Here is a 72,089-nt window from a genome sequence, read left to right as displayed (position 1 = left end):
AGAAGAAAGATTTGAATGAGCAGAGGGAGACCTGTCCGTAACAGTTGGCACTCTAACAACCTGGCCTCCAGGAACAAAAACATCCCTACTGTGATGGGAGCTTTTATTACTACCAGCATTGCTAGGTGGTCTGCTAAGGGGCAGGTTAGGAAGGGAACCCTCTAACACTCCCTCAAGGGCTTCCCCTGAGTCAGAGTGTGAGGTATCTATCAACTTTTCAGATGAGGTGCCACCCTGGGCCTTATCATTCTCAATAAGCATATTAGACAGTAATTCTCTAGAAGGGTTCTTTCCTACCACAAAACCTCTACCAATGCAGAGACTCCTTAGGCTCTTAAAGTTAAGGTGGTCATAAGTAGTATTGACCAAATTAAGAGGGGTTACTACATCAGACATGGTAGAAAAAGGTTTAGGGACAGATAAAAGAGAGAAAAAGTTTTAGGATGTTTTAAAGAACAGGAAAAAAAACTTTTTCAACTTTTTGAAACTTTTAGAAAGTTTAGGAGTACTTTTCAGCACTTAGCAAATAGTGTAAGAGAAGAAAAGCAAAACTTTTTGGTTAGGTGTACATACACTGAACTTGTTTTGTATATTATTCTCTTATGAAAAGTACAAAATTACAAAGTTGTAAGTAGTTACAAGTACTTATCCCACCGCTGCACAACCAATGTAGGAGGCTGGCCTGGCTTGTAGTGGGTACCAAGGGGTACTTACACTCTGTACCAGGTCCAGTTATCCCTTATTAGTGTAGAAGAGGTGTTTCTAGCAGCTTAGGCTGATAGAAGGTAGCTATAGCAGAGCAGCTTAGGCTGAACTAGGAGACATGCAAAGCTCCTACTATACCACTGGTGTCATATGCACAATATCATAAGAAAACACAATACACAGATATACTAATAATAAAGGTACTTTTTTTATTATGACAATATGCCAAAAGTATCTCAGTGAGTACCCTCAGTATGAGGATGCCAAATATACACAGGATATATGTACACAATAGCAAAAATATGCAGTAATAGCAAAAGGAAGTAATGCAAGCAAGGTAAAGTTACAGTAAATTGCAATAGGAGCACATAGGTATGGGGGCAACACAAACCATATCCTCCAAAAGTAGAATGCAAACCACGAATGGACCCCAAACCTATGTGAGCTTGTAGAGGGTCGCTGGGACTGTAAGAAAACAGTGAGGGTTACTAAAATAGCCCACCCCAAGACCCTGAAAGGTAGGTGTAAAGTGCACCTACTACCCCCAGAGAGCACAGAGGTTGTGATAGGGGGATTCTGCAGGAAGAACAAACACCAGCAATGCAACAACAGTGGGTTTCCAGACCTGAGTACCTGTAAGACAAGAGGACCAAGTCCAATAGTCGCGACAGTGTTGAGAGTGGGCACGAGCCCAGGAAATGCCAGCTGAGGGTGCAAGGAAGCTGCCACCGGTTGGAAGAAGCTTGGAGTTCTGCAAGAAAGAAGAGAGCTAGGGACTTCTCCTTTGGAGGATGGATGTCCCACTTTGGGATGAGGCTTGCAGATGTGTTCCCACGCAGAAAGACTGCAAACAAGCCTTGCTAGCTGCAAGGGTCCCTGTAAAGGTTTTTGGGTGTTTCTGTGGCCCAGGAGGAACCAAGATTTTGCCACTTGGAGGAGGAGACAGAGGGGGAGCCCAGCAACGTAGGGAGCCCTCAAAGAAGCAGGCAGCACCCGCAGAAGTACCTGAACAGGCACTTAGAAGAAAAGTGAACCAGAGTCCACCCGAAGTCACAAAAGGGAGTCCCTCGACGCCAGAGGAAAACTCAGAAGGTTGTGCACTGCAGGAAGGAGTGTCGGGGACCCAGGCTTGGCTGTGCACAAAGGAAATCCTGGAAGAGTGCACAGGAGCCGGAGCAGCTGCAAATCACGCGGTACCCAGCAATGCAGTCTAGCGTGGGGAGGCAAAGACTTACCTCCGTCAAACTTGGACTGAAGAGTCACTGGACTGTGGGAGTCACTTGGACAGAGTTGCTGAGTTCCAGGGACCATGCTCGTCGTGCTGAGAGGGGACCCAGAGGACCAGTGATGCAGTCTTTTGGTGCCTGTGGTTGCAGGGGGAAGAGTCTGTCGACCCACAGGAGATTTCTTCAGAGCTCCTGGTGCAGAGAGGAGGCAGGCTTCCCCCAGAGCATGCACCACCTGGAAACAGTCGAGAAAGCCGTCAGGATGAAGTGATACAAGGTTGCTAGTAGTCGTCTTGCTACTTTGTCGCAGTTTTGCAGGCATCCGGAGCAGTCAGCGGTCGATCCTTGGGCAGAAGGTGAAGAGGGAGATGCAGAGGAACTCTGATAAGCTTTTGCATTCGTTATCTGGTGAGATCCCCAAAGCAGAGACCCTAAATAGCCAGAAAAGGAGGTTTGGCTACCCAGGAAGGAGGATTGGCTACAGAGAGAGGTAAGAGCCTATCAGAAGGAGCCTCTGATGCCACCTGCTGGCACTGGCCACTCAGAGCAGTCCAGTGTGCCACAGACACCTCTGTTTCCAAGATGGCAGAGGTCTGGGACACACTGGAGGAGCTCTGGGCACCTCCCCTGGGAGGTGCTGGTCAGGGGAGTGGTCACTCCCCTTTCCTTTGTCCAGTTTCGTGCCAGAGCAGGGCTGGGGGATCCCTGAACCGGTGTAGGCTGGCTTATGCAGAGATGGGCACCGTCTGTGCCCATCAAAGCATTTCCAGAGGCTGGGGGAGGCTACTCCTCCCCAGTCTTCACACCTATTTCCAAAGGGAGAGGGTGTTACACCCTCTCTCTGAGGAAGTCCTTTGTTCTGCCTTCCTGGGCCAGGGCTGCCTGGACCCCAGGAGGGCAGAAACCTGTCTGAGGGGTTGGCAGCAGCAGCTGCAGTGAAACCCCGGGAAAGGCAATTTGGCAGCATCCGGGTCTGTGCTAGAGACTCGGGGGATCATGGAATTGTCTCCCCAATGCCAGAATGGCAGGGGGTGACAATTCCATGATCTTAGACATGTTACATGGCCATGTTCGGAGTTACCATTGTGACGCTGTACATAGGTATTGACCTATTTACAGTGCACATGTGTAATGGTGTCCCCGCACTCACAAAGTCCGGGGAATTTGCCCTGAACGATGTGGGGGCACCTTGGCTAGTGCCAGGGTGCCCACACACTAAGTAACTTTGCACCCAACCTTCACTAGGTGAAGGTTAGACATATAGGTGACTTATAAGTTACTTAAGTGCAGTGGTAAATGGCTGTGAAATAACGTGGACGTTATTTCACTCAGGCTGCACTAGCAGGTCTGTGTAAGAATTGTCAGAGCTCCCTATGGATGGCAAAAGAAATGCTGCAGCCCATAGGGATCTCCTGGAATCCCAATATCCTGGGTACCTCAGTACCATATACTAGGGAATTATATGGGTGTACCAGTATACCAATGTGAATTGGTAAATTTAGTCACTAGCCTGTTAGTGACAAATTTGGAAAGCAGAGATAGCATAACCAGTGAGGGTCTGGTTAGCAGAGCCTCAGTGAGATAGTTAGGCATCACACAGGGAACACATACAGGGCACATACTTATGAGCACTGGGGCATTGCCTGGCAGGGTCCCAGTGACACAAAGACTAAAACAACATATATACAGTGAAATATGCGGGTAACATGCCAGGCAAGATGGTACTTTCCTACCCTTATCAGAGGGTAGTGTTAAGCATTTGTTGTACACACACAGGCAATAAATGAGGAACACACCCTCAAATACTTACTCCAGGTCAATAGGTTTTTATAATGAAAAATATCTTTTCTTAGTGTATTTTAAGAACCACAGGTTCAAGATTTACATTAAACACTTTAAGTGCAAGACACTTCACTTAGATACTTTAGGAACTTAGAATAAAAGCAATATCATATACAGTCTTTGTAAAAATGGTAATAAGCTATTGTCAAAGTGGACACTACAAAAATCAATGGTTCCTGGGGAGGTAAATAAAGGTTAGATTAGGAGGTAAGTAAAACACTTAAAAGTCTCAGTTCTGGGGCATAGGCAGCCCACTGTTGGGGGTTCAAGGCTACCCCAAAGTTAACACACCAGCAGCTCAGGGCGGGTTAGGTGCAGAGGTCAAAAAGTTGCCCAAAACACATAGGCACCTATGGAGAATAGGGGTGCTCCAGTTCCAGTCTGCCAGCAGGTAAGTACCTGCGACCTCGGGGGGCAGACCAGGGGCGTTTTGTAGAGCACTGGGGGGGACACAAGTAGGCACTCAAAACACACCCTCAGCCGCACAGGGGCGGACGGGTGCAGTGTGCAAAGCAGGCATCGGGTTTCAGGTAGAAAACAATGGAGGGACCCGGGGGTCACTCTAGCGATGCAGGCAGGCACAGGGGGCTTCTCAGGATGGTCACCACCTGGGCTAGGCAGAGGGTCACCTGGGGGTCACTTCTGCACCGAGGTTTGGTTCCTTCAGGTCCTGGTGGCTGCGGGTGTAGTGTTGGTTCCAGGTGTCGGGACCCTCGTTACAGGCAGTCGCGGTCAGGGGGAGCCTCTGGATTCTCTGTGCAGGCGTAGCTGTGGGGGCTCAGGGGGGTCGTCTCTGGTTACTCACGGGCTCGCAGTCGCCGGGGAGTCCTCCCTGAGGTATTGGTTCTCTGAATCTCGAGCCGCGAGTGCAGAGTGTGAAGTCTCACGCTTCCGGCGCGAAACATGTAGTCTTTGAAAGTTGCTTCTTTGAAGAAAGAAGTAGCTGGTTTTGAACAGGGCCACTGTTCAGTGGAGTTTCTTGGTCCTTTAGTCCAGGGCAGTCCTCTGAGACTCCAGAGGTCGCTGTTCCCTGTCGGATAAGTTGCTGGTTGAAGGTTTTCGAAGTTGGAGACAGGCCAGTAGGGCTGGGGCCAAAGCAGTTGTCGTCTTCCTCCTTCTCTGCAGGCTTGTAGGTCAGCAGTCCTTCTTGTTTCTTCAGGTTGCAGGAATCTGATTTCCTGGGATGTGGGAGCCCCTAAATACTGAATTTAGGGGTGTGTTTAGGTCTGGGAGAGCAGTAGCCAATGCCTACTGTCCTGGAGGGTGGCTACACCTTCTTTTTGCCTTCTCCCTGTGGGAGGGGGGCACATCCCTACTCCTAATGGGGAATCCTCCAAACTTAAGATGGAGGATTTCTCAAGGTAGGGGTCGCCTCAGCTCAGGACACCTTAGGGGCTTTCCTGACTGGTGGGTGACTCCTCCTTGTTTTTCTCATTATCTCCTCAGCCTTGCTACCAAAAGTGGAGGCAGTGGCCGGAGGGGCAGGCATCTCCACTAGCTGGGATGCCCTGGGGTGCTGTAACAAAAGGGGTGAGCCTTTGAGGCTCACCGCCAGGTGTTACAGTTCCTGCAGGGGGAGGTGAGAAGCACCTCCACCCAGTACAGGCTTTGTTCCTGGCCTCAGAGTGACAAAGACACTCTCCCCATGTGGACAGCAACATGTCTGGTGTGTGGCAGGCTGGCAGAAACTGGTCAGCCTACACTAGAAGTCGGATAGGTATTCAGGGGGCATCTCTAAGATGCCCTCTGGGTGTACGTTACAATAAATTGCACACTGGCATCAGTGTGCATTTATTGTGCTGAGAAGTTTGGAACCAAACTTCCCAGTTTTCAGTGTAGCCATTATGGAACTGTGGAGTTCGTGTTTGACAAACTCCCAGACCATATACTCTCATGGCTTCCCAGCACTTACAATTTCTAAGGTTTTGCTTAGACACAATTTAGGGGCATAGTGCTCATGCACACATGCCCTCACCTGTGGTATAGTGCACCCTGCCTTAGGGCTGCAAGGCCTGCTAGAGGGGTGACTTACCTATGCCACAGTCAGTGTGAGGTTGGCATGGCACTCTGAGGGGAGTGCCATGTCTACTTAGTAATTTTCTCCCCACCAGCACACAGAGGCTGTGAGGCAGTGTGCATGTGCTGAGTGAGGGGTCCCCAGGGTGGCATAAGACATGCTGCAGCCCTTATAGACCTTCTTTGGCATCATGGCCCTTGGTACCAGGGGTACCAATTACAAGGGACTTACCTGAGTGCCAGGGTTGTGCCAATTGTGGAGACAAAGATACAGTTTAGGGAAAGGACATAGGTACTGGGGCCTGGTTAGCAGGGTCCCAGCACACTTTCAAATCATAACTTACCTTCAGCAAAGGCAAAAGGTTAGGGGGTAACCATGCCAATGAGGCATTTCCTTACAGTTACTAAAAATAAAGGTACTTTATTTTAGTGACTGTTGGAAAGTGGGTTACTGGCAGTGGTAACTATGAACCTACCAGTGGCACTAAGGCCACTAACCAAATATAGGTTCAGTACAGGTCCCGGTAAATAAGCCCCTTGCTCAACCCTTGGTAGCTATAACCGAGCAGGCAGGCCTAACTTAGGAGACAAGAGTGTAAAGCATTAAAAAACACCTATACAGTAAATAAGTGAGACACAACACACAATAGAAATCCCACACCAATTTATTCAAATAGGTTATATTTTTATGAGTAAATAGACACCAAAATGACAAACATCCAATGTAGGGAACCAGAGATATGAATTTTAAAAGAATAAACACTTTCTAGTGCTTAGAAACACAAAGTGCCAACTTTACCAAAATTCTCCAGACTTCAGGAGGTGTTTCCTGAAGTCCTCCTTGCAGGTACAAAAGGTTCAAAACACAAATCCAAGAGTCTGGAATCTCCGGGTGGGTCCTTGGAACCAGAGATATGAATTTTGTAAAGAATAAACACTTCCTAGTGCTTAGAAACACAAAGCGCCAATTTTACTTAAATTCTCCAAACTTCTCCAATCTTCAGGAGGCGTTTCCTGAAGTCCTCCTTGCAGGTACAGAGGGTCCAAAACACAAATCCAAGGGTCCGGAATCTCCTAGATGGTCCTTGGAAAGGTGGACCACAATTCCCCCAATGCACCTGGCCAAATCCTTAAAAGTCCACTGGATGCACTCCATGCTGGGGACCTTTGCAGGGGATGATGCAGGTGGAGCTCTGTTAACCTGTAGCTGCAGGGAGTCCACTCCCGAGTCCTTCTTGAAGCAAGGCACTGTCCCCAGGGCTGTAGTACCAGATTGTGCAGCAGGCACAGTTCACTTAGAAGTGCAGGCCAAGGGTGCAGATCCAGATTCCAGCAGGGCAGTCCTTCTTTCTCTTGTAGTTTCAGGCAGCAGATCTGAGAGGCTATGCACCTCTCACATATTTATTCCCAGCTCCTGGGCATCAGGAAGGGGGACGCCCAACCAATAGAATGCAGAGTGACGCCCAGATGCATGACCACTTCCTGCAAAGTGTGAATATTCCTGCCCCAGAAAGCACCATTTTTCCAAAATCCATGATGTCTGAAACTAAGAGCTGACTAAACCATCCTCCAGTGTGGCTCGTTTAAATAGCTCTCCTCCTTCTAACATCTGCAAATTCCTTCCTTAAGCCTAGTATCTGGCTGAGGGGTCCAGAAGGTGGGGGTTAGGTGATCTGGCATTCTCTCCTGTCTTGCTCTCCTTTGAGGCTGTATGTTTTATTACCCTTCCCACTGCTCATGCATTCCTGTGTAGCCCCCGAACTGCCCTTCACCAGAGATGCACTCCCCTGGACAGCCACTTGTCACTTAATCAAGCAGCTCTGCTAATCGTGTTAGCACTTACCAATCAGAGGGAACAATCAGAAGGCTGGATTTAGGCTTACAGGAAGAAAAGCCTTTAAACTTATTTTCTGTACAAGTTGTGAGAAATTCACCAATGTCAAATTGCTGGATTTCTCAAAACAAATCTTTTAAGTCCTTGAATTACTTTTCAGCGCTTTTCCTTACTATTATTACCATGAAAATACCATATAGGAATGATAGCCTTTAAAGGCCAGTATCTATAGCCTTTTCCTTACTATTATTACCATGAAAATACCATATAGCAATGATAGCCTATAAAGGCCAGTATCTATAGTGGGGGGAAATTAAATGATCAGTTTTTTCCTTACCTGGTTTTATAAAACATCTTTTACAAGACCCCTGCTTATGGTTATATGACCCCCCACCCCTGGGATACCTAGGGGAGATCCTGGGGGTACCTAATATGTGACAATAAGGTAGATCATCACATTTAAAGTTTCCACAGCACCAAAGTCGAATTGGGACACCATTTCCATGTAAATGCAGTCTGCAGAGCCAGGATGCATTTTAAAATTACAGAAAACCTTCAGCAGTGCCCACATGCAAAGGGCATCAATTCTGCTGGGGCTACTTCCATGCCCTATTATGTATGAGGGTCTTGTAGGTAGTTGGCAGCCCCCTTGCCACATTGGTTACTAGGAACCTACAGGGGCCGTCATGTAAACGGTAGGGATGTAACTTTTAAAGACAGGCTGCAAGGCAGGTCTGCATTTAAAAGGACAGGAAGCACACAGCAGTGCACACATGCAAGTGCAGAAATTCAGCTGAGCCTCTAATCTCCATGCCCTATTATAAAGGGGCTTATAGGCAGATTTTACACCCTTGCCCCATTATATACTAGGGACTTGCAGGGTCTGTCAGGACAATCGAAAGGGTACCCTAATACCTGGTGTACTCTACTACAAGTGTATGTTTTAACAAAGCACTGGCCTGGGTCTGGCTAACAGAGTCCAGGGCAAAGTCAGAGTCAGTTATCATCAGCACCAGTCCGCAACAAAAAAATGGGGATGAACAGGGCAAAAAGATGACTTTACAACAGTGAAAATATGCCAAAAGTATCTCAGAGGATATACTACCTTAGGACGTGAATAAAATACACAAAATATACACACAAACCAAAGTCAGGTAAGTAAACAGTTAGAAAAATAGTGCAAACACAAAAGAAAACAATAGGATGCAATAGGCCTAGGGGCAACACAAACCATATACTCCAAAAGTGGAATGCGAAGAACAAATGGACCCCAGGCCTAGTGTAGTATGTAGAGGGTCACTGGGAGTGTAAGAAAACACTAAGGGGGTCATTACAACCCTGGCGGTACAGGACCGCCAGGGCTGAAATGACGGAAGCACCGCCAACAGGCTGGCGGTGCTCCCCTGGTCATTACGACCGTGGCGGAAGCGCCGTGGTCGCACTGCCGGGGCCATCGGTTCCGCGCCACAATGGCCCCGGCGGTAGTAATCGGCCAGGGCAGCGCTGCTAGCAGCGCTGCCCAGGGGATTACAAGTCCCCCTAACGCCAGCCTTTTCCTGGCGGTTTGAACCACCAGGAAAAAGCTAGCGGTACGGGGAGTCACGGGGTCCCTGCACTGCCCATGCCACTGGCATGGGCAGTGCTGGGCCCCCTGACAGGGCCCCATTCGGCTTTTCACTGTCTGCTCTGCAGACAGTGAAAAGCGCGAAGGGTGCAACTGCACCCGTCGCATGGCCGCAGCACTGCCGGCTCCCATGTTGCGGCCCACATCCCCGCTGGGCTGGCGGGCGGAAACTCTGTTTCCGCCAGCCGGCCCAGCGGGGATGTCATAATGGGCACCACGGGAGTGCGGCCGCATTGGCGGCCGCTCGGCGGTTACAACTTGGCGGGAGGCAGTTGCCGCCCGCCAATGTTGTAATGACCCCCTAAGGGTGTCCAAGATAGCCCACCCCAAGACCCTAAAAAGTAGGAGTAAAGTTACCCTACTACCCCAGAAAGACAATAAAGTCGAGATAGGGGATTCTGCAAAGGCAACAACTGACTGCAAAGCACTGAAGATGGATTCCTGGACCTGAGGACCTGGAAAGGAAGGGGACCAAGTCCAAGGGTCACGCAAGTGTCCAGGGGGTGCAGGAGCCCACTAAACCATGGATGAAGGTGCAAAAGGGCTGCCTCCGGGTGGAAGAAGTCAAAGATTCTGCAACAACGGAAGGTGCCAGGAACTTCTCCTTTGGTCATAAGATGTCCCACGGCGTGTTGGAGGATGCAGAGTTGTTTCCATGCAGAAAGACCGCAAACAAGCCTTGCAAGCTGCAAGAGTCGAGGTTGAAGATAATGGGTGCTGCCTGGGCCCAGGAAGGACCAGGAGTTCGTCCCTTGGAGGAGGAGACAGAGGGGACGCTCAGCAAGAGAGAGAGCCCACGCAGAAGCAGGCAGCACCCGCAGAAGCACTTGAACAAGAAATCTGTGCACAGTGGTCATCTCAACACAACAAAAGAGGGTCCAACGAAGATGGTGGTCAACTCAGCGAGTTGAGAAATGCAGGACGGAGTGCTGGGGACCTCAGCTGTGCTATGCACAAAGGAATCCTTTCAAAAGTGCACAGAAGCCCTAGCAGCTGCAGATCACACAGTACACAGGATTACTGTCTGGGGTGGGGAGGCAAGGAGTTACCTTAACCAAATTTGGACAGAAGGACCACTGGACTGTCAGGGTCACTTGGATCCAGCTCCTGTGTTCCAGAGACCACACTCGTCAAGATGAGAGCGGATCCAGAGGACCGGTGATGCAGAAGTTTGGTGCCTGCGTTAGCAGGGGGAAGATTCAGTCGACCCACAGGAGATTTCTTCTTGGCTTACAGTGCAGGGTGAAGGCAGACAGCCATCAGAGCATGCACCATGAGGAAACGGATGAGAAAGCTGGCAGGATTAGGCTCTACAATATTGCTGGTAGTCTTCTTGCTACTTTGTTGCAGTTTTGTAGGTGTCCTGGAGCAGTAAGTGGTCGATCCTTGGCAGAAGTCGAAGAGAAGATGCAGAGGAACTCTGGTGAGCTCTTGCATTCGTTATCTGAAGAGGAACTTGCCCTGAACAATGTGGGGGGCACCTTGGCTAGTGCCAGGGTGCCCTCACACTTAGTAACGTTGCACCTAACCTTCACTAAGTGAGGGTTAGACATATAGGTGACTTATAAGTTACTTAAGTGCAGTATAAAATGGCTGTGAAATAACGTGGACGTTATTTCACTCAGGCTGCAGTGGCAGTCCTGTGTAAGAATTGTCTGAGCTCCCTATGGGTGGCAAAAGAAATGCTGCAGCCCATAAGGATCTCCTGGAACCTCAATACCCTGGGTACGTAGGTACCATATACTAGGGAATCATAAGGGTGTTTCAGTGTGCCAATCAGAATTGGTGAAAATGGTCACTAGCCTGCTGTGACAATTTTAAAAGCAGAGAGAGCATAAACACTGAGGTTCTGGTTAGCAGAGCCTCATTGATACAGTTAGGCACCACACAGGGAACACAAATAGGCCACAAATTATGAGCACTGGTGGCCTGGCAGGCAGGATCCCAGTGAAACAGGCAAAAACAAACTGACACACAAGTAAAAATGGGGGGAATCTTGCCAGGCAAGATGGTATATTCCTCCACAACACCCACCCCAAACGAGGGACAATAAGGCTAACCTTGCCCAGATGAGTCTTCATTGTCTCAGTGGAAATATCTGGAGAGTCCATCTGCATTGTTTTATGCAGTCCCTGACATGGTCAGGCTGCCTATAAATCTTACTTTTAACAACGTAAACTGTCTCCAGTATTGATTGTGTTCTCACACCAAGTAGTGGTATCTGGTATCAGTGAGAAGAGTTCAGAAAACTGACTTAAGAGATTTACACAGTTGTCAAATGCAGGACGGAGTGCTGGGGACCTCAGCTGTGCTATGCACAAAGGAATCCTTTCAAAAGTGCACAGAAGCCCTAGCAGCTGCAGATCACACAGTACACAGGATTACTGTCTGGGGTGGGGAGGCAAGGAGTTACCTTAACCAAATTTGGACAGAAGGACCACTGGACTGTCAGGGTCACTTGGATCCAGCTCCTGTGTTCCAGAGACCACACTCGTCAAGAGGAGAGCGGATCCAGAGGACCGGTGATGCAGAAGTTTGATGCCTGCGTTAGCAGGGGGAAGATTCAGTCGACCCACTGGAGATTTCTTCTTGGCTTACAGTGCAGGGTGAAGGCAGACAGCCCTCAGAGCATGCACCATGAGGAAACGGATGAGAAAGCTGGCAGGATTAGGCTCTACAATATTGCTGGTAGTCTTCTTGCTACTTTGTTGCAGTTTTGTAGGTGTCCTGAGCAGTAAGTGGTCGATCCTTGGCAGAAGTCGAAGAGAAGATGCAGAGGAACTCTGGTGAGCTCTTGCATTCGTTATCTGAAGAGGAACTCACAGGAGAGACCCTAAATAGCCCTCAGAGGAGGATTGGCTACCTAACCAGGGAAGAGCCTATCAGGAGGGGTCTATGAAATCACCTGCTGGCACTGGCCACTCAGAGGCCTTCATTGTGCCCTCACATCTCTGCATTCAAGATGGCAGAGGTCTGGGACACACTGGAGGAGCTCTCGGGAACACCCCTGGGGTGGTGATGGACAGGGTAGTGGTCACTTCCCTTTTCTTTGTCCAGTTTCGCACCAGAGCAGGGGCTGGGGGATCTCAAAACCGGTGTACACTGGGTTATGCAAGGAGGGCACCATCTGTGCCCTTCAAAGCATTCCCAGAGGCAAGGAGAGGCTACTCCTCTCAGGCTCTTAACACCTATTTCCAAAGGGAGAGGGTGTAACACCCTCTCTCAGAGGAAATCCTGTGTTCTGCCTTCCCGGGACTGGGCTGCCCAGACCCCAGGAGGGCAGAAACCTGTCTGAGGGTTGGCAGCAGCGGTAGCTGCAGAGAAAACTCCAGAGAGCTACTTTGGCAGTACCCGGGGTCCATGCTGAAGTCCCGGGGATGCATAGGATTGGCACCCCAATACTACATTTGGCATGGGGGGACGATTCCATGATCTTAGACATGTTACCTGGCCATATTCGGAGTTACCATTGTGAAGCTACATTTAGGTATTGACCTATATGTAATGCACACGTGTAATGGTGTCTCCGCACTCACAAAGTCCAGGGAAATTGCCCTGAACAATGTGGGGGCACCTTGGCTAGTGCCAGGGTGCCCTCACACTTAGTAACGTTGCACCTAACCTTCACTAAGTGAGGGTTAGACATATAGGTGACTTATAAGTTACTTAAGTGCAGTATAAAATGGCTGTGAAATAACGTGGACGTTATTTCACTTAGGCTGCAGTGGCAGTCCTGTGTAAGAAATGTCTGAGCTCCCTATGGGTGGCAAAAGAAATGCTGCAGCCCATAAGGATCTCCTGGAACCTCAATACCCTGGGTACCTAGGTACCATATACTAGGGAATCATAAGGGTGTTTCAGTGTGCCAATCAGAATTGGTGAAAATGGTCACTAGCCTGCTGTGACAATTTTAAAAGCAGAGAGAGCATAAACACTGAGGTTCTGGTTAGCAGAGCCTCATTGATACAGTTAGGCACCACACAGGGAACACAAATAGGCCACAAATTATGAGCACTGGTGGCCTGGCAGGCAGGATCCCAGTGAAACAGGCAAAAACAAACTGACACACAAGTAAAAATGGGGGGAATCTTGCCAGGCAAGATGGTACATTCCTCCACAACACCCACCCCAAACGAGGGACAATAAGGCTAACCTTGCCCAGATGAGTCTTCATTGTCTCAGTGGAAATATCTGGAGAGTCCATCTGCATTGTTTTATGCAGTCCCTGACATGGTCAGGCTGCCTATAAATCTTACTTTTAACAACGTAAACTGTCTCCAGTATTGATTGTGTTCTCACACCAAGTAGTGGTATCTGGTATCAGTGAGAAGAGTTCAGAAAACTGACTTAAGAGATCTACACAGTTGTCCTTCTGCTCAGCAGTAAGACAATCTGCAAGTACTACGCCCTCCATTAAGCCATCAGCTTCAGTGGTGGAGAAGAGATCAGGGAGACGGTCACTCTCTTCTTCGTGTCCCTCATCACTTGCCATGAGCAGGGTGAGATCAGCCCTGTCATAGTAGGGCTTTAGGAGGTTGACATGGAGTACCCGAAGGGGACTCCTGGCAGTGCCCAGGTCTACAAAGTAGGTAACCTCACCCTTTTTCTCCACAATTAGATGGGGTCCACTCCAGGTCACTGGAGTGCTCCTGGGGCCACAGGCTCCAATACCCACACCTTCTGTCCTGGGAGGTACTGGGTGAGGACAGCCTTCTGGTCATGCCATTGCTTTTGCAGCTCCTGCTGGCCTTAGGGTTTTTACTGGCCTTTTTCATGTATTCAGCCATTCTTGATCTTTGGCCAATTACATAGTCCACAATGTCCTGTCTAGGAGCTTTTAAAGGTTGTCCCCAATCCTCCTTAACAAGTGCAAGGGGACCTCTCACAGGGTGCCCAAAGAGGAGTTCAAAGGGGCTAAAGCCCACTCCTTTTTGGGCTGCCTCCCTGTAAGCAAAAAGGAGGCACAGTAACAGGACATCCCATCTCCTTCTGAGTTTTTCAGGGAGTCCCATTATCATACCTTAAAGAGTTTTATTAAAACTCTCAACCAGACCATTTGTTTCTGGATGATAAGGAGTAGTGAACATGTATGTTACACCACACTCCTTCCACATTGCTTTGAGGTATGCAGACATATTACTACCTCTGGCTGACACCACTTCCTTAGGGAAGCCCACTCTGGAAAAGATTCCCAGGAGGTCCTTTGCCACTGCAAGAGCTGTAGTGGTCCTTAAGGGAATTGCTTCAGGATAACTAGTGGCATTGTCCACTACCACAAGGATAAACCTATTGCCTGAAGCTGTTGGAGGGTCAATGGGGCCAACTATGTCAACCCCTACCCTTTCAAAGGGCACCCCAACCACTGGAAGTGGAATTAAGGGGGCCTTTGGTGTGCCACCAGTCTTGCCACTGGCTTGGCAGGTCACACAAGAGCGACAAAGCTCTTTGGTGTCCTCTGACATATGAGGCCAGTGAAACAAGGGAAAAAGCCTGTCCCAAGTTTTACTTTGGCCCAAATGCCCAGCCAAAGCAATGTCTTGTGCCAAGGTAAGAAGAAACTATACTGCAAAGGGATGACCAATCTCCTGGCAGCTCCAGGTTTAGGGTCCCTTGACTCAGTATAAAGGATGTTGTCTTCCCAATACACCTTATGGCTATCACTGACAACCCCATTCTGCTGTTTGACAGCTTGCTGTCTCAAACCCTCTAGTGTGGGACAGGTCTGCTGTGCCACACTCAGCCCTTCCCAAGCAGGCCCCCCTGCACCTAAAAGCTCAGCAATGTCTGCTGCCAGCTCATCTGGTGTAGGTTCTGCACAGGGAGAGGATTCCGCTTCCTCAAAAGCGGAATCATCTGGTGAGGGAGGGATAGTAGGCAAGGATTTACCCTTACTACCCCTAGCTTTTGGGAGCACTTGGGCCCTCATTACAACATTGGCAGTAAAAGCCGCTTACCGCTGTGCAGAAGACCTCAAACACACCGCCGCGGCTGCGGAATTCCGCCACAGCTATTATGACCCACAGTTCGGAATCTGCCAAAATTCAGACACCCACACAAGTCCGCCACACCAAAGGTCAGTGATAAACTGGCGATAACAAAACCTACACCGTCACGCCAACAGAAATATGCCCACTCTATCACGACACATGAATCCACGCGGCGGTCTTTCAACCGCAGTATTCCATTGGCGGTACACACTCCTGTGCTCAAAATACACACACATTTGCAAAACACAGCCACATTGGACAATTCCAAATACACACACCTGACACACATACACACACCACTCCCACACACCCATTACAATATTAAACACACACCCACATCACCCACAAACCCCTACTACCAAAAATTCTGAAAGAAGGCCAGAGAGAGACAGCACCAGCAAGAACAACAGCATCCACTGGCACACAACACCATCACCCACAGAACTTCCACGCACCTCACACAACACACCACTACATATCAGCACACTTATCACCACACACTCCACCCCACACATCACCTACACGGCACGGCAAAGACACCGCAGGTTCTCGGAAGAAGAGCTCAGGGTCATGGTGGAGGAAATCATCTGGGTAGAGCCACAGCTATTCGGAGCACAGGTGCAGCACACCTCCATTGCAAGGAAGATGGAGCTATGGCGAAGAATCGTGGACAGGGTAAATGCAGTGGGACAGCACCCAAGAAATCGGGAGGACATCAGCAAGAGGTGGAACGACCTACGGGGGAAGGTGCGTTCCGTGGTCTCAAGACACCATCTGGCGGTTCAGTGGACTGGCGGCGGACCCCCACCTCCTCCCCCACAACTAACAACATGGGAGGAGCAGGTCTTGGCGATTCTGCATTCTGAGGGCCTCACAGGAGTAGGTGGAGAAATGGACTCTGGTAAGTCAAATATTAACTATTACATCCCCCGCCCTATCTGCATGCCACCACATACCCCCACCCTCACCCCCATCACTCTAACTCCTCACAAATGTCCCTACATCACAAACCACACATCCCAACACCAAGCCCTGCATGCAACAACAAAGCATGGACACCCATCACTAAAGCATGCCCACTGCACATACCCATACAACCCCCTAAACCATCATCACACAAGGTCCCACACAGGAATGCAAGCACTGGGGTACACGGTCACCCACCCATTGCACACCATGGCACACACAGATGTAATAACCATTCTTTTATACCCCTGCAGGACCGCTACCCAATGTCACCGGACAGGAGGGTCCACACATGTCTACACCACCTCTGTCCAACTGGATCTAGATGACCAGCCCGGACAATCGGGGACCTCTGGACAGTCGGTTCCCCTGACACAGTCACAGGCCACTACAGACCTTCCCCCCTCTGGAAACACCAGCACAGCACCCACCCAGCGGGCCCATAACTCCGTCCCCAGGACACGTCAATCAGCAGTGTGTCCACCACTACAGGGAACCCAGGCTAACCCACCACCCCAACAACAACAGGGACCTGGGAGCAGTGGCAGTGGGCACACAGTCCAGGGGATGGAGGCCCAAGAACACAGGGGAACTGGGAGGGCTGCTGTGTGACAGGGGGTGGACAGGCCAAGGGAACTCACTCTCCACGAGGCCCTCTCCTCCATCATGGGAGCATACCACCACTCCCAGGAGACGATGGTAATGGTACTGGCAAAGTTTCAGGAGACCCAGCGCCTGCAGGAGGAACAGTATATGGGCTTCAGGGAGGAACTCAGAACCATCAGCTCCGCCCTGGGCACCATCGTAGGGGTGCTGAAGGAACTTGTGAACACCAGGAGGGACACTGTGGCACTACAAGGGGCCCCTGACACTAGCATGGACGATGAACTGCCCACCATCTCCGCCGGCGCTAGTGGACAGGACGCCCCCCCACAGGACCACCACACCAGCACCCCACCCCCTGCAGAGGGAGAACCACACTGCAAACGGTCTCTGAGATCCAGGACAAAGACAGAGCACGATGCCAAGACTCCCGCCAAGAAATGAGACCACCCTGATTGTCATCCTACTGTCCCACTTTGTCACCCTCTCCACACTTAAACTGCCCCAGCTCCACTTCCTATGCCCATATGGGCAATGCACCTGTGAGACTAATAGACTGGACTCTGCCAATGGACATTCCTCTGCCTTCACCCCTCACCATTTTACTACCCCCTCCAATATTGAGCACTTAAATAAACACACTTAAAGCAAGAAACAATCGAAATACTTAAGAAACCCAATCAAAAAAAGTTAAAAAGAAATAAACATATCAAAATTAAATAAATATTCTAACATCATTATAACAATTTTACATTACTAAAGTAAACATAAATACCCCCAAAAAATATTGATACACCAAAATATTAATTTAAAAAATAATTCCAACAATTACTAACATTTAAACACAAAAGGAAAACATTATTTATATATACGTCAATATACATCCATATTCAAACAAAAAGATATAAATACATATTCAGAGTTATAAAATAAATACTAATTAGCATTCACCATAAAAGACAATAACTGAAAGAAAAATCCACGCTAAAAGAACTCTAACCAATAAAAACAATCTGGAAACAAAATTTTTTAATAGAACTATACAATTGATTAAACTAACAATATAAAAGTCTCACAAAATGTTACTTATTACTCCAAAAGCTACAAAAGCTGCAAGAAGATGATCATCTGCTGGTTTTTTAAAAACACAACCTGAAAACTACATTCCAAAGTAAGTAAAACATGTATTTATATAGGTAAGAAATTAATTAATGTAAAGTAGTTAAAAAAACAACCTTTTTTATGTGTTTAAATTTTGATACTACAAATTAATTACTACAAAATCAAAAATCTACTAAGTTACAGAAAAACATCACCAATCACATACAAGGCATACACAATGTAAGTTAATTAAAAATATCACTAAACGTCAACTCACCTTAAAATGGTAAAAATAAAATGAAACTCAGTCAGCCCCCATTTGCCCAAGGAAGGCGCATCTGCTCCCTGTATCCTCTGTACCACCTTGCACAGAATATTAAATGTAAAAGGTGGAATGTGTCTCCTTTAGAGGGTCACAGCTTGGAGTAAAAATCCATAAAGGTGAAAAACCTTCTTTGGATATCTAAGTAAATCTTAATTAAAAATGAACAAAGTGTGGGTGAAAACAGCAAAGCACCAAACTCCACCTGAACATCAGGAAGGAGAAAAGAGCCACAAAGAACACACGGGACAAAAGAATGTCCCAAGTTGAAAAGGTCCCAGTCTTTTAGAGGAAAAATCAGGGACAAAAATAAATGGCAATTGGGAGCTCAGCTTTACAAAAACCATAGAAAAGACAATCTGTTGCATCATATCATGCCCTTTCAAGCTCACCTTTTGTATGCTTGAAACAGGAACTCACATCTACAGCACCCTGGATTTGGATACTCCAATACAGTCCAACGAACATGCCTCAGTCTTGGGAAGGGCATTTCATAAGGCCTATTTCTGCCCCTCTTTGAGCGTTGATTCATTTATTCCACCCCAAAGCCTACGTTTGACATCCAGTGTGCCTTGCAGCATTCTGAGAGCTTTGCTGCTGCCCGCAATCCGCTCTGCCTGCAACCCATGGGAGGAGAAGTCATTCTAGAGGGGCGAAGATGTGGCCTATGGCCTAGAGCTGATGACTATGGAGCTAGGCGCGAATCCTGGACTCAGCTAACACCGTGTGATTCTGGACAAATCACTTAAATTCCCCGTGCCTAAACTGTGTAATGTGATATGATTCTCTCTAAAGCACTGCAGTCGTGCCCTTGGGCCAATCGTGAGCTATATAAAAAAAGGCCATCAATGCCCCATGTATCAACTGCAGTTTCAAATGTCTAGAGTCCTTTTACAACCCTCAAAAATGCTCGACTAGAAGTACTTTCGTTCATTGCTTAAGAATGTTCTGATGTGGATGAAGAACCCTCGTACATTTTGAAGTGATGTAAACCGACTTTCCACAAATAGAGTAACTATTTAGTTTTCTCAAAGTTAATGTGATCCAAGGTCTGTCAATCTCAGGTCCTCCTAGTCCAAGGACTCTGAATTTGAGATCATTCTAGTCCAAGAGATCTGACTCTCAGGTCCTTTTAGATCGAACTGGGGGAGGGAGGAACTCACACACTCATACAAAGTTTAAATTCTAAACTTTTCGTAACCTGAGGGACCTCTGTTCTGGTTTCTATCTAGTCTGAGGCGCTAAAACTAATATACTCCCAAGTTAAGGGCCTCTGACTCCATCAAGGGCTCTGACTCTAAGTCCAGTTGTATCCTCCTACCCTGACAGTGTTTTCCTCTGTGGTCCTCCTAGCATGATGGCCTCAGTAGTAGGAAGGGATACCTTTAATCATCATATTAAAAGTGACAGTTATCCCGCCCCCCGGAAATGACGTCATTTCCGGTGGCTGGGACTTCTGGTGTCCCTGAAAGCCCTCCCCGGAAGTGACGTGTGTGCATGGGGGTGTCAAGTGGGATGTGCCCTCATGGTGTCACGTGTTAGCCCCCCTTTTTTTAAAAATGTTGCATATAAGGAGCTGGTTAGAACCGGCTGTCAAACCGCGAACCAGGGCTGAAACAGTTTGGCAAGGTGCCATGAAGAGATACAATCCGATCGCAAGAAAAGCCGCCTCTTCAGGGGCCCTGAACACTATTGGTAGATATTACCGGACCCTAGCCCCTCTTACGATGGATGAGAATGCACAACAGGGTGTCCCTGCCACCCAAGATACCGATGTTACCGGTTTTGAAGAGGAACTTTGCTATCGGCTTGAAAAGCTCAACCTCAAGGATGTGTCGACCCAGATATCCCCTATTAAGGGGGCCAACAGCAACAGCAATGCCTTGAAAGATGAATTAAGTGTAGCATCTAACTTCATAGACATTGAAGATGTTGAAGAATGTGTAGCACCACCGAATTCGCCCATCTATGAAGACATGGGCGTCCAGGAGGACCCCGAGTCAGAGGCCGTTATTTTACAGCCATCAGATGTAAGCTCCGGCGATGTTTCTACCCCAATGGACCTCTGCGACTCCCTGGATTTAAGAGGAGCCTCTGAGTGTGATGCGAATATGGAGGTTGGTAATGACAGTTTTTTAATTTTTTAATTTTTATTTTTTATACCTGTATACTCTAATGTCATACATTTAACTAATAATGTGCCTTGTGCTTTTTGTTTGAACCCTAGAACGTAGCTGAAGAAAGAGAGCCTCTAGAAGGGTCAACTCCAAAGGTTAACGCCGTAAATTTTTACTGCTTATGCTGTTCCAGACAGTCTGGAAGTATTACAAGCCAGAACAAAGAGCCTCGTAAGAAATGTGTCTGCACCTACACTAGACGCGATTTTGAAAAGGAAGCTCCGGGCGTACCCTGGGCCACCATATGGCCAGTTAAAGGTTTTGCAGCGGCCGCTGTGAACGCATGTGTTAAACGGGATTATTATGATCTTTGTTACGGGCATAAAATTAATGAGCCTCAACAGGAGGCTCATGAATGTTTATACGATGCATACACAGCAAGAATAATTTGCCACATTTGTAGTCGGATAGACCCTTACCGGGTATATAAGTTGTTAAGGGTTGTGTATGGGCTGTCTGCTGTGAAGAAAGGTGTCCACAGTGATATGATTAAGGTCTTGGCTGCAGCTGTCAATGAGATCCGATACGCTGCTGAGCCCTGCTCAAAACTCGACCGCATGCATGGGATGTGTCCCCACTTTGACATAAGTATGTTAGAACGGGTTATAGAAAGACGAATGTGTGACATTTATTATAAAAACAGAAGAATTATGTCTTTAGCCCCACGAAAGCTGTTTTAAAAAAAATAAAATAAATAAATAAATTAAAAAAAAAAAAAAAGTAGACCATAAATGTGTTACTTAACGCTCCATACTTACTCACTTTTAGGCGGGGAATCCGGGTAATAGAGATGCAAGATGTCTATGAGTTACAACCGGGCTACATCTGTATCGGGAGGTTGATTTTTGTGCTGGTTAAAGAAAGAATAGCTGAAATACATCCTGTGACTCTGCGGTATCTGAACATTTCGGAACCTTCGGCCTTGTTGCAATGTAGCAGTCATGTGTGTATCGCCAAGTGGTGTTTCAATGGGCGGCTAAACGCATCTGTTAAATGCCAGACCTCGGACAAAGATCACAATCGAGAGTTAAGACTTTCACCTGAGACGGGGATACACGAGGCTTTGGAGAACATGACTGAAGATTATCTCACAAATAAAGGTTCTGAATGGTCCTGGTTAGAACTGTATGAACTGTTGAATTCTGTCAGTATCCTGAGTGTTCAGAGTTATAGGCGTGGGGAGCGGGAAGTCATGTCTAGAGCTATTGAGAGTATAGCTATAAAAATATCAAAGTTTGTGGTGCTTAGGGTTTGTAAAAGGACATGCTCTGAGTAACATGTGTAGGGGTGGGGGTGTTGTACTATGTATACGATTGTAAAAAGACCACAGCGGTCCAGCGTTATGACATCTATAAGCTATGTAGCACAAAATGTCAAATACACGTTGGTTGTGTAGCCCAGCCGCACTTTTATGTTTTTCATGTTTAATAAAATGACCTTACACAAAACAGGCGTCTTTCATTTCGTGGTGTTGGTGGGAGACAACATGACGGATGCGGATTTAAGGAAGCTTTATTACGATAAACATGGGGTTGGAAGTTTCGGAGGCTCCGAAGCTCTATTTAGAAGGGCTCGAGCTGAAAATGAATCTGTAAAACGTGCCAGTGTGAAGACTTGGTTAGCGGGGGAAGAGGCTTATTCGCTGCACAAACCTGCCAGGAGACGCTTTAAGAGGAGGGCCACCGTTGTTAACGCACAGCTCGATTATCAGTGGCAGGCCGACATAATCAGTCTTCAAGATCTAGCAAAACATAACGATGGCGCCATGTATATATTAACCGTCATAGATGTCTTGTCCAAGTACTCCTATGCAGAGGCATTAAACGATAAAAGTGGTACCAACGTTACATCTGCTTTTAAAGACATCTTCGCTAGCGGGCGTGTGCCCCAGAAACTACAAACAGACGCAGGAAAGGAATTTTTAAACAAACATTTCCAAAAATTATTAGACCAGCACGCTGTTCAACATTTTGTAACACACACAGAGGTAAAGGCTGCTGTTGTAGAGCGTTTTAACCGTACTTTAAAGTCGAAGATGTGGCGATATTTCACCGCCAACAACACCTACAGATACGTGGATGTTCTAAAGGCTTTTATAGATGTTTATAACGCCACCTACCACAGGACAATCAAAATGGCCCCTGTTAAGGTAACAAGGGATAATTCGTTAACGGTGTGGAGAATGGTGTACGGTGGGCGTCTCACGCCGAAGGTCAAGAAACCGAATTTAAAAGAAGGGGATCATGTCAGGGTTTCAAAGTTGAAGGGGGTCTTCACCAAAGGCTACCAGCAAACATTCAGCGATGAGATATTCATAGTGGAAAGTGTGCAGCTTAAAGAAGGGATATATATTTACAGGTTAAAAGACTACGATGGGGAAGAGGTATCGGGTGTCTTTTACACCGAAGAGTTGCAAAAGGTGCCCTACGATCCAAACAGGGTGTACAGGGTTGAAAAGGTTCTGAAAAGGAAAGGGATTGGTGCCCGGAGACAGGCGTTGGTCAAATGGCGTGGGCGGCCCGAGAAATTTAACAGTTGGGTCCTGGCCAGCTCGTTGCACGGTGTGTGAGGTCAAGCTGTAAGCGCCATGATGGAGAACTCCCCTTTTTATATCACGCTGCCATCCAATGCTTCGAAGGACATGTTCCCAGACAACCAGATCTCGAGTTATACAGTGAAACTTGCAAAACCAGTGGATTTGAAAGGCCCGTGGGAGGTGGCACTAATGGAAATACAGTACCCTAGAACTTGGAATACCTTTACAAAGGCCGATGTTAAATTTCATATAAAGCGCCCTCAGGATACCCTGACCTATCACCTGTCTTTCCCACACAGCTATTACCCCACCGTAGCGACGGTAGTCGAGGCCATCAACAAATCTATAGGCAGCATCGAGACGTATGCGAATATATATCTGGTATTGGATTACGTTAGAAGAAAAGTGTTTCTTAAAGCCCCAGAGCTCAGTACTGTGTTTAAATGTAGTGGTAAATTACAACGGGTTTTAGGGACCGTACAACATCAGCAAAGGCAGGTGGATCCAGACCCTACATGTCCCGATATTAACGGAGGATTTTATACACTCTACGTTTATAGCGATATTGTAGAGCCGCAGAGGGTCGGGGACAGTTATTCACCATTGTTGAGGTGGGTCCCTGTGCAGGGCGAAAATAACACGATGGTTAATATACAACATCACAAACTCGACTATGTTGCAATTTCTAAAAAACATTTTGACACTATAACCATGATGGTGTACAACGATCAGTCGGAGCCGGTTGCCTTTAAATACGGGAAAGTTATTGTCAAGCTTCATTTAAGGCCACGGCGCGAAGGTGACTATTAGACAGCTGCAATGGTCATCATGAAAACCTACGGGGATCCCTCTATGTACAGGGACTATTATAGAGTTCAGGCGGGGTATGGAGGCCCCCAGCCCTACTTTCAAGGGGCTCCGGTTATGTATGGGGCGGGATTGGGTGGTTTCTTCCGGAGCATGTTTAGAAGAGCCATGCCCTTTTTGAGAAGAGGGTTCGAAATTGCAAAACCTCATGTTAAAGCGGCTGCTACAAACATCGCCCAGGATGTCGTGGGTAGTGTAACGTCTGCGGTAGCCGAACGCATGAATAGACAGCCCCAAGAAGGAGCGGGGTTGCTGTATAAAGCGCATGGTGGTGTTAAAAGGAAGCGCAGGGCTTCGAGGCGTAGGGGTCCACCAAGGCCCTATAAGAAGCGCCGGACTACTTCAAAAGGCCCTCACAAAAGAAGAGCCGTAAGAAGGAAGAAATCGACCAGGAAGAAGAGAACTCGTTCTAGTGCGAATATTTTTTAAAACATCGATCATGGCCTTCGTACACTGTGCATCGGGTGAATGCGCCAAATCTGAGTTAGATCTGTTTTCTCTCAAACCCACACAGACTAGCATTGAAAACAGTTTTTTCATGGAAGTGTCGCCGATGGCCGCTCTGACACCCCTTGCACCGATAGAGTTTTATGTGTCGGGGTCCACGGATATGTACCTTGATCTCAACAACACTCTCCTGCACCTCGTCTGTAAAATAACCAAAACGAACGGTGACAACATCGAGGATGATGCTAGAGTGGCCCCGATAGCCTACCCCATCGCAACAATGTTTAATCAAGTGGACATTAACCTAGGCGATCGCCTTGTCACACAGAGTGATAACATGTATGCCTATAGGGCCTACATAGAGAGTATTCTAAATTATAGTTGCGATGCGCTGGACACACATCTTTCAGCAGGGCTCTTCTACAGAGATACCGAAGCGCATTTGGAGAACAAGGCTTTGGACGGGGACAATGAGGGATTTAAAAAAAGAGCCCGCTTCGTCGCCGGCAGTAGGCATTTTGACCTCCTAGGGCACGTACATTCAGACCTTTTCTTCCAAGACAAACTGTTAGTCAACGGTATCGATCTTAAGATCAAACTCAATCGTAACAAAGACGCTTTCTGTCTCATCAGCGGTGATGCAGAGCAGTATAAATTGGTTATATTGTCAGCGAGCCTGTTTGTAAAGAGAGTGAAAGTGTCCCCAAGTGTCAGACTGGCCCATGCTGAAGCTTTACAATTATCGAACGCCAAGTATGCCATTGAAAGAGTTGCTCTGAAGATAGTCAGCATCCCCGCCGGAACCCTATTAACGCAGCAGCAGAATCTATTTCTGGGGCAATTACCGAAACTCATCATCATAGGGTTTGTGGACAATACCGCTTTTAGTGGCGTCTACAACTCAAACCCTTTCAACTTCAAACACTATGATATCAACTATGCTGCTCTGGTTCACGAGGGCGCAGTGATCCCCGCAAAACCTTTCACGCCGAATTTTGGAACATCAAATTTTGTCCGGGAATATCTAGGACTGGTCTCGATAACGGGGAAACAGCTGAGGGACTCTGGAGTAGTTGTTTCAAGAGAAGGGTATGCTGCCGGCTACACTCTGTTTGCGTTCGACCTGACGCCTGACATGGAAGACGGCGACCATTACAACCTGATCAAAAACGGAAATCTAAAAGCGGAAATACATTTTACACAGGCGCTGGCTGCCAATGTGAACATGGTTGTGTTCTCGGTATTCGACAGCGTTATCCAGGTCAACCACGCCCGTCAGCTTATGTTTGACTACCATTGAAAGAGTGTAAAATACAAAAATAACAATTTTAATTTTTTTAAAAATATATAAAATGGACACTACGGAGATACGGGACTTCTTAAGTAGACATAAACATGCTAAGAAATACTTTCTAGGGGTATACCCTAGCGATGGACTACCTGAAAAGATAGGTCCAGAAAGGCCCCGCACCCACGTCTTTAACACCGATCCCCATTACAGGGGTGGTGCACATTGGGCGGCTCTGTTTCTGAATGTGGACAAGGTTATAGTGTTTGATAGTTTAGCCGAATTCCCTGAGCATAGTATTTATACAAAGCCGATATTCAAATATGTAAAAAAAGCATCACCCACTGTTGTGTATAATAAACTTTGGGTACAGGATCCTATGGCCATCACATGTGGGGAACATTGTATATACTTTATTAGTAAAATGTCGGAAGGTATAACGTTTAGAATTTTTTTTAATCTGTACTCAGACGATCTAGTAAACAACAATGATGTTGTTATGAAATATGTGAATGAAAACTCCAGGACAATGTCGCACGTTGTTAACGCAGAATATGGTCTTTGTCAAAAGTGTAAGGTACTGTAAAGCTGTTATTTGTACTTATGTGTGCCTAAAATAAAAAACATCTTAAACATGCTTTCATCCTTGGCATTTTTTTTTTAAGTCACACTGCGCACATTTTCAAAGCATTTATAAACAAAAAGATGGCAGACTACTGCTGAAAATTTAAAAGTGTTTATTACAAGTATGTTTCAACACTAACATTTACAAGGTTAAACATATAAAATGAAGCACAATTTTTCGAACCGTAAAAACTTTTAACAAAAACTGTACAGGTGTGCAAAATTAGAGCGGTAGCCAGGTGTTCATTTTGAATAGTCTCTTTTTAGGCTCCATAGGAAGAGCAGCACTGTTCCGAACGGGTGTTAGTTGTGGAAAGAAAGGTGATGTCGATATAGCGGGGCTCCTTGTAAAAACAGCTGGGGCCGGATCTTTTAATCTTTCAAGCTTACGGCGATTCTCTGCATTACTGATAATCGTGAAGGGAATGTTGAGTTCCGCAGCTGCACTTAGGAACTGCTCCCAGCCTCTAGGAGCGTCTTGTGTCGATAGGGTTTTACCATGTGTGAGACCCCGGACCAGATCATACATATGGGAACCAGCAACCGGCTGCCCTTTGTAAACAAATTCGCCCCGGTCGTTCCAGGTGGTCAGATCTTTAGTAGTAGTCATTTTACTGAGCAACATTTGAGCAGCCCCTCTATATTTCTGACTGATATTTTTTAAAAGGTCTAAGACAAAGGCATCAGTTGTGGTTGTGGGGCCTATGTCTTGAGACGCCGTAGAGGGGCCTGGCTGCTGTTCAGCATCTGGGGTATACAGCGTCAGTTTGTTTTTTTCAGAGGTTAGCTGCTTGTAGTATTGTAGAAAGTTTTGAAGGGCTCCTGAGTAAAGCCCTGCTTTGTCGTGGGGTTTTAAATCAGTTCGGTTCAAAATGGCTTTGATTTCAGCATCGAGACGCTGCGTTTCGTTTTTGCGTATGTCCCAGACATCCGTGTTAGAAGGGCCAAGATGTTCCAGCTGTTGCCGTGGTACGAGGTACATTTTGTGGGCGTGCTCCATCAGGACCTCGACAGTAACCCTGTGATTAGGGGTATAGCTATACCTAACAGCGACCCTATAAAGCCTCCTGACTGTTTGAACAGTTTTCTTTTGGAAAGGAGCGATGCCCTCTTATTGCTGATCTTCTTAATAATGTGGCGCTTCTTCTTCAGAACGCGGAACTGGCTCGTTGATATCGGGACATTTCCTTTTAGGGTGTTTAGGGCTATTTCTGAAATGGCGGCCACTAGGTCGTCCGAGGCAGCGCAAAGGATTGCTTTTCTTTTAGAGGGGCTGGCTGTGATCAACATTTTTAGAAGGCCTAAATTACGCCGCAACCTCGCAGACATTGTGGGGTCCTTATATTACAAGGTTTAGAGTGTAAATGTTATAAACATATTTTTACTTGTTCTTTTTATAGGTTTTGGGCATTGTTTTAGGCGTGTAGGCGACTGGGAAGTCAGGTGGTAGTATGCCGGCTCGTAGTCTGTAGTCTTCAAGAGTGTTGGGTTTCAAATCCACCAGTAAGTAACCATGGGGTTTTGCTGTAGCATTGTTAAAGGCCTCCATGAAAAACGGGGTGTTTCCGGGGTACATTTGTTTAGCTATAATTGAGATCTGAAGTTTGTCTCTGGGGTTTTTAAATAAGACCAGGTATGAGGCGTTGAGAGTTATGGATCGGCTGCTCTTGCCCTTGTAAAACAGGTTCTGCACTATATAGCATATGCTCAGATTACGGTGGTGTGAATATTGCGTAAAAGCCTGCTCAATCTCGGGGTGGTCCCCGCCTTCACGCATGAGGTCATCCACCACGACCATGTTTACAAGTTGTTTTGGTAGCAAATCATCGTCGTTGAGATTATCGGGGATACCCTCTATAAACCGAATGTGGGGGAACTTTAGGGTGAGCTCTGTGTAAAGATCCTGCCAGCATGAATAAAGCCACACAATGTTGTTTGGGGTCTGAGATAAAACACCGGGAGCATTTTCTAGCAGTTTCTTTATAAAAAAACTTTTACCGCTATTGGAGGGACCTGCTAAAACGCAGGAGAATGGGTGTTGTAGTCTAGTGTCCATGTCTGGGTGGAGTTCGAGCCTCTAATGTCTTTTAGTAACCGTAAGGCAGTGTTTTGTAGTCCGATGTGAGGACCCGTTTGTCAAACACTACTCTTAAGGTTTTATACATAGGTTGGGTTGTAATTTCCCATTTTTTCTTGGACCTGACAATGCTCGGGTGGTTTACAACAATGGCTTTGCTATTTTTGTGATCGCTCGAGGCGGAGTATTCGTGCACCAGACCCTTCAGACTGTCAAAGTTTATTTTAATCGTATTGTTGACGTTTAAAGTGATACCTTTGACTTTCACGCAAACCTTGTTGTTTGAGGTCTTATAACTGTACGTCTTAGGGCCTGAGGAGGTAAATTCCTGTATATACTCCCCCTTTTCGAGCTCGCTGGTCAAATCCCCTAGATAATCACCCAGCGGAGGATCTTCATCACCCTCTTTACTCACAAAGATAACCGAGTCAGTGTCATGGTACAAACACCGTTCCTGAAGCTTGTCCAGCAACCTGTAAAGCTCTAGCCTGGCGTGAGCGGTTGTGAAGTAGGCTATAAAGATGTTTATAGTGTTACACGTTGTGGGTACTCTTTGGCGTATTTCCAGCATAGAACGGCCGTCTCGTCGTCAATAAATTCACAACTGGATATGTCATAAACCGGTGTGAATATGTACTTAAAAAGCTCATCTGGATCTGTGACGATGGATGTGGTACGTTGTGCGAACTTTCCCCACAAGGAATTGAGACAGAGCTTAGCTAGCTGACGGCGGGCGGGGTTAACCTTAATGAACGCAGGTCTCAGTTTAATACCCTCGCAAGCTTTGTAATCAGCGATATACTTTTTCTTTGAGGGCTCATCGACACACCATTCTGGATACCCCGAGGCCTCCTGCTTGTCTCTGAGAAACAAGTTGATGTACTCAGAAAAGAGCTGGGTTGTTGTGTTTGGAAAGTGCCAGACTTCCAGGATTTTACCTAGGCGATACCCTTTCTCTAGGGCCGTCTGCACCTCGATGGTACACCATGTCCCTTCCAGCACCCTCTGCTCATCACTATGCAGACATTCGCTAAGCTGTTTACTTTCAGCGCAGGTACGGCATAGGGGGAACATTAGCTTACCCTCGACTCTATAAGGGAGCACCGGAAAGTAAAGTTTCCGCGGTGGGTGAATCTGACACTTAATGATTCCAAAGTACTCTTTGAGAGGTTTAAAGTTCTGGTATATGATTGTAGGATGGCCCATAGGGTACAACTTCACCTTGTTCACAAACGGATACAGACTTGTGAAGTCGTAGTAATGTATTTTCTCACCAGGGCCAGCTACACGGTACAATTGAATGGCGTTTGTACGACCACCGAATAAGGCGTCACGGGGTTCCAGCGGTGAAGGTAACTGCTGGCTCTTAATAAAAGTGCTCAGTTCACCATCTTTCGATAGCTCAGTTACCCAATCATGTTCCCATAGAGTTCTCAAAACAAACCCACAACTCTCAATATACTGCGCCTTCGCCATAGTCCTGCGGTGCAGATGTTCAAACGTGGTTCCCTGCAGTCTATTAAACTCATGGGGCTTGTAACACTGAGGGCAGCCATGGTAAAAACACCCGTTGAACTCAAAGGCCGTTGGTACACCGTTAATTAATGCATACCCGTCTAGATAGTAGCGACCCAGCCGGTATTCGCCGCCCTGCAGAGCGTGCTGAATGAAGATGCTCCCACTCGCAGAGACGTACATGAGCCACTGAATAGAGGGGGTGGAGTAACGTTTCTGCTTGCCGTTATAGAGGTCAGGTGGTACTAAGGCGATAGTTCCAGGCAATAAAAACATGTGTTTATAAATAGACATGCACATTGAAGCCAGAGTAATGTTTTGAAATGGGTCCAGGTATACAGTTATTTTTTCTTGACTCTTGAGTGATTCGGTTTCAACAAACAGGACCCGCTTTGTCATCGCCACCACAATATCTCTGAAAAGGTTGCATGCTTTTCGCAATATCATAACATCCGCCTGACAGTATGCTTTCAATTCAGTTTGAAAATGAAACCATTTTTCACGGTTTTCATCGTACCACTGTAGAAAACTCTCTTTTTCAGAGGGCATCATGTACTCGCAACCATAACTGTCGGGCGGAGGCATAGGGCCGCTGTAATTCTGATTAGCCCAGGTGTTAAAAAAGGGAAATAACCTTTACAGCCTTCAAACCCAAAGGCTTTTGGCAGTTTGCTCAACTTCATGGGCAGAAAATTCAAGGTGTCTATGAACCTAATGTCCAAAGGTACAACCTTAAGCAGCATTAGTTTGGAACCTTGGGTTATGAGAATAATGGGCAGCTTTTCATGTATCAGGTCACGGATAATGAAGAATGAGTCATATGCTTTGGAGTTGTGAGCCAGATATGTATAATCCTGGTATCGAGGTTGCATGAACGTGATGAGGAAATCATTCACGCATGACCGTCCTTTAAACTCCCAGCTCTCATCACCTGTTAGATGGTGGGCGTAAATATAGTTTGGCTGGTGCACACCCGTCTCTTGTGTACACTCTATATCAAATACGATATAGTCTTCTGTTTTTTTCTGGTAGTGACTTCTAAGCATGTAACACTCATGTGTTGTTCCGGCTATAAAAGCAGCGGTACACCTAGGGCATTCCATGCCTTTACATTTGTGGTCGACAGGTTTATAGCGACCGCATGCCCCACAGTCGGCTTTAAGAACACATTGGGCTAGGCCGATGTGCGTGATTAAGCAGTCTTGCGACCGACAAAACAGCTTACACTTTGTGCAGTTCACTTTCTGAGCATTGTCATTGACACAACCGTCCCTCTGACACATTTTACAGTGAAATTCACACTGGTGTTTGCTCCGATTGTTGTATATATGATCACAATGCTCGCACACATACTTGGCCCCTAGAAAACCCTTCAGGTTCAAGACACCATAAAAGTGGTTTTCATGATGCAACACATACACTGTCTTGTTTTTCACACCTTCATTGGTAGTGAAGTACTTCCAAGAACCGGCATGGTATAGAACTTTAACCGTCACAGCAAAGTGATTCTCAAAAAGGCCCAGATCCCCAAAACCGACCATTTTGTCAGTCGGTATCTGAAGTGCCTCATGTGCCGCTACAGCCATCGACATAATGACGGCGTCTGGGGTAGAGCGGTCCATCAATAAGCCCGCAATGCTTGCGGCCAGACACATGTTGGTAGCTCCGGTATTAAAATCGAGCAACCACCGAGATTTCTTGCCAATGATTTTACTGTACATAACGCTCTTTAAGGCTCTGGAAGCACCACCCTCGCGACCCCTAACAACGAGGGCGATGATTCTAAAGGACCCGTACGCCAATAATTCAGCCTTGCTCTGTAAAAGTTTAGATAGGTTTTCTAAAAACGTTACAGCGTCAAACACATCCCGAGATGACCGTCTGGTGAACAGGGGACTATTGAGACCCTGTCCCTGAAAACGCATCTGAAAGAAATCATTAGGACCCACATCGTGTAACAATCGTTCGATTAGCGCTTGCACAGCCTGATGTATAGCTATAATGCCATGATCTGAGGAGTGTAGGCGATCTAGGTTAACAAACCTAAACTCCTCATAGTGCTCTGTAGCGTTAAACCGCTCTACAACTCGACTATACCGTCTCACACTTTCCATAAATACTGGTTCTGAAGCCTCCGTTTGAGAATTACTGGTTGTTGGAGAGCTCACAGGGGTATGGTTAGATGTAGATGTGTTTTTAGACCTTCTGGTAACGCAGAGTCTGGCTTTCTTTAACTTTTTTATTACAACCTTGCGTTTTCTAGAGCTACCAAGCCACATTGGCTTCTTATGGGCCCATCTGGTTTTTGGTAACTGTCCCCCGCCGATCTGAACAATATTTGTGTTGTTTACAAATGGTGACACTGACCCTACACCTACTTTGGATGGGGCTCCTTCAGACTGCTTAAGGCTGAGACGGCTCTGACCGTCACCCCCAGAGGGTCTGTAAAGACCATCAGCACCTCCTAACTCTATATTTTGAGGTCTTATGGGTGTTGGTTTTGGGGGTTGACATGACCTCTGACTATTGAGCGCTCGTAAAACTCTTAGAGCTCTACTAAGCAGGTGCTGTGGCTTCTTTTCATATTTAGACCTACGGCCCATTGTACTGGTAAATGTAGCTCTAACATTCCCCATGTATGTACGCGCGCCTAGTCATGATGGTATGTTACCCATGGCTATAACTGTTGAAGCGCAAGTTTGGGCCATTGTGTTTCTACACCGAGCCATCAGCTGTTTTAAAGCCTTTATGCTAGCTCTGGATGCCCCTATATTACCGTCGTTCTTACACAGTTTTAAAGTTTTTAGACGGAGCTGGTATTTTAATTGTCTGAACGACTGGTGGATTTCTTTAATGTAGCTGTCTAGAACTTTAGTACGGTTTGAAAGGTTGGTTTCAAGGCCCGTACTTATGACATTAGAGGTATGATTGCCAACTCCCTGAGCCACCCCGGTTATAGGACAATGGCTGGCGTTATCACCACCACTCACTGTTGCTGGACCAGAGCGGGACGTAAAAACAGGGTTCCAGTGTGAACATCCAGGAGTTTGAGAGTCCTGATCATCGCTCGAGGGTGTTCCAAAACTCTGATTTTGCGTTCCGCTACACCCTATACTGCTGTCGGGGTATATTGATGAGGATGGTGAAGACCACTGCGCACGGGCACTTGGCGAAGGACTGGTGGGGTCGTATGCCCCCGGGGGTGTATCGGGGGACATCAGACATGGGGAGGTTAAATGTTTATCACAATAACGGATGGCCGCTGATGTAGAGGCAGTGTTGTGACTGGGTGCTACTGATTGAGACCCTACTGATTTTAACCCTGAGGGGATCATCATAGAAGTATCACATGGGGATGCCGGGGCTTCAGAACTTTGGGTAGTACCAGCTAGAGCCTTAAGAAGTTCTATACAGTGGGAGTAGGGATCCTCTGCAGGGTGATCATTTTTCAAGGAGGGGTCATATAACACAGAGGGGATAGTTATACACCCTGTAGGGGTTAGGGTGTGGCCAGACACCCCGGTATTAGAACTCTGGGCCCTAGGGGCAACCGGTTGTACCTTAACAACATTTTTAAAAGACAGGTCTAAAGGTCCAGATTGCAGCTCAGGGGTCTGGAACTTCTTGCTACGACTCTTTAAGGACAACCAATTTATTTTAGGACTGCTGCACTGTTTTGGGGACCCTCCAGAGACCTCACACGGTACAAACAGTTGGGCGTTTGGTGTTGTACGATCGATAATGTCTGTTTGTTCATGCCCCATCCCCGGGATAGTTGTTGCAGAAGTGTTCGCTGTACTAGGCATTCCCTTTATGACGGTTGGTGTGGTGCCGTTAAGAGTTGTACCTGGACCATGATCGGTGGCTGTAGAGAGGTTGCAGGGTGGGTCTTGATGTTCGGGTTGGTTCACATGTACCGATGACGCGGTGGGGTTTTGAGCAGTCCCAGTGCAGACCTTTAAAGACGACATCCGCTGCTTAGGCTGAGGGCCGGCGTCTCTGGAGCTCTGGGGTGATGATTCTAGGATGTAAAGATAGCAAAATACATATTAGGGTTAGTTATAGCTGCTATACCGGTGGGTGTGAAAGACGTTTAGACACACTAAGGACAGTATACATCAGACTCTACATTTTCTAAAAATCACCTTTGGTTTTTCGGCTTGAGGGGCCCTTCTTAATGGGCGGGCCGTCCTTAGAACCAGGGGACTTCCTTCTGCGGGGCTGGCTTTTAAGCTTTGCATCCAAATTCCGGATCGCTTCATCCACAGGGACCCCTCGGGATAAAAAACATAAAAAATAATGTTACACATACAAGATAATACATAGACTATACGAGCTCACCATGATGACCAAATATAGGTCTGATTGTAGGGCTTGTTAGGTTTTCAGAGGGGGTTACAAAAAGAACCCTAATATTTACCTGCAGAAACGTTATCCTGTGACAAGGTGTTTGACCCATCTTGAACATGAAGGATTTGTTGGAGAGAGGCAAGCGCACACCTGAGTTCAGCATCATAACCTATGCAAGCACATGGGTTCCCATTAGCAGTAAAATAAAAATAACATTCCTGACAACGTCGTTCAGAACGACCAAGGGCCTGAAACTCACCTTGCTGCACGGTCTCCATTTGCACATGGGGTTCCCCAGACTCTTGACAGTCCTGTGTACAAGAGAGACAGATTTACCTTTAAGCACCCCACAATTCATCTTCTAGGGCAGAACCCTTCATAAAAGCACACCGAGTGTTGACATTTTTTTTTTATTTTTTTTTTTTTAATTTGAGGGAAAAAAATAATAATTAATAATTAAAAAAAATGTATATATATATATACATATATATATCAAGATTCAAATTGTTGAATCCCTATGTTCTGTAAGTATAAATACATATTGACAACTGTAAAACTTTTCTCAAAAACTATACACGGTTTAATAAACAAATTCCACATGGTGGCGCTCTTGCATAATACGAGCTCTAAGATTGTCTCTATAAGACATAGCCAGGAAACCGGATCCTAGGAGCCATGCCTGGTTTTCACCTTAGCTGAACAAGGCTTTGAACCATGTGTGGGGGCGGAGCTCAGTCTAAACTCCAAGCTGAGCCAATTCCAACACCACACAGTCTTTGTTTAAAAAAAAAAAGAAAATGGCCGGATGTGGATGCAACATGTGTGAGGTACTGGGTTTTTCAGGGCAACAAAATCAGATCCAATGCCATCCTGAACTACGGTGAGTGGTGTGGGGTACTTGAGGGGTCTGAGGCTCCCTACCAGGGATAGTTATTTTTTAATCATTATTATTTTTTATTTATTTCAACAGCTTTTATTTTTTTTTTAATTTATGTGATTTTCTATTTTTAAAATGTTCTAGACTTCAGGGTCTCCTAAACCCCTGGTCACACTTGCCATATATATATATATATATATATTTTTTTTTTTTTTAAAAGCATGCCCCATGGAGACCTGGGGTCTCTGAGCCGGGTGCTCAGGGCCCTCATGGCCACCCAAACTTTATTTGTATTTTTTTTTTTTTTTAAATGCTGCCCTAAGGGACCCTGGGAGCCCCAATCCCAAGGCCCCCAAAACGCTATTCATTTATTTTTTATTTTATATATGTGTATGGGCCCCTAGGGCCCTAGCGCGCGTTGTCAGGGCCCCACAGACCATGGCCACGCGCCATTAATCCTCCTCTTTTTAAAAAAACAAAAAAAACAAATGCCGCACCATGGCGGCAAGCGATCGGATCACCGAGGCCTCGGTGAGCCGATCGGATGGTTTAATTACAGAGAATGCCGCGTTGAAACAAACACGGCATTCTCTGTATTTAAACCATCCAGGCGGCTCTCAGAAGCCGCTAGGGAACCCCCAGCGGCTTCTGAGAGCCGCCTTACCCATTGTAGGCCACCTGGTCCCCACCCGGAGACCGGTGTAATTATTCATTAAAGCTGTAATGCTCGCAGGGACCGCCTGGTCCCTGCGAGCATTTTAGCCTTCATGTATAATTACACCGGGTTCCCGAGCGGCCGCGGCCGCCCTGGAGGCCCGCTGTAATTATTTACTAATGCTGAAACGCTCTCAGGGACCGCGTGGTTCCTGAGAGCATTTTAACATTAGTGAATAATTACAACGGGCCCCTGGGAGGCCGCGGGAGCCCGGGAGACCCGTTGTAATTATTTACTAATGCTGAAACGCTCTCAGGGACCGCGTGGTTCCTGAGAGCGTTTTAACATTATTGAATAATTACAACGGGCCCCTGGGAGGCCGTGGGAGCCCGGGAGACCCAGCTGTAATTATTTACTAATGCTGAAATGCTCTCAGGGTCCGCATGGTCTCTGAGAGCATTTTAACATTAGTGAATAATTACAGAGGGATCCCGGGCTCCCGCGGCCCCGTTGTAAATATTTACTAATGCTGAAATGCTCTCAGAGACCATGCGGACCCTGAGAGTAGCGCGGAGCATAGTTAATAACAGTGCGCCCCAGAGCTCAGGACTACTCTGGGGCGCATTGTTATTAACTATACTCCGCGCTACTCTCAGGGACCGCATGGTCTCTGTGGTCAGGGCGGGAAATCAATAATAAAAATAAAGGGTTCCCCAGAGCTTAGGGCAACTCTGGGGGGCACTGTTATTAACTTTAGAGCTCAGTGCACCACAAAGCAGAGAGCTGAGCTCTAAAGTTAATAACAGTGCCCCCCAGAGATGCCCTAAGCCACTTTTATATATATATATGAACACATAATACCAAGGCTGAGTTACACATGTCTCTGGGAACAGCTCTGAAAAAATTAATAACGTGGTGTCCCAGAGCGCTGGTTATCTCTGGGGAGAACCAGAACTAGATAGTACAACTTAAACCTAAAACCAACCCCCAAAATACAACCCCACAAAAACACCTGCCCATGCACAACCCCTGAACCATCCCGTACAAATTAAGCCCTAGAGCAAACCCTAAAATAAGGGCAGACCCTCAAAAATACCTTCAAATGCATAACCCCTGAACCAGCATGTACAAATTAAACCCTATAACCAACCCACAAAATAAGTGCAGACCCTAAAAAATACCTTCACATAACCCCAGAACCAGTAAGTACTAATTAAGCCCTACAACCAGCCCACAAATTAAGTGTTCCCCCTCAAAATACCGACACATACACAACCCCAGAGTCAACATGTACAAATTAAACAATACAGCCCACAAAATAAAATGCTTACCCTTAAAATACATGTACATACACTTCCCCAGAACCATCCGGTTCAAATTAAGCAATACAGCCATCCCACAAAATGAGTGCAGATCATCAGAAACTCATGTAAATGCTCAACATAAGAACCAGCCTGTACAAAATAAGCAGTACCATTACATCCCACAAAATAAGTGCGCTCACGCAAAAATACAAATACATAGCCCACGACCCTACAAGTACCAATTAAACAAAACCATCCCATAAAGTAATTACAGTATCTCAAAAATACACTAATAGCTTTTAAATTTGTATTTGTTTTTATTTATTTTTTAAAAGCAGGCATTTTACATATCTATGTATAGTTAAACAGGTTGGGGCTAAGGTCATTGTTAAACTTTAGTAAAACACATACACACACCACACTGTTACAGACCTTAAGTAGAAGATGTTCAGCATCACCAGTCTGAGCTCTGCCCTTCATGTTTCCAGCCATGATGTCCTGATACAGCCCTGCTTGCCACAAATGTCAGTATGTAGTTCAGAAAAAAGAGGTCTGTGAAGGTGGGGGGTTCTTATACCATGCTCACCGTGGTAATTATGCCTGTGCTCTATGATTGGTGGGACCTGGAAATAGACATCTGTTATAGGTTAGCAATACTTGGCATTTGTTGTGTTTCAACTTTTAATTACTGGGTCAGTTTTCTAATTTAATCCCCTCTGTGACCCCTGGAAAGAATGTAGGCCTCTGTTTTAGATTAGCCGTGTTTCAAACTTTTAATTACTGGGCCAGTTTCTAATTTAGACCCCACTGTGTCCCTGGGAAAGAATGTAGGCCCATCTCTGTTTTAGATTAGCCATGCCACATCAGCCTCTGTTGTGTTTCTAACTTTTAATTACTGGGTCAGTTTCTAATTTAGCCCCCACTGTGTCCCTGGAAAGAATGTAGGCACACATCTGTTTTAGATTTGCTATGCCCATCATCCTCTGTTGTGTTTCAAACTTTTTAATTACTGGGCCAGTTTCTAATTTAGCCTCCACTGTGTCCCAGGGAAACCCTATAGGCACACAGCTGTTTTAGATTTACCGCTCTAAATTGATAGGCTGGCTCTAACAAAAGCAGCATTTGACCATTCCCACTTTTTTGGATTAGCCAACAGTGTGGAGGTTTTATCAGACCGCCCACTTTGCAGCCCTATGCAGAGGTACCCTAACAGCCAATGAATGTCTGACATGTCCAGACCTGTCCCTCTCAAGCTCTGAAACCACGTGCACATCACTAAGTCATACTTTTTACACATCTCATAGGCCAAAACCCAGGGGCTAGGACCCAGACACAGGGCTAACACGTGACACCATGAGGGCACATCCCACTTGACACCCCCATGCACACACGTCACTTCCGGGGAGGGCTTTCAGGGACACCGGAAGTCCCAGCCACCGGAAATGACGTCATTTCCGGGGGGGCGGGATAACTGTCACTTTTAATATGATGATTAAAGGTATCCCTTCCTACTACTGGCCTCTTCCCCTTGTATGCTCCTAACTTGAAGAGCTCTGCCTTTAGTATCCTCCTAGCATGAGGGACTCTGCCCCACTGACCATCTACATCGAAAGTCCCTGCCTGTGAAATCCTCCAAGAATGAAGGGCTCTTCCCCTTGTATTCTCCTACCCTGAGGGGCACTGCCTTTGGTACCATCCTAGTCTGAGGGAACTGCCCTTGTGACCCTCCAACACTGAGGAGCTCTGTCCCTGGGATCCTCCTACCCTCATGATCTCTGCCTCTGAGATCCTCTTAGGCTGTGGGGCTCTGTCCCTGGACTTACTACGCAGAGGTTCTCTACCTCTGAGCTCCTTCTAGGCTGAGGTCCTCTGTCCCTGAGATAGTTCTACTTTAAGGGCCTCTGCCTATGAGGCCCTTTTACCCTGAGGGTCTCTGTCTCAAATATACCCCTCATATGAGGGTCGGCACTCCTGAGATCCTCCTACCCTGAGAAACTTTAACTCTGGTATCTGCCTCGTCTGAGAGTCTATCCCTGAGTTCCTCCCACCCTGAGGGGCTCTGCCCCTGAGTTCTTCATACTCCGAGGCCTTCAGCCTCTGTTTTTTTGGATCTAGAGAGTTCATAGCTCTGGATTAAAATCCAGCCAGGGAAGCATTATCCAGACTGTGGCTAACAATGCCACATCCAAAGGGACTCCTCAGATGGAATATGCCATCAGTCTGTGCTTTTCATTTGAATCATGTGCTCAAAAGAGTGTGTGTTCCTTTTGAAAACCATACTCCACTGCTTGTCCAGCTATCTTGATTCTAGGGTCATATCCTTCAGTGAAGGGGTCCAGTTGGCTTTTCAGTTCATGATTGTTTCTATATGTGTCTGTGCATCAGAGGCTGTTTGGGGTTAGCCCTTCGTCAAGCTTCATCACTTTCCATTCATCTAGACCACTACATTATGAGCTCCAACTAGGGCAAATCCTGTCTGTGGTCGTTGAACACCCTTTATAAGATTAAAGCAGTCTATATTTGGGTGAAAAAGTCATGTTTAAAGTAACGCTGCTTTCAGGTACAAACTCTGAGGCGAAACGCAAGTTTGAGATTAATCATTTACTTCCTGTGTGAAAGTGCGTATATGCCCCTTCCGGTTCGGTCAGTTAGGAAGCAGAGGACCCAAAACAGAGCAGGAAGTCTGAGGTTTCCTAAAAGGATTATGCCAGGCCCTGTGACGTGTGTGTGCCAATTTGAAATGAAACCCTTAAAATGGCAGAACGCGGGCACGTCTAAAGATGCCAGTGTTGTGTTGGTGATGCGCGTGGCGCATGTTACGGCACAGGCACTGTGCCGGCTGACACCTGAGCTCTGCGGCGGTGTGCGGGTTATTTATTATTAGGCCGGAAACCTACAAAAGACACGGACACATGATGGCTTGTGATTCAGGCGGGCCTCAAGAGCCTCACCGCCCTTTCGGGTCTTGCCTTTATTACCCTGGTCACATGACCAGGGGCGTCGCTCACAATACCTAGATACACAGGGGTGGAGGGCCCTGCACCCCTGCCATGAAACACCTAATGTTTCCTTCCACGTGATGCGCGTTCGTTACATCACGACATGCAACACTACATCCCTCCTTAATTTTAATAACATTGAAAACAATTCACACAGTCTTGCATCAACTCTAAGGTGGTCATCACCAGTTACCCAAATAGTGTCAATTATACGTTAAGTAATCCTGCATCAACGATGACGGTGCCGGATTGGCTCTCAGGTTATAGCGGGTCTTTCCACTTCTTTCCCCAGTTAGTACAGGAGCGATAACTTCTCCTGCCAGTAAGGGTCCTGTCGCTTTCTCTTGAGACCACTCTCTTCCATGCAAGGCCTGGCTCCCAAGTCGGAGTCACGGGGTGAGGCAATGTCTTCTGGGTCACCACCCAGGTCATCAACCCCTGACTCTGGGATGAACGGCAGGGACCCATGAAACCTCTTGAAGTGGGACACGTTCTGGGACACCTCTTCTCCGCCTCCTCGTTTAGCAGTCACTTTGGTGCCATGAATGTGGACTATAGTGCAAGGGGACTGTTCAAATGGGAGTTGAAATTTGCTGCTGGTACTCCGGTTCTTCAGGAGAACCAAGTTCCCTACCTGGAGCCGTGAGGGTCGGGCTTTTCATTGGTGGCTCACCCAGAGATTGGACTTCTGCCTCTGGGCAAAGGATCTCTTCGGGTCCACAGGAGTTGAGGTCCAGTCAGGATGGTGAGGAATAGAATCATGTACCACTCGGCCCAATAGCACATGTCCTGGGGCTTGGCCAGTGGTGGAATGAGGCGTCTGCCTGTATTCTCGTAGGAAGGCATAAATGCCGCAGTCATGGGGATGGAGATTGGAGTGAGCAATCCAGATTACCTTATTGATGGTACGCATAAATCTTTCCACTTCTCCATTGGCTTGGGGCCAGCAGGAGTGATACGTTTGTGGTGAATGTTCCATGAATTCAAGTATTGAGCCACCTCATGACTGTGAAAAGGGGCCCATTGTCAGTTTGCAGCTCTTTGAGCAGTCCATGCGTGGCCATTATTTTCTGAAGTTTGGGTAAAACTTCCTGAGTGGTCAACGTGGTCAGAATCTCTACCTCAGGGAATCTGGAGTAATCGTCAATGATCACCATGGTGTGTCTCCCATTGGGAAGGTTACCAAAGTCAAGACTGGCACATACCTACGGTTGCCCTGGCCCTTCTTCGGTCATGACAGGCTTTGGACGGGAGGGTGCTCCTGTGGCCTGGCACCAGCGACACCTTTGAACAAGAGCTTCAACCTGTTCATCCATCAGGGAAAACCACACTTTAGTCCTCAACCAGTTGTTCGTCATCACCATGCCTAGGTGACCTGCATGTGCTAGCTGTATTACTTGTGAGTGGAGACAGGAAGGGATGACTTGCCAATGACTTCACAGAAGGCATCCTCCTGGATCAGCTACTAGTTCTGGATGCACATGATATAAACTTTCTAGAATCCTTTGGGATTCTGGAGTTTTCTGGGTCCAGCTCGCCTTGAATTGGTGCCACTGATTAGCCTCTATGGCTTTCAACATCTGCTGCAGGCACTCATCTTGAGCTGTGGCGTGTTGGATCTGATCTAACAACAGAGGAAGGGGTCGAGACCGGTCCACCGCATAGTAAATGTATTCTTCTGTCTCCTGAGCTTCTTCTTCTGCCGGGGTGGCCATTCGGGGGTGTCTGGATAAGTAGTCGGCCGGGTTGCTGGAGCCTGGTCTATACTTCATCTGACAATCATATTCCTGCAATTGCGGCAGCCATTTGTCTATTCGGGAGGTGGTTTTGATGCAGTCCCCCGAAAGAGTGGGTTTAGGGGCTTGTGATCAGTAGTGACCACAAACAGTCGGCCATAAACATAAAGATGGAAGTGCTGCCACCCCCAGTGGACTGCTATTGTCTCTTTCTCAGTTTGAGAGTACCGCTGCTCAGTGTTCATGAGGGATCAGCTCGCAAACTCCACCGGTGCCCAGTCGTCATCGGTTGGTCGCTGCATCAACACAGCGCCTAATCCTTTTGGTCTGGTGTCCACAGGGAGCGTAGCTTCCTTTTGTGGGTCATAGTATAGCAAGGTGGTGTCTGCAGACAGGGCTGCTTTAGTCACTTCAAACCCCTGCTCTTGGGTGGTACCCCAGTGCCACGGTGCAGTGGCCTTGGTTAGCTCACGTAGTGGTTGTGTTAGAGTGGTTGAATCTGGGATGAACCGCCTGCAATAGTTCACCATTCCCAGGAAGCTACGGACCTCGGATACAGTGGTAAGGGCCACAACCTCTTTAATGTCACAAACCTTTTCAGGGTCCGGGGCTATCCCTTCAGCAGAGAAGGTGTACCCAAAGAAACTGATCCGCTGAGTCAAGAACTCACACTTGTTCCTGTGTAGGGTGAGCCCAGATTCCTGTAGATGCTGGAGTACTCCGCAAAGTCTATTGTTGTTTTCAGGGATGGATTTGGCATAAATCAGGATATCATCACTGACGTTGATAGCGCCAGGGAGTCCTCCCAGGATCTCCAGAATCATGTTCTGAAAGACTTCAGCAGCGATTGAGATGCCAAAGTTCAAACAGCAATATTGCTGGAGCCCTAGATGTGTTGAAAAGGTGGTGATATGCCTTGATTCCTCAGCCAGTGTGAGCTTGTGATACCCTGAGTAGAGATCCACTTTGGAGAACCAGCTTGCACCGTTCAACTCAGAGAGGAGGTCATCAACCGTGGGTTTGAGATGTCATTCTCGTTTAATAGCAACATTTGGCAACCGCATATCGACACATATGCAGATCTCTCCTGGCTGTTTTGGTTTCCTTGTCACTACTATGGGGGACACTCACAGGGTGGGCCCTGCCACTTTTTCAATAATGCCTTTGTCTTCCAGTTTGGTGAGTTTCTTTTCAACTTGGGGTCTGAGGTGGAGTGCAATCCGGCAGTACCTCAGGGCTACTAGTTTCACAGTTGGGTCGATGTGAAGTGTTATTTCCTTTCCCTTTAAGCACCCAGTTCGACACTCCAGCAGCATTCCATGTCCTTCCACGGTGACATATATGGTTGAGTTGCATACATCCGAGCCATGGGTGATGAGAGCATGGAACTTCCCATAGATGTGTAGTGGCTGGCTTTGGCCATATGCAAAAACTTTCACCTGCGCCTTGTGAAGCTGCGGAGGGGGGCATAGGTTGGTTATGCTTCTCTTGACAGCAAGTTGATGGATGCCTCCGTGTCCACAGAGGTTAGCACCATCTGGGTGATTCCCCATTTATGGCAGCCGCGGTAACAGGAGCGACCCTTGACCCTGCTTCCAGCAGGCAGGTCGCTCCTCGCGCCGCCGCCCGAGCCACCTCCACTTTGCTGGTTCGTACCATTTTTTTCTTTGCCTCCATCTCCATCTTTTTTTCCCAAATCCCTGCCGCTCCGTCCCCACGGCCCCTCCACTCCCCCACCTCTTCTCCTTTGCCTTTTTCCCGCTGCCGCCGAACCCCACGGCCCCACCCCCCCAGCCTTCCCATTCGCCCAGCCCTCCCTCCTCCCAGCTGCCACTCCCTCCCACCTCCCCGTTTATGGCAGCCGTTGTGCGGACGCGCCGCTGGCGCACCGAGGGTACGCCAAAGGCAAGCCCGTCTGCACCCGTCCGCACCTGGACCGCACCCAGCACCACTCCCCCTGGCCCGCAAGGCCCCCACACCTCCCCACACCACTATACTGCCAGCGATCTCCACGCCCTCAATCCAGGACGCTCCTCCACCTGCTTCCTGTCCTCCCCAAAGAACACCAAAGGACCTTTCTCCTGTTAAGCCTGCCACTTCACCTGCACCCTAAAGCACCACAACAGACCAGCTGACAATCACCTCAGCTGCATCCTACTCAACACCCGTTCCATCCACAAACACGCAGTTGAACTCTGGGACCTACTGACCTCGACCTCGCTGGACGTCGCCTTCCTAACCGAAACCTGGACACACTCGGCCTCAGAACACGACTTAGCCATAGCCATCTCTGAAGGCTACAAAATCACCAGAAGAGACCGCACCAACAAACCAGGAGGAGGAATCACCATAGTTCACAAAAGCACCATCAGAGTCTCGACCAGCTCCCATGACACCCTCAACCTCACCGAGCACCTCCACTTCAGAATCCACATCAACGCCAACACCACTCTCAAAGGAACTCTGATCTATAGACCTCAAGGCCCCGCTCTCATTTCTGCGAAGCCATCGCCGACATTGTCAGTACCAACGCCCTCGACTCCACAGAGTACATCCTCCTCGGCGATCTGAACTTTCACCTAGAAAACAACAACAATGCCAACCCCACCAACCTGATGGACAACCTCAGCATCAGAGAACTCGTAATCTCACCCACCCACTCCGCAGGCCACACACTCGACTCCGTCTTCTCAGCCAGCAACCACATCTATATCAGCCACACCACCAAACTCAGCTGGACAGAACACTGATGCATCCACTTCTCCTACCAGAAGCCAGTCACCAACCACCACCGCACACAACCCCCCAATACAACTGGAGAAAAATATAAACGGATCAGCTAATTTCCACACTCGCCCAGGACCCACCCCCCGAGACCACGGACCCCAACACAGCCACCACCAACCTGAATCGCTGGATAGAGGACTGCCCCAACACCCTCGCACCACTCAAAAAAACACCCAAACACCCTCCACAGAATCAAGGCCAGATGGTTCACCCCACACCTACAGGAATCCAAACGGCTTTGCCGCAGAATGGAAAAAACCTGGCACCGCGAACCTACCAACTCCAACCATATTGCATTCAAGGATGCCATACGCAAACATCACCAACTGATCCGCACCACCAAAAGGACCCACTTCAAAAACTGCATCGACACCAGCGCTCACAACAGTAAAGAGCTTTTTGGAATCATCAAAGAGCTCTCCGCTCCCAAGACTTGCTCCAATGAACCCCCGCCATCACAGGAGTTCTGCAACTCACTCGCAACCAACTTCCGTCGAAAGATAGAAGAAATCCACAACAGCTTCAACCCCCAGACCCACCAGCTGACTACAAACACCCACAAACCCAATCCCCCAAGCAACACCCACCTCCTCCACACCTGGACCCCAGTCAACAAAGAAGACACCGCCAACCCCATGGCCTCCATCTACTCCGGATCACCATCAGACCCCTGCCCACACCATATCTCCAATAATGCAAATATCATCATCGCTCCCCACCTCTTCAACACCATCAACAGCTCCTTCTAGTCAGCCACCTTCCCAGAAAGCTGGAAGCATGCAGAAGTCAACGCCCTGCTGAAAAAACCCAAGGCAGACCCAGACGACCCGAAGAACTACCGACCAATCTCCCTCCTCCCGTTCCCAGCCAAAGTAATTTTAAAAAATCGTGAACAGCCAACAATCCTGATTCCTGGAAGACAGCAAGGCACTCAACACCTCCCAATCCGGATTCCGCAAACACCACAGCACAGAGACCGCACTCATCACTGCCACAGACGACATCAGGACCATGCTCGACGAAGGAGAAACAGCAGCACTCATCCTCCTGGACCTCTCCGCAACCTTCGACATGGTTTGTCATCACACTCTCCGCACACGCCTCCATTACGCCAAAATCCACGACAAAGCACTCAACTGGATCTCATCATTTCTTTCAGGCAGAACCCAGAGAGTCCGCCTTCCACCATTCATATCAGGAGCCTCCAATATCATCTGTGACGTCCCTCAAGGCTAATTTTTCAGCCCCCGCTCTTTAACGTGTACATGGCCCCACTCGCCAACATCGCACGAACACATCACATCAACATAATTTCCTACGCAGACGACACTCAGCTAATCCTCTCCCTCACAAAAGACCCTGCAGCTGCAAAAAACAACCTCAACAACGGACTCCAAGCCATCGCCAGCTGGATGGAAGCAAGCCGCCTCAAATTAAACACAGACAAGACAGAGATCCTCATCTTCGGAGCCAACCCCTCAGCATGAAACGACTCCTGGTGGCCCACCTCCCTAGGATCCGCACCACCTCCCACCACTCACGCACGTAACCTGGGATTCATCCTGGATTCCACACTCAGCATGACTCAGCAGGTCAACGCCATCTCCTCTTCTTGCTACAACACCCTCCGCATGCTCTAAAAAAATCTTCAAGTGGATTCCCGTTGAAACCAGGAAAACTGTCACCCACGCCCTGGTCAGCAGCCGACTGGACTACGGAAACGCACTATATGCAGGAACAATAACCAAACTCCAAACAAAGCTACAAAGAATCCAGAACGCATCCGCCCGACTCATTCTGGACATCCCATGCCGCCACCACATCACCCCCCACCTCAGAGACTTACACTGGCTACCAATACCAAAGAGGATCACCTTCAAACTCCTTGTCCACGCACACAAGGCCCTCCACAACACAGGCCCAGCCTACTTCAATGAAAGACTCACCTTCCACACCCCCACCCGCAACCTGCGCTCTGCCAGCCTCTGCTCGCCTCCATTCCCCACATCCGCCGCACCACCACCGGAGGAAGATCCTTCTCCCACCTGGCCGCCAAGACCTGGAACTCCCTACCGCTCCACCTTTGCCAGACCCAAGACCTCTTAACTTTCAGGAAACACCTAAAGACATGGCTTTACGACTAGTAGCTTCCCCCCCCAAGCGCCTTGAGACCCTAACGGGTGATTAGTGCGCTTTATCAATCTTGTGATTGATTGATTGATTGGGTACCTATCTGTATGTGGCATTGTGGTAGGTGTGAATGCTCTCTCTTCCTCATACCGATGGTGAACACCGCATGGACGGTGTGTTCGGACTCGTCATCGTTCATGTCGCAAGATTGTTCCACTAAGGTGTTGACACAGTTTGAGGTGGCCCCCTTGTCACTCGATGGGCATATCTTGGCAAAGTGGTTGTATCGGCCACACGCTACACACTTCTTTCCTTTTGTGGGGTAGACTGCCATGTGGTGAGGCGGACCTCTGCAGTACCCGCACAACTTCTGTGGTGTCTCTGCTTTCGTGGACTTTCTCCGGGGGTTGTCTGCCATGATGGCGTTTATGGGCTCTACCTCGATGCGCTTGCGGAGGGCCGCTTCCATCTAAGAAGCTCTGACTTTGGAGAGTTCCTTGTTTCTCCCCATTATTAGGATCTCAGTAAGGGATTTGCCTGGTTCCTCCAAGATGCATTCTCTCAGTTTGGTTGAAGCACAGCCCTGGACGATCTGGCCTCTTATCTCTTCACTCTTGTCTTTGAAGCCACAGGTGCTCGCTAGCTCCTTGAGTCGGGTGTGGAACACATCCAGGGACTCACTCTCTTGCTGTCTGGCTTGTCGGAATATAAACCATTTGTAGTGTCTGTTTACCATGGGCGCAAAGTAAGCAATGAGCGTGGTGTTCAGGGTTGCGTGTGTTCTGGGGTCTGCTTCTGGGACCGTTTTAGAGATTCTATGAAATTCTTTCCCACCCAGGTGTAAGATCATGACTCTCTTTCTGTCATCTTCTATCTTCAGTGCATCAAAGTATAGTGTCACTCTCTCTACCCAGTCCCGCCATCTGTAGGCTTGTGCAGACCGGGCCCCTTCAATGATGAACGCTTCTACAGGGGTTATATTGGACATGATCTCTCCACAGCTGGTGCTTCTTAGTAAGTCCTCTGTGTGATTGTCTCCCCTCTGCACTTCTCTTCTTCCTTTGTGATACTGTCTCCCTCTGTTGTATTTGTTTTTTCACTGTGGGGTTGTAAACTGTTCTGGCTGTGCACCCTTTGCCACTGGCTAGAGTCAAGTACCTTCTCGCTGGTGCATGGGAGTATTTGCTATACTTTTGGAATATCCCCCAGGGGCAGTGGCCAACCTTTTGCCCACTGGCCCTGGTTAGCTCATGTTGGGGTGCACTCAAAGCAAGTTTGCTACGTAGTTCACGTGGGGGACCGCATGGGAGTGCAGCCTTCTCTGGCACTCGAGCAGAGTCATCGCATGTGCACTCCGATGCTGTCACTTGTCTCTCTGCAGCGGCACACACCTGGTCTGTGGTATTTGACACCAGTCCACCCTCGTCACCAGTTTTTCATGTCGGTAATGCGCTGGGGCACGTGTTACGGCACAGGCACTGTGCCGGCTGACACTTGAGTGCTGCAATGGTGCGCGGGTTATTTTTTATTAGGCCGGAGGCCTACAAAAGACATGGACACACGATGGCTTGTGATAGTGTTATTCCGGTGGACCGCAAGTGCCTCACCGCCCCTTTGGGTCTCGCCTTTATTAGCCTGGTCACATGACCAGGAGCATCACTCACAATACCTAGATATGTAGGGGTGGAGGGCCCTGCCATGAAACACCTAATGTTTCCTCCCACGTAGTGTGTGCTCGTTACATCACAACACGCGACACTACAGCCAGGACTTTAATCCACGATTTGTGAGAAATGATTACGTTCAAGGTGTGTTGTGCAGACAAATTTGGGCCTTTATGAATATTTTACACATAACACCCCTACTTCTAAGAATCAATTTGTACAAGCAAATATGTAGCATAATAGCATACAGAAGCGCAAGTATAAATCCCACCCAAGAAAGTGTAGATTCTACACACGAGTTGGGTGATGCAAGAGTTAAAGCGTGGTTTGCCTTGTGAGTTTGTGAACGCCCAGAAACATGTCTCTTACTCTTTACTGCCCTAGCAGTGGTCAGAGATTTATACCAGGCAGGGTCTACAGTAAGGGTCAGATTTACGATGGGGTTTTGCGGTCGCAAATGGCAAAAATTGGTGTTTGCAACCTCAAAATGGATTTGTACAATGTACCACCCCTATTTTGTGAGTTGGTATCCAGTTACCGACTCATTAAATAGGGACTGCGACTCACAAATAAGAAAGGGGCCTCCCTAGGATGTCCCTTCCTAATTGCGACTTGCAGGGGGATGCATGATTGTTTTGTGAATGGGAATGCGGTCGCAAAACAATCACAGTTAACACCAATTTTGAATTGGTGTTAACTGTGATTGGCATACCTTTGTGAATGGTAGCGAAAATGTGTTTTTTAGAGCAGACAGTGGTCCCACGGACTAGTGCCTGCTCTGAAAAAATGAAAAGAAAACTTTTCATTTTTATTTTTTAAATGCATCCTGTTTTCCTTTTGTAGGGAAAATGGGCTGCATTTAAAAAAAAAAAAGTTTTATTGAAAAGCGCTCACAGCCATGGTAGTCTGCTGACCCCAGCAGGCTGCCATCCCTGTGAGTGTGGCCATTCCCAAATAGGTCACAAATTGCGACCTGCCTCATTTAATTAATATTCATGAGGCAGGTCCCTTGCGACCCATTTGGGAATCGCAAACAGTCTGCTTAAAACTGTTGTTCATTTTGTTTTTTTACTCACAATATGCAATTAACAAATGGATCGCAAATTGCAAGTCGCAAAATATAAGGTTGTACATCTGGCCCCTTAAGTTCCTTTCTAAATTGGGAACCGCACACCTCCAAATTTTGTGGGGTTGTAGTGGACTGGGTTTTACCATGGGGAAAAATGTTTTCCTAGTGGAGAAAAGTAATGAAAGAAAAAGAAATTCAATTGCACAGAGCCACTGTTTTGTGCAAGCCAGAATTTCTCTGTGCACTGCGTTTGCACAATTGTACATTGGGAAAATGCTAACACATATACAAGTGTAAACCTTCCAGGAATACAATTCTACATTGGGAAAATGCTAACACATGTAACAGTAGAAACTTTCCAGTAATACATTTGAAAGCTGAGACTGACGTGGGTTTATGCTTTCAAAAACTGGGATGTCAATATCAACAAATACTTTTACACTTCTTTGTGACTAAGGGGCATATTTATAATGCCTTAGTGCCACCTTGTGCCACATTAACGTAATTATTTTTGACGTTAATGTGGCCCAACAAGGCCAAAATCCTCGCATTGTATTTACAGTAACCCTTTGCGCCAAGTTATGCCTGCGGCAGGCATAATGTGTGCAAAGGAGGCGTTCCCCCGTTAGGGGAGCTGGAAAAATGGTGCAAGGAAATCCATGAGATTCCCTTGCGCTATTTCTTAAGGCACCTTTAACGCCTGCTCAAGAGCAGGCGTTAAGAGGGGGCTTCCATTCTTTAGAATAGGGCCCTATGTACTCTGCAGGAGTAGCGTGAATATTTTGACGCTACTCGTGCAGAGTACATCAATAGCATCATGAGAAATGACGCTATTGCCCCTACCCTGTGCTATGGTGCACCGTATTTCAAATATGGAGCACACATGGTGGCGGTAGGGGCGTGCTAAGAGGCGCAGGGAAAGTGGCGCTGCACTCGGTGCAGCAACACTTTCCATAAATCTGCCCCTTAGTCTCTGTGACTCTACATTTCGTCTTACAACTCAATGGGGATTTCCTACTGACCTCAAAATAAAGCACACCAGTTTCAGGTTGCATAACTAAGGGAGACTGTCAGCAAGGGCAAAGCTTAGTCAGAGAGATTTGGAGAGGGGGTGGGAATCTCAAATTTCCCAACTAAAAAAGCAGAGGGCTGCGGACAAATGGGTGAGATGACAGAAATTTGAGATGGACTGTACAAAAGAACCATCTTGCCTGGCAGGTTACCCCCATTTTCACTGTATGTATGTTTGTTTTTGCCCATGTGTCACTGGGATCCTGCTAGGCAGGACCCCAGTGCTCATAAAGTATGCCCTGTATGTGTTTCCTGTGTGGTGCCTAACTGTATCACTGAGGCTCTGCTAACCAGAACCTCAGTGTTTATGCTCTCTCTGCTTTTAAAATTGTCAATGCATGCTAGTGACCAATTTTACCAATTCTCATTGGCACACTGGAACACCCTTATAATTCCCTTGTACATGGAACCTAGGTACCCAGGGTATTGCGGTTCCAGGAGATCCCTATGGGCTGCAGCATTTCTTTTGCCACCCATAGGGAGCTCAGGCAATTCTTACACAGGCCTGCCAGTGCAGCCTGAGTGAAATAACGTCCACGTTATTTCACAGCCATTTTTCACTGCACATAAGTAACTTATAAGTCACCTACATGTCCATCACTCACTTGGTGAAGGTTAGGTGCCAAGTTACTTGGGGGGTCATTACGACCTCGGTGGTCTTTTCAAAAGACCGCCAAGGCCGCGGGAGACAGAATACCGCTATTGCCGGCGGTATTTCTGTCTCCCTATTATGACATTTCCGCTGGGCCAGCGGACGGTAACAGTGTTACCATCCGCTGGCCCAGCGGAAATGTCACATCAACATTGCAGCCGGCTCGTAATAGAGCCGGCGACAATGCTGATGTGCAGCAGGTGCAGTAGCACCCATTGCACATTTCACTGCCCGAAATTCGGGCAGTGAAATGCGCGACAGGGCTATGCCTGGGGGCCCCTGCACTGCCCATGCCAAGTGCATGGGCAGTGCAGGGGGCCCCAGGGGAACCCCAAGTCCCCTTACCACCGGCCTTTCCATGGCGGACAGGCCGGCGGTTGGGGACTCATAATCCCCAGGGCAGCGGTGCTGGCACCGCTGCCCTGCGGATTATGACCGCCACGCGGAATCCTGGTGGGAAAGTGGAGGGGCCGGCGGGATTATGACCGCCAGGCGGAATCCTGGTGGGAAAGTGGAGGGGCCGGCGGTATGGCCGTGGCAATTCCGCCACGGTCATAATTACTGGTGGAACAACGCCAGCCTGTTGGCGGTGTTACCACCAACATACCGCCGGCCGCCAGGGTCGTAATGACCCCCTTAGTGTGTGGGCACCCTGGCACTAGCCAAGGTGCCCCCACATTGTTCAGGGCAAATTCCCCGGACTTTGTGAGCGCGGGGACACCATTACACGTGTGTACTACATATAGGTCACTACCTATATGTAGCTTCACAATGGTAACTCCGAACATGGCCATGTAACATGTCTAGGATCATGGAATTGTCACCCCAATACCATTCTGGTATTGGGGTGACAATTCCATGCATCCCCGGGTCTCTAGCACAGAACCCGGTTAATACTAAACTGCCTTTCTGGGGTCCCCACTGCAGCCGCTGCTGCTGCCAACCCCTCAGACAGGTTTCTGCCCCCCTGGGGCCTGGGCAGCCCAGGAAGGCAGAACAAAGGATTTCTTTGGAAATAGGTGTGAAGGGCTGGGGAGGAGTAGCCTCCCCCAGCCTCTGGAAATGCTTTGATGGGCACAGATGGTGCCCATCTCTGCATAAGCCAGTCTACACCGGTTCAGGGATCCCCCAGCCCTGCTCTGGCGCGAAACTGGACACAGGAAAGGGGAGTGACCACTCCCCTGACCAGCACCTCCCAGGGGAGGTGCCCAGAGCTCCTCCATTGTGTCCCAGACCTCTGCCATCTTGGATTTAGAGGTGCTGGGGGAATTAGGTATAGTAAAAGAGGTGAAATCATCCCGCACCATTGGAGAAAAAATCCATTGTGTAGGAGTCATTAGATTTTTTTTTTTAATTCTTCAGAAAATAACTTCATCTTTGGGAGCTTGCTTTTGAAAAATAAAATAAAAACTTTAGAAACATTGACATCCATCTGCCATGACGGTGGTTCCTACCAACGTATAGAGATGTCTGTGGGACTCGCTGACAGGTCTATAGTTGGTAAGTGGAGTAAAGGTCATGTTGCAGATGTAAAGTCCTCCCCCTAACCCGTGTGCCTTCACTCCAGCTGTCAAACCCTAAATCAGGCCCTCTGTCTAGTGCGAAACACAGCGGTCCAGATTGACACCCACATGATTGCCAGTGGTTAAGCTATTTGCAGGCATTCGTCCTATCACCTTTTGGGTGTTTGAATGTCAGTAGTATGCTGGAAACATGAGACTGGAGCAGCTTTCCAAGCTTACTATTGTTAATGTTTGTGAAATCCAAAAATCCCTAAACGTTGTACCCATTCTTGGAGTGCTTCTGTGGGTGCAGACTTGCTACTATTTTTGGTAAACCTGGTTCAATCACGAGAAAGTTAAAGCCTCTTAGTGAAGGACAATACAGACACAGCAGACCTGACTTGGTGCCCGCAGGCCCAAACCTCAGGCCAAGGAGGCATTTATTTGGGGGTGTCCCTAAACAGCCTCCATGAAGCTACACCTCTGACTGTCAGTAAGATGTTTCAGAGAGTTGAGTAGCCCGTTGCAGAGATCTGTGGCCAACCCACAGGTTAGATGAGTTCACCTTAGCCGTTTATCCTGCCAAGAGTAAGAAATTGTCTACTTTTAGGTTGGGAAGTGAAGGTATTTGTATTGCTAAACAAAGAAGTAAATAGGTAAACACAAAGGTTGCTTAGGAATTCTGATTTGGCCATTATGTAGAAGTAACCAGAAGTAGCAGATACGACCCCTGTCTTGGCTTGCATTTGGTACCCACAGGTAAGAAGGCAGTAGCTGGAACAGAAACAGCAAATAGCAGGGCATTGAGATGCTAACTGTGAAATAGTTTCCCAACCCTGTAATATTAAAAGGTGTGTATGTCCATTCTTGCTATCCTGGCATTTGGGTAAATTGAGATACATGGTTTGAGTAAATCAACAGAGGCTTTCTAACCATGTAGTTTTAAGCCCAGTGATACACCAGGTTATCTAAGTATTGTCCAGAGGATGAAGAAAATAAAGTGATTTAGAGACATCAGAGACAGGATTTTGGCTGAGGGAGATGTTGCTGATGTTGAAGAGGGGTGTTAGAAGGTGTGTGAGAGGATCTTCTTTAAAGGATTTAACGCTGCATAACGGTACAATGTCACCTTTGTACGATGTGGACTTGATTGATCTGAAAATGTTGCTGAGTCCACAGTACAAGAGAAGGTTAAAGGCTGTCTGCTTTGGAGTGGAGTGATGGGGAATTGCTGGCCGAGTGGAGATCAGGTCACGTTATCAGAGTGGAATCTGATTTTGTGGATCTTCGTGGTGAAGGAGTAATTGAGAGAGTTGCACTTGTTGTCTGATTGATGGTTTGGAGGGTCTGGGAGTGTATTGATGCAGTGTCTTAACACTGAGTAATGCTGCTTGATGGTACAATTGCAGAAGGCGGCTTTGGTTTTGGTGATGAGGATATGTATATAGATGGAGTTTTTTTTTGTCAGTAGTATGCTATAGGAGTTATAATTTTAATATTTGCAACATATTTCCTATAAAGGCCCTCTGGGCTCTTTCGATAATGAAATATTGTGAGAATGTTTCTGATGGTATAATTGACTTCAGCCAAGTTGCAAGGTATTACACCTTATACCTGACTTCTAGTTCTTCGGGAAAACCTATGAATCAAAGATTATTTATACATGTGCAATTTTCTGCATCATCAATTCTCCACATCATATCTTTGGAAGAGGCAGTCAGTTTGACAACTGTTCCTTTCGGGTTCTTTGACAGTATCTTACAGCTCTGCAATTCTGGTCTCTGCTTTGGCCATGGGTAGAGTAATCACTGGGCCCCTGCTGTATTGTAATCAGTATCTTCCTTAGGGAGCTCACAGCAGCATCAGGGCCACTGTCTCTATCCTACATACCCTTATCATCAATCGAGTGGGGGCAGCACGAGCAGCCAGGGAGAAGGTGGGATCCAACCAGAATGTGCAAACACCGGTGATGGCCACCCACAATGGAAGAAGTGCCACCCTCCCCTGATCAGCATTCACCACCGAGTCACTGAGGCTTAATTCAGATGGTTAGACCCAAAGAGAGGTGGAAATCCCAGGGTCTGTTCACAGCCTGTTAATGCATGGGCTTCACAGTCTAGTTTGGGTCCAGATTAAAAAAAAAAGGCCCCTCTCAGGCTTCCAGACTTGTGACAGCAGGAAGGCCCATCACTCATTGCTTCCATCCATTCCCTTCTCAGCCACAGAATTCTCTAGCTCTCTGCAGTCCCTGAAGTTTATTTATCCGGTTGTGGGGGAGGGATGAACAAGGAAGAAGGCCACAAAATGCCAGGTGAGGGGACCCTTCCTGTACTCAGGCGCCTACTCTCAAGCCACCCCCCCCCCTCCGGGACTGATGCAATGGGGATACTGGGGCTATATCCACTGCGAGCTCCCATGTTCTTACAGAAGAACCCCCCATCTTTCTGCTTTTCAGCCCACTTGCACCCAATGTCTTTGCCTCATACGTCCCTATTCTCTGGGATGCCGCACCTCAGGCCCAGTCTACAGCTGCCCACCCCAGTGCTCCACTTCTCTCACATCAGCTCACGTTCACCTCAGCATGATGGAAGATTCCAGCATCATAGTTTGCTCCATGAGGTCGCACCACGCTTAATCCAAATCATGCCTCTCCACCGGAGTGGCCCTGGGCAGAGGTTGGTAGGGGGCATCTCAGAAACCACATATGTTCAACTGGCACTGTGAATGCTGGGCACCCTGAGCTACCTAGATTAGATTTTGTATCCTTGTGTTTTTTTGGGTGGAAAGCGTTTTGCGGACAACAAGTGATTATTTGGGATTTCAGAAGTCAGGAGTTTGCAGGTGTAACTGGTAGTGTGATTGTTGCATAGGGCTTCAGTTAGACTTTGATGGACAACTGTATCCTTGTCTGGGCAATGAAGTAAAACACTCCATCGTTCTGATGGACTTGGCGTCCACCAAATTTAAAGACGCTCACTGACCCTGCAGACATCTCTTAGTATTGAACCGGCATCACAGGGTTTTCTGTCAGTGTTGTAGAAGTTTGATGGATGCATCTGTGAGAAAATGACGGGCGACCTTCAAACTTTTACCAAGTTTTACATTTCTCGAAAACAAACTCCCAAAGTAAATAAAAAAACACATAACACTGCCCACTCTAAATAGGGAAAATACTGTTTTGTGTTAACCTCCATTGGGCCGTCGCAGGAGTGTTTCGATGATGGAGCTGGAGGTGGCTTTGTAGCTGGCATACTTAAGGCCTTCCCTTCTAAGAGTAAAGGTAGGCTCTGACGAAGGTCATCAGACAGTAACCTGCTTCAAGTGTTGGTGACATAAAGTCATCATCTTTTATTTTCACTTAATAACACATTACCTTGCAAGATGCTTAACCATTGCTTATATGTGTGCACACATTATCCTAAGTTTACATTTAGTGACATAAGTGCTTTATATGTGTTCCATTTAGCTACAAGTGGAATATATGCATCTTAACCTTTGAAATGAGTGGGCCCAGGTGCATGACTCCATTATAGAGTCAATGCAGTATTTTTGCTTGATGTGCATAACTTTCTTTCTGAGTCAGCATGTCACCGTTCTTTCCAAGTCACTTTGTTCTCATTAAAAAACTATTTTATGTTGGCATGTTGGTTAAAACTCGTTTGTTGCAATTAATTGGTTGAATGATGATTCCGAGCTCTTGCACAGGATGGGAGGCAGAGGAGGAGGATATTCCTTTGCAAGATATCATGAAGGCAGCAATGATGAAGAAATCTGACATTTTATCATCCGTGAGAAGGAGGCGGACACCAAGGGCCGCGGGAATATTTTGAGTTTTGATTGGTTCATACTTGTTGCGAACCTGTGGAAATGATCTCTTAGCCTTGATGTCATGTTATAGCTGTGAGAAGCTGATTTCAGTGAGTCAGATTTGCCCTGTCTGCCTTTGCAGTTGGACATCCTTAAAGGTTCCGTACGATCCTTATATTTCTGCTCATAGATCTACTTCCTAGAGCAAGTACATTTCTCCTTTCTTTGATGGGAACCTTCATTTGGTTCTCCTTCCATGCTACGTTTGCTAACATCAGCTGCTTCAAATTTTCTGAGTTACCCACAAACATAGCTTAGCATTAGGGCATTTCCCTTTATATGAATGGAATTTTACCTCACTTCGCATATGCAGTCTTTATTAACATGTACTTGCATTTGCCCACAATTAATTGCCTGGATTGTATTCATATCTGCTATATTGAGGTGACTACTGATTTATGCTTAATTGATCCAGTTTGAGAGTGTAACTTCACTAATTTGTGAATAAACCTTCATGGTTTGCAAAATTACTTTTCTCTATCATTTCTTTGGGGCAAAGTTTCCTTCATTGTAATTGCTAAATAGTTAAATTTAAGATTTTAGCCTCAGTTTGAGATAAAGGTCTATCCCAGTGGACATAGCGGAGATTCAAGTTTGTGCCGTGTAAACACCATCCTCATCCCTCCCGCGTTCACCATGTGCAACACTCGATATAATGTACTTGGCTCTGCCTGAACATCCAGAAGGCAAAGTGCAAATGGGTGGGACGCATAAACATTTCAGCACCCCCTTTTGTCTCAGTGGAATCTACTTGCCCACCTCAGCACCAGGGCCAAAGATACACAACCTGAGCATCTTGTTTGAAAACAACCTTGGCTTCTTCCAACACATTAATGCAACCACCAAGGCGGCAGTCCATCACCTTTGACTGCTACATTCTTCAAGGACCTACCCCTGTTCTAAGGCATAGGGGACACTCCAACTGAAATGTTTCTGCAGTGTTCCCCAGCCACCTTAAGAAAACATTATAAAAACTTCACTGGGTCCAGAATCTTGATGTTTGGCGCATGCGTGGCCTGAGGTGCATTGACTATATCGCCTCCATTCTCAAGTCACTCTGCCGGCTCAAAGGGTACTTGAGACTCTGCACAGTGTCCAAGTCTCTCCATGGCCACTCACCTGAGACTGGACAACTAAAGTCACAGGCCCGTCCAGTCAACGGGGCATCTGAGATTGTCCTCTGGAAACCTCCTATGAAACAAATGTGAAGGCTGAAGACTACCCATGCTCTCTCATAGAAACTTGATGAGAACTTTCTAAAGTTAATGACATGCCTGAAAGACAACCTCTTCCTCTCGGCCTACGCACAGACTCCTCAGGCTAAGCACCGTACACTATGGGTAAGCAAAGTTGCAAAGTTTTTTTTAACAAAAATTCACAAAGGTCTTTGAAATACATTGCATCTTTGCTTATTTCTAAGGTTTTTCAGTTCAATGCATCCAATCAAAAATTCAAACCTTTGTACCAATGTTTATAATCCATTCACAGAAATTAGGCCTTGCTTCTGACCAAGACTCAAATCGTATTTTAGGCACAAAGGGCCAGATGTATCAAGCCTTTTTGCATAATTCCTTAATGCAAATTTGACATTAAGGGATCACAATTACAATTAAAAAGTAAAACTTGGTGGTAATCAGGTGCACATTTTTAAAAATGCATTTTTAAAATTGACATTTAACGCACACATGCCCCTTTGGCATGTGTGTGCCTTACATGTCCCCAAAAACTTTTTGGGGTACAGCAGAGGGGGCCTTAGGCCCGCAGCACCCTGGGGTTTTTCATTTCCAAAATTGCGAATTTCAGTTAGGAATTCGCTATTTGGGAAATGCAACAAAATCGCGAATATGAGCCTATAGGCCCATAGTTGCGAATGGGGGCTGTATCACTATTTGCGATTCGGTAATACCATTTGCTATTTTTAAGAAATCACTATTACCGAATCGCAAATATGATACATAGCATTTTGTGAATCAGAAATACCGATTTCTTAAAATTCGCTATTACCGATTCGCAAAAGGCTTTTTTGATACATCTGGCCCAAAAAAATTATTTGTCTGTTGCAAATTGCTCACCAAAGGGGATTTTACTCACTCAACTTTCAGCAGGTATAGGCCTACCAAAATTTTGCACCTCAGAACTGGCCTAAAATATAAACAGTTAATGCATTATTCCTGATTGAGGGATCTCAAACCCAGAATGATGATTTAAATTGCTCGTCCAGTAAATACCGAATCTTGGCTACTGTGTGACTATTTTGCGCCTGGACATTGGTGCCCAACTGAGAATGAGGGACTTCATAGAATAGCTGTTGCAAAATGTAAACTTGTATAGTGAAAAATCATGCATACACTTTCCTGGCTGGAAATACTGACCAGGTAAAGTTTATGGCTCTCATCAGGTGTTTTCGATTTTCCCTGGTTTATGCTATAATCAACCATAATTATTAAAAATTGTAGATACGAAGTAAAGACATATGTAGATAAATGGGAGGTAAATCTAGGAAACTTCTTAAAGTTTGCAAATTCATAATCAGGAGCTTTGCAAAACTTCAAAGGGAGCGCTGAACCGCAAGCAACAAAATCTTGTTGAAAACGAACCTAATTCACAAACTGTTTTGCATACCTAAGTGGAACCTAGATGCGTGCAAAAAGCGATATCCAACGGTAATTCCCAAACATTCACAAAATAAGGGTGGTGCAATATTACTCTGCAAGTAATATTTACAAATGCAAAAAAATTCTGGCAGTGTGCGGGGGCAGGAAAACATCCGTTTGACCAGGTTCCCATACTGCCCGTCTCTTTCACATGCCTCCCCACGTCCTCCTCTCTATCCTCAGAAACCTTCCATCGCTTTTTCTCTTCTTCTCTCTCTCGCCACCACCTCTCCCAGCCTCAGTTTCATCTCAATCTTCCCTCTCATTTACACCTATCTTTCAGTCCATCACCTCAAAGTTTCCGTTTTTTGCAACTCCATGCCTCTTGCCTGAATCTCCAGCTCACTTCTTCCTTTGTATCACTCTCGAACCCCTTTTCTGCCCTGACAACCCATCCTTTCAGCAAATGTTTCTCGTTGCTCCAATAGCGCAGCCTTTCTCCTGCCGTTGTACTTTTCCTGTATCCTTGGCTGTTTTATTCCCACCTGTCACTCTCTTCACTCATTCTATCACTGTCCTATTCCCACCTATCACTCTCTTCACTCATTATATCACCATATTATTCCCACCTATCACTTCTTCCTCATTATATCACTGTCCTATTCCCACCTATCACTCTCTTCACTCTTTATTACACTCTTTATTCTCACCTATTACTCTCTTCACTCTTTGCATCACTGTCTTATTCCCACCTATCACTCTCTTCACTCATTGTATCACTGTCCTATTGCCACCTTTCATTCACTTCACTCATTATATCACTGTCCTACTCCCACCTATCACTTTCTTCACTCATTATATCACTGTCCTACTCCCACCTATCACTTTCTTCACTCATTATATCACGATATTATTCCCACCTATCACTTCTTCACTCATTATATCACTGTCCTATTCCCACCTATCACTCTCTTCACTCATTGCATCACTGTCTTATTCCCACCTATCACTCTCTTCACTCATTCTATCACTGTCCTATTCCCACCTATCACTCTCTTCACTCACTATATCACTGTCTTATTCCCACCTATCACTCTCTTCACTCATTGTATCACTGTCTGATTCCCACTTATCACTCTCTATATCACTGTCCTATTCCCACTTATCACTCTCTTCACTCATTATATCACTGTCCTATTCCCACCTATCACTCTCTTCACTCATTATATCACTGTCCTATTCCCACCTATCACTCATCAGGGATGTGGAATTCCTATCGCCCGACGCCCGGGACATCTTGTTTGGGGGCAAGGGCAACAAGTTTTTATGTTTACTTTGTCCTTGGGACAAGTAGGCCCAACCCCCTGCAGCACAAACCCTTTGGTTGCCTGTTTACAGAGAGTTGAACTCTCTGCAGTTGAGGTAATGTGTTTCCAAAGGATAATGCTGTTCGAACTTGTATTTATGGTTCATTATTTGAAAGCCTTCATTATTAGGGTGCGTGCTGTAAATAAATGTTTTAAGGTCACACTTCACTACTGACGTTGGTTCCAGTACAAAAAAGAAAAACGTGTACACACGTTTGAAAAGTTTAGGCTAAGAGGCTAAGTATAATGCTCCCAGAATGCTCTCTGATTATATGCAAATGAAGTGTCATTTAGTAAAATGTGTTGATGCATGCTAGTATTTCCCAAAAATATTTCTAATGGAAAATCAGTGTAACCATTTTCAACACGATTATGGGAAGCATGAAAATAAACAAACACTGACAAAGCCAACTGATCTGACATATTTTTATAAGTCTTTTAGTTTCATCAATGCGTGTCTTGTTTTGACATGGCTTTTGTAACACTTTATTGTTGTGGGAGCTACCAGGCCCTCAACATTGTAACAAACATTGGCAAAACCCCCCCAAAAAGTTTTTGAACTCTTAAAGCACACGTTGCCACCAGCGGCATAACAAAGGCCCCGCAGCCACCCTCCAGGGGGCCCCGTCAGCACAGCACCTGCCCTGAGTGAGTCTGGAGAGGGGGCTCCTCCATGTTCTTTGCAAAGGGGCACCCTCCAGTTTCGTTATGTCACTGATTGCCACTGTAGTTCCTGACACTGAACAAAACTACTTTGTGTGGCAATATGCTCCTTGTGGAAGAGCAGAATGCGATCACTGACAGTAAAGCCAGCCGAAAGAGAGAGAAATAGAAGTTTAATAAAAACAAAATGTCTTTGTTAACACCAGACCTAATTAGGGACCAAGACCCACATTTAGGTAGCTTTTTGCATGTCGCAAACAGCGACTTTCGCTGTTTGCGATGTGCAAAAAGCACATTGCGATGCACAAACCCAGTTTTGCCATTCAGTAACCTGGTTACCGAATCACAAAACGGGTTTGCGACTCGCAATTAGTAAGGGGTGTTCCCTTCCTAATTGCAACTTGCAGTGCAATGTAGGATTGTTTTGTGACCGCGAACGCGGGAGCGCAAACCAATCGCAGTTTGCACCCATTTCAAATGGGTGCTAACACTTTCGCAAAAGGGAAGGGATCCCCATGGGACCCCTTTCCCATTGTGAATGTCACTGTAAACATTTTTTCAGAGCAAGCAGTGGTCCTGTGGACCACTGCCTGCTCTGAAAAAATGAAACGAAAACGTTTCATTTTTCGTTTTTGTTATGCATCTCTTTTTCCTTTAAGGAAAACGGGCTGCATTACAAAAAAAACTGCTTTATTGAAAAGCAGTCACAACCATGGTGGTCTGCTGTCTCCAGCAGGCCACCATTCGTGAGGGGGTCGCAAATTGCGACCCACCTCATGATTATTCATGATGTGGGCATTTGCGAAGCCCTTTCGAATCACAGATGGTGTCAAGGACACCATCCTACATTCGGATTTGCGACTCGCAATTTGCAGGTCACAAATCTGAACCTACCTACTTGTGGCCCCAAATTCTTAAAGAAAGTCACAAAAGTGCACCCATGGTATATGTCGTACCCCTATAAAATATTTGTGAACTGTATTTTAGCGTGGGTAAATACGATGTGTAGATTTGCTCATGTGAAAATCTATTGAGCATTTGCAAGTTCATTTTCCCTCCAGCCACTTTCTTCCCAACCCTGGAAGAAGTTCTAATTCTGCCATTGTCAGGAGTAAATGTCCAACCTTTCTTATTATGGGAAAATATTAGAGAGAAGCTGCTAAAAATCTTTAAAACATGCAGGTTAGTAGGTTTGCAGACTCAAAGGCATTCCAGCCCTGGAACTATTGCTTACTGCTTCCTCCAGCCCCAGTATGCAGATCTGCAGAAAGGTGGCAAAATAAGGAAATTTCTACAGTAGGGATTGAAACTCCAAGTATTTAAGCCCTACTATGGTAGTAGCCCTGGCATAATCAGAGAGGCTATTAATTGCTGCCATAATTTGTCGCCACACTACATGGCACCAAAGGGACAAGTAGATCTTTTTACAGGACAAGTAGATTTGAGAAGCAACCTGTCCCCTGGACAAGTAGATATTTTAATAAATTCCACACCCCTGACTCTCTTCACTCATTGCATCACTGTCCTATTCCCACCGATCACTTTCTTCACTCATTATATCACTGTCCTATTCCCACCTATCACTCTCTTCACTCATTGCATCACTGTCCTATTCCCACCTATCACTCTCTTCACTCATTCTATCACTGTCCTATTCCCACCTATCACTCCCTTCACTCATTATATCACTGTCCTATTCCCACCTATCACTCCCTTCACTCATTATATCACTGTCCTATTCCCACCTATCACTCTCTTCACTCATTGCATCACTGTCCTATTCCCACCTATCACTTCTTCACTCATTCTATCACTGTCCTCTTCCCACCGATCACTTCTTCACTCATTATATCACTGTCCTATTCCCACCTATCACTCTCTTCACTCATTCTATCACTGTCCTATTCCCACCTATCACTCTCTTCACTCATTGCATCCCTGTCTTATTCCCACCTATCACTCTCTTCACTCATTCTATCACTGTCCTATTCCCACCTATCACTGTCTTCACTCATTATATCACTGTCCTCTTCCCACCGATCACTTCTTCACTCATTCTATCACTGTCCTCTTCCCACCGATCACTTCTTCACTCATTCTATCTAAAGGAGTCAAGAGAGATATGTATTGAGACGCCCTCTAGCCAACATTCATACACTCAACATACGCCCCATTAAAAAATGTTTTTATTTTGTTTAGTCCCGAACTAATTGAACAATTTGCTGCTGCCACACTGCCCCTGCGGTTGAGGGCGCTATTGAAAATAACTCTGTTTAATATTGACTCTCTAATTTCATGATAGTCTTAAAAAGATTGGAGTTTTCAACTGCTCTTTTTTTAATAATGCCTGTACTGCCCTTGTATTGACTTTGCTTGGTTTAGTTCAGTGAAAAATGCTTGGTGTTAGTTTTTTGTTCATTATATTTGTCATCTCTTTATGTTCCAAAGGACCTAGACGTAACTGACTTTGTATGTTGTTCACTTCCTGATGACACAATAACAAGAGCTGTTGGACGCATCCTTTCTCCTGCTGAGTGAGGGTGTAATGCCAGGACTGGACCAGCCCCCTGGTAGCATCTGCAGATCTAGAGCCAGCTTCGTGTGCAGGGCTCAGGGCGCCCAGCATATGTATTCGGTGCTCTGGCAGACATCTGTCGCCTATGTATCTGAAACCTCGGGCCCCCAGGCCTGCAAGCAGCAAGGGACAGAGGCGCGCGGATCCCCTGCTCACGGGTCCCCTAGAGAGGCCGGGCTGTTACTCCAGTGATGCGCTCTTAAAAATATTCATTTGAAAGATTATATGGTTTCAGTGGAAGCTCAGATCGCTGAAACGAGATAACTCGGAAGGAAGGTGGCTAATTCTCTCGCAGCCATTAGGTGGCAGTGTATAATTGTAAACAATGAAGAGGATGATTACCATGGTGATGTCATCGAGCTTGGAGCCAGTGGTGCCAAACGGCTTGCATTGACAGCCGGTGCAAACCTTTTACTAAAAAACAATAATAAACTATGTTTATAAACATTTTTTAGTAAAAGGGGTGGAACCATGGGCTGTTACGAGCAGTGAGGGGGTGTGAACAGCAGTCTCCCTCAGTGCACATGTATGTTTGGCCTGCCGTCTCGGGCCGGCCACACATACTCGTGGGACCAGTGCTTAATTTGTGCTTGTTGTTTCCGGTGCTGAACACCGGCACTTATTTTTGAGGGGCGCGGGTTATTTTTCTGCCTCAGCATTTGTTGCAAGCAAAAGGCATATATGGAAAGACGGAGGAAGGGAAAAACCGAAAAGCGTCACAAAGGGAGAAAGCAGAAACCTGCAAGAGTGAGCTACAGAGGCAAGGAGTGGCTTTAAAAGGATTAAAGAAGCCTGAGATGGCTTCAGGATTACGCTACCTCAGTATTCGGTGCTCTCACATTTAATTGCCACAGCCGCATGTTTCAAAGGAGAGCTTTGGGCACTGGCACCTTTTTATTAACAAATTAAGCACTGCGTGGGACAATCATCCTAACTCCAGTATTAGTGCAAAAGACCATTTATTAGGACAGGATTGCCATAAACATTATAACATGTCACAACACAACATATTAAACCCTTAACATAATAACTGTTTTCTCCTATTCTCCCGTCTCCAATCTTACACCGTAATGTCTCACACCTTCCTTCTGCCTTTCACCGCATCACTCTCTCCCATCACCATCATCTTCCTCACTTCCTTTCCAAAACATCCTTCAACCACCACTTCATTCACCTGTTCCAGCCACCCTACCCGAGATCTTTCTTCACCTGAAAACCTTATTCCTCCTCCCAAGCGGTGGATCTGCCTGCATCTGACTCTCCACCCCCTCATGTATCACACCCCTGTAAGCCTTATTCCTCCTCCCAAGGGGTGGATCTGCCCGCATCTGACTCTCCACCCCCCCATGTATCGCCACCCAGAAAAACCCTGGCTCGTTCTTTTCTGCCCCACCACATCCCGCACACTGCTGCAACACAATCAAACTCCCGGCATTTCACTCGCAGCACACAGATTTATTCCACAACCTCCTCTAAACCTCCCTCAGCGCCAACATGTAATAGGCGTAGCCCAGCTCCGATAGGTGCACACCATCCCCCCGGAAAAGCCCCCTTTCCTCTTCCTTGAGCTCTCCGTGGGACACCACCTGAACTCCCCGTCCCGTACAAAAAAACCTTTATTGCCCTGTTCACTTTTCTCCGTACTTTGTCGATAGCCACATGTTTAACTGCCCCTCTCCATATCCTACGTGAAATAAATTCTTTCCACACCAAACATGTCCCAAAAATTCTATGCTTGAGAATCTCTAGATCCCTCTGCATATGTTGCAGCAGTGTCAGTCCCGAGAACTGTACCAAATTGTTTTCCCCCAAGTGCAAGACCAACATGTACAGACATCCTTTCCTAGGCACCATCATTGCTAGCCAAGGCAGTAAACTACCCCATCGCATGCCACCCTTTCCCCACCAGAGCACCTCTTGTCTTCTGCTAGGCAGTCCCAGGTCGCGTGCAGATATCTGCCGCTCCGCGTATTTAGCCGCCCAGTGGATGAACAAGTGGCCTACTATCCAAGTCACAGCTTTGCTACTCATAGGGCCTCTCACACACCCTAGGGAAAAAGAAAACATGTCATCCCCCGAAGCCACAAACCTCCCCCCTTCAGACTCCCCTTCACTTCCGAACATAACGCTCACTACACTTGGACTTCCATCTCCCAATCTTGCGAACCTTGATCATGCCCCACCCCAAACGCGCCGCTGATGTAGCCACCCCAATCCTAAATGGGTGGGTCACAAATGCCACTGGATCTCGGCCTAGTGCCACCAAAGCTCTGCGCAAAACCTTCAACAGCTGAAAATCCGTGACCCTGCTGCCATCCTGATGATGAAAGAAAAAACCTTTCTTGTGTCCCCAGGGCACGCCTGAAATGCCCACCACTCCCTCACAGGGCACACCGTCTCACATCCGCCTTCATTCAGCCATATCCACTTCCCTCTCCCTGTCTGACCCGTCTTGGACTTCGCAAACCATATCCCGAGGTGACCAGGTTCCAACCTCACCTCTCCATACCGCACACCATCCTCACTCCCCAACCCTAGGAACTTCAGACACCATGAATGCCCCAAAAAACATCCAAATCATGCCCAAACAGTACAACGTCAGGTCGCACTTGTCAGAGCAGCATCCATCCAGGCATCCCAAAATCTCCTCCAACAAATCAAATGTAATGGCTTCCATCAATCTGCTCCCAGCACCCACTTTCACCTTGCCCCACCCCTTCAGCATCTTGCCCAACATCTCGTCCCCAGCCAGATGGAAACTCCACAAGAGCTTCCCATAGAAGGACAAACCAGCCAGTTTGCCTGCAATGGATGGTGGTGATAAACCTCTGTCCATTACTTCTAGAACATAAAGCATGACCATTGCTTCCCTGTCCTGGCGATCCCTGTGTGTGGTCTTCCCTGCTCCCTCCTAGAATGCCTGAAAATTCTTCCATGCTAGCTGATAGCTTTTCCTGTTACACTCAGCTAAAGACATATCCACCAGTCCACGAACTCTCAATCCCCCCACTCCAAGATTTCCGTAGGGACTGACATCTTGACAGCCTCGGCTCTCGGTGCCATACTGCGAACAAGACAACGAATCAGCAATAACATTGTTCACACCTGCCACGTGAGTCGCTTTGAAAATGATATTCTTTTGCAAACACAACAACATGAATCTCCTCAACAACCCCAAAATCCTCAAGTCCCGAGTTCTCTGTCAGTTCACCAGCTCCACCACTGTCATGTTATCCACATGAAACATCATCATCCTGTTCTGTGACTTGTCACCCCATACAGCCAATGCCACCAGCAGTGGAAAAAACTCCAGGAATGTGATGCTGCGCCCCTGCCGCAGCCACTGCAGTGGCCAGGGCTCTGGACACCACCTGCCGTCCCAGAACAAACCAAAACCATGCACTCCAGATGCATCTGAAAAAAGTTGGACCTGTCACACAACTTTGTCCTCCTGAAACCACATGGACACCCCATTGAAGTCCACCAGAAAGGAGAGCCACACTCTCAAACCTGCCCTTATCGCCAAAGAAAGTCAAATCCTGTGATGCAGCAAATTGGGACCGGACATGTCCAGGCCCAAACGTCTGCAGAATGTATGCCCCTCACCACTCTGCAAGCAAACATTGAGAAAACCCAACAGTTTCTGCACTCTCCGAAGCTCCAGGCAACCCACACCAATCACTTCCTCCAGAAAAGTCTGAATCTCCCATACTCTCTGCCCCGGCAATCTGGCTACCATGGTGGTCGTATCCAGCTCAATTTCCAGAAAAACCAATGTTGTACTGCGACCCTCTGTCTTTTCAGGAGCCAAATGAACCCCAAATGCCTCCACCATGTCCTCAAAATTCTTTAGCGCCCTTGTTAGACCTGACAGCCTTAGGGTGGTCACCCCTAACTTTTTGCCTGCCTCCCTCCACTTTTTGGACACTGTTTTTGCTGGTTTTCAGACTCTGCGCACTTTACCACTGCTAACCAGTGCTAAAGTGCATATGCTCTCTCCCTTTAAACATGGTAACATTGGATCATACCCAATTGGACTATTTAATTTACTTATAAGTCCCTAGTAATGTGCACTGTATGTGCCCAGGGCCTGTAGATTAAATGCTACTAGTGGGCCTGCAGCAATGGTTGTGCCACCCACTTAAGTAGCCCCTTTACCTTGTCTCAGGCCTGCCATTGCAATGCCTGAGGGTGCAGTTTCACTGTCACCTCGACTTGGCATTTAAAAGTACTTGCCAAGCCTAAAACTCCCCTTTCTCCACATATAATTCACCTCTAATGTGTGCCCTAGGTAACCCCTAGAGCAGGGTGCTGTGTGGGTAAAAGGCAGGACATGTACCGGTGTAGTTTACATGTCCTGGTAGTGTAAAACTCCTAAATTCGTTTTTGCACTACTGTGAGGCCTGCTCCCTTCATAGGCTAACATTGGGGCTGCCCTCATACAGTATTGGAGTGGTAGCTGCTGATCTGAAAGGAGTAGGAAGGTCATATTTAGTATGACAGGAATGGTAATACCAAATCCTGCTGACTGGTGAAGTTGGATTTAATATTACTATTCTAGAAATGCCACTTTTAGAAAGTGCGCATTTCTTTGCACTTAAATCTTTCTTTGCCTTACAATCCACGTCTGGCTGGGCTTAGTTGACAGCTCCTTGTGCATTCACTCAGACACACCCCAAACACAAGTTACTCAGCCTCACTTGCATACATCTGCATTTTGAATGGGTCTTCCTGGGCTGGGAGGGTGGAGGGCCTGCTCTCACACAAAGGACTGCCACACCCCCTACTGGGACCCTGGCAGACAGGATTGAACTGAAAGGGGAACTGGTGCACTTCTTAGCCACTCTTTGAAGTCTCCCCCACTTCAAAGGCACATTTGGGTATAAAACAGGGCCTCTGCCCTACCTCATCAGACACTTGCTGGAGAAGAAACCTGAACCAGAAACTACATCCTGCCAAGAAGAACTGCCTGGCTGTTCAAATGAATCACCTGTCTGCTTTCTACAAAGGACTGCTGCCTTGCTGTTGGCCTGCTGCCTTGCTGAACTCTTGTCTGGCTGTGAAAGTGCTCTCCAAGGGCTTGGATAGAGCTTGCCTCCTGTTCCCTGAAGTCTCAGGACCAAAAAGACTTCTCTTTTTCACTTGCACGCTTCGTGCGCTGAAATTTCCGACGCACAGCTTGTTCCGTGGCGAGAAAAACGCCGCACACCGACGCTGATCGACGCAACGCCTGCCATGAGAGCAAAACTTCAACGCACAGCCCCGTGGAACGACGCGCAGATGGAAAACAAGCAGGAGAATCCACGCACAGACCCGGGACATCTGGAAATCCCCGCGACCCATAGAAAGAGACTGTCCGCGCGCCGGAAAACAACGCACGACTTCCCCGCGTGAAAAATAACGACGCAAGTCCGTGTGTGCTGGGGATAAATCCACGTATCTCTTCTTCTGCAGCCCTTTGCAGAGATTTTCCACTCCAAACCAGGTACTTCGTGCTTGAAAGAGACTTTGATTGATTTTTAAAGACTTAAGACACTTGATATCACTTTCCAGTGATATCCCTACAATTTCACATTGCATCTTTATTTGTTTTGACCTACAATTATCCTGATAAATATTATATATTTTTCTAATCACTGTGTGGTGTATTTTTGTGGTGCTATATTGTGTTATTGCATGATTTATTGCACAAATACTTTACACATTGCCTTCTAAGTTAAGCCTGACTGCTCATGCCAAGCTACTAGAGGGTGGGCACAGGATAATCTTGGATTGTGTGTGACTTACCCTGACTAGAGTGAGGGTTCTTGCTTGGACAGAAGGGTAACCTGACTGCCAACCAAAAACCCAATTTCTAACAGCCCTCCCACAAGCACCAGAAGCTGGGAGTCCCACAAACAAGAAGTCATCCAGATAGTGCTTGACTGCCTTGTGCCCACTCCCTCTTGTGAAAACCCATTGCAGAAAGGAACTGAACGCCTCATAAACAGCGCACAAAATTGCACAATCCATAGGCAGGACCCTATCCACATAGATGGCACCCTCAAACTGCATTCCCGGCAAGGTGAAATCCCCAGGATGAATGGGCAACAACCGAAATGCCGATTTGATGTCTCACTTCGACAACTCCGCTCCCTGTCCACATTGCCTGATCAAGCCAATATCATCATCAACTGATACGTATACCACTTTGGTGATATCTGTGGCAATACAATCACTGATAGACGCTCCTTTTGGCCAGGATAAATGATGGATCAACTGGAAATCCCCCTCCTGCTTTTTTGGCACCACCCCCAGTGGAGATATTCTCAGATCAGGTAGCGGCCATTCTGAAAAAGGGCCCACAATCCTCCCTTCCTGCATCTCCTTGCTCAGTTTCTTCCTCACCACTTCTGGAAGCTCTTTGGCTGATAGCAACTTGTCAGCCCACCTCTGCCTTCTGGGTCCCTGATAACCCACCCAAAAACCTTTGTTGAAACCCCACTCCAGTCGCAATGCCGCATCCACCTCCGGATATTGCGCCAACCATGGCAAGAGCGCTTCCAGTTTAATTGGCGAAGGAGCTCTTTGGACCACCAGGGCCCTGCTGTCCTCTGCTCCTTCCCATCCTCCATTGTTCTGCAGGGCTGGCCAGTGAAAAGCATTGTGTAATGGGATGTCTGCCCCTGCACTTGGAGCATTCATGCTTGAACCTACAAGGGTTTCTGTTGCAAAATCCCTTATTGAAATTCCAACATGCCCCCTCTGCACGTCCTGTGAGGGAACCCCTGCCTGTGCTACTAGGTGCGGCACCCGCCCCTTGTAGAGCGGGACGTGGCTGAAAGCACTGTATTTGATAGGTAAGCCGCTCGCTGTATGCGTCGAGGCTGTAGATTGCGTGGACGACATCCACTGCATCCATAATTCCGAGTCTGCGTCCCCCCATGGCTTCTCAGGATTTACACTAACCCTCACTCTGAGTTCCTTGTCACAGCTGAGCCAGGCAAACCCCCCAAAATGCATCTGGGCTTTCATAATGATATCCATGTATTTGAACAAAGCAATGGCCCTGTCTGGGACTTTATCACAATATACACTAGCTTATATCAGGAACGCGGATGTCCAATTCTCTAGGTCCCATTCCTTTTCTTTCAGCCCTTCCTTCACCTGTATGTCTCTATGAAGGAGTTTGAACACATCTACATACTTATGACGCCAGATTCTTCCCTTCCTCTTGTCCGACAAATGGGACCCTAAAGGCATGGCTAAGCTCATGTATGGCAGGTGTTACCTGTGACCTGTGTCCTACTTAGCTTCTTCGCCCACTGCCTCCCCTGCTGCGGCCTGTGTTCCCGAAACACCTGCTCCATCAGTCCCCTCAGCCTCCTGTGGGGCCTTGCCGTCTTTATCAATCACCCCATCCTCCACTCATACCGATTTGCACTCTTTTGTCCCTGTAGCCCTCCCCCCTGGCCCTCCCAGACCGTCCAGCAATCCTTCTTACCTGCCGGGAAACCCGCTTCACTCCTCTTTAGGCACCTGGCCGCCATGCCCGCAGGTTTCTGCCGCTCTTGCATGCCTCCGGTGTCCGCATGTGACTCCTGTAAGACACCAATCTCTGCCACCTGTGAGGCCCCTGTGCTACCAGCCCTCACAACCGACTACATTCACTCTCATCCAAAATCTCACCGTCCTCCCACTCATCACTAGCATTCTAATAATCCAGCTCCAGCACACCCTCACCATCAAACGCATCATCCAATCCCCGCTCCGTCACTCACTCAACTGGAGAGGTGCGCCTAGACTCTTCATGGGCTGTCTGCTTCGTAGGTGTCGCGCAAAACACGCGATCCCTCATGGTAGGGAGGGCTGTTGCTAACCCCTCTAGTTCTTCAGACCAACGTCCCAGGGCCATCACGCTCGCCGCTCATGTCACCAACTTTCTGCCAGACTCGTCCGCTGGCCTCCCGCCACCACCCACCGGGCCGCTCCAACCTGGCGTGTCCACTACGCTACAGAAACCGCACCAGCTCCTTCTGCCTGACCTCCATCTCCCGGCTCTTCCGTTATCCACAGCCAGTGGCCCCTGGGACCCCTACTCTCTGGCTCCCCCTTGTCTCCCCGTTTTATCAGTGTCCCTTTCGCCTTCTTGACTTGTCACACCTGCTCCACCTCCTGCTCTCTAGCCCTGCACAACCTTTCCCAAAAGACCTCAGTCTCCTCCTACACCCTGCGCTGCTCCCTGATGCTGGCCTCCAACTCCGCAACTTCCTCACCACCTAGACCCATCGCTGGGCCTCTGTGCTCAGCGCCCTGCGAAACTCCGGCCGCACCATCCAAAACACCCACCACAACTCCACTCCCACTGCGCTCCGTAACCCCACCCCGCCCACCCTCTGCCTGTGAAGCTGCCTCACCCTTTAGCCTGCTGGTGTCACCCCCTACCTGCTTCCGCTTTGTGCCCATATTCTGCCCATGGGCACCAGTCTCA

The sequence above is a fragment of the Pleurodeles waltl genome, chromosome 2_2 (assembly GCF_031143425.1).
Source record: "Pleurodeles waltl isolate 20211129_DDA chromosome 2_2, aPleWal1.hap1.20221129, whole genome shotgun sequence".
Lineage (NCBI taxonomy): Eukaryota > Metazoa > Chordata > Amphibia > Caudata > Salamandridae > Pleurodeles > Pleurodeles waltl.
Note: the sequence above shows the minus strand (reverse complement) of the source record.